This window comes from Mustela lutreola, chromosome 9 (genome assembly GCF_030435805.1).
Source record: "Mustela lutreola isolate mMusLut2 chromosome 9, mMusLut2.pri, whole genome shotgun sequence".
NCBI lineage: Eukaryota > Metazoa > Chordata > Mammalia > Carnivora > Mustelidae > Mustela > Mustela lutreola.
In genome coordinates, this window is record NC_081298.1 from 91093855 (window position 1) to 91152354 (window position 58500).

General features: G+C 40.0%; 1 protein-coding gene across 1 annotated transcript; it reads right to left on the reverse strand.

Moving 5' to 3' along the window:
* Positions 1-24959: 24959 nt before the first annotated feature.
* On the reverse strand, positions 24960-40115 carry CNRIP1 (cannabinoid receptor interacting protein 1). The gene is made up of 3 exons (XM_059187851.1): positions 39937-40115; positions 37768-37918; positions 24960-25982 (listed from the first exon to the last, which is right to left on the reverse strand). The coding sequence occupies exons 1-3, from the start codon at positions 40113-40115 to the stop codon at positions 25818-25820; spliced, it is 495 nt and encodes a 164-aa protein (XP_059043834.1). The 3' UTR covers positions 24960-25817.
* Between the last annotated feature and the right edge of the window lie 18385 nt (positions 40116-58500).

Consider the following 58500-nt stretch of genomic DNA (forward strand, 5'->3'; position numbering starts at 1 on the left):
TGCTCCCTCATCAGGTTTAAGAGTAAGGACTTCAAAGGACGGGGTTGAGATCATGAGGAGAGTCTCAGAAGATTCAAATCAACTAATTGTTGGATCTGCATATTCTTGTGACAGAATAAACAGCCGTTGGACAGGCTGGGGCTCCAGGATGTTTAGAGAGTGGTGGGTAGAAGATTAAGGCACTATAAACACTGAGTTTAAGAACTTTGAACCCCAGTAGAGCCATCCAGTACCAGCATTAGTAGAGAAGAAATGAGGAATCCAAGCTTGGCTGGTTAGCAGGTCATAAAGAATCATTAAGTATGGCTGAAAGCACATGGAAGTGAGTATGAATAGTTATAAAGACATAATTTTAAGCACTTTGAAGCCTGTACCATAGTTTTAATTCTTTTCAGTTGACTGAAAAATCATTCTGTGGGTCTAAGAAGAGAGGACATTAAGTGCTGGGCCTGGAAATAGAACTCAGGTCTGTGTGACTCCAAAGCTTGAGCTTCTCACCACAATGTTATACTGCTATTTGGTGAATTACTGTGGTGTGTGTGTGTGTGTGTGTGTGTGTGCCCTTGCGCATAAACATGTGCCTGTGTGTGCATTATACCTTATATTTTAAATTTTCTTTTTAAAATAAAAACAGGAGGTTGACACTTTTGTAACTGTTTCCCTCACCAACTATTGTATTCATGTAACACTTTAGCCTTTGGAGAACTCTGGTAACAATGGTTCCAGCTACATAACCTTAAGCCTGAGAACCATATTTAAATAAAAATCAATTCCCTCCATAAAGAACAGTTCCAGGAGGCCATACTAAATCTACCAATGACTCGTGCCATTCATCCGACAGCAAGCCCAGAAGTAGTGATGAGAAGAAAGACAATGGTCCAATTTTTCTGACTTTGTACAGACAGTTAAATCATGGAGATATCCCTGACAACAATTTCACCAACTTTTTCTCACTTGGAATGTTTTGGGCGAGTGTGTAGAAATAGCAGAAATATAATCTCCACTGTTTCCTCTATTAGTGTTTCTACTCATTAGATAATAATCGGTAACAGTAAACTTTTAAAACACTACATCTTTGTTTATACAGGAAATAAATGTGGTTTCCAAGATACACAGGAAGCAGATACGTGAAGTAAGAAAGTTAATTTTTAAACTACCTTTTAAAAATACCAATTATGTTCCACTATGGAGAAATATGTAGTCCTCTATAATGATGTTTTATCATTCTTTTAAAAAAATTATTTATTTATTTGAGAGTGAAAGAGCGAGAAAGTGCACGGGGGTGGGGGCAGGGAGGAAAAGGGGTAGAAGCAGATTTCCTGCTTGGGAGATGGGGGTACATAATCCCAGAACCTCCAGATCAGGACCTGAGCACACACTCAACTGACTGAGCCACCCAGGTGCCCCAATATTTTATTATTCTATTTCATAATGGAAGTTTGTGATTATATAAAGTCAGATAGTTGGGTTTACTAACATGGAGGCTGGCAAATCACATCCAGGTCCTTAAGTTTTTGTCCAATGTTTTGCTCTGTATTTTCTCAGTCCTTTAACAGAAGCAAACTAGTTTTTCCATCTGATTCTTCTACTATGTGAACAGCGCAGTCATTACAAATTTTAGGGTCTCTGTCCATTAATAGTATATACATATTATTAACATGAATTAAAAATGGCTTTTTTAAAAAAGAATAAAAATAGAAAATGTGCCTCTCAAGATCATAATCCTTGTCTGGGATGCATTTTCTCATCTCTAGCATAAGGGATTTAGAGTTGTTGAAGGCTAAGCACCATTCAGCTCTACAGATCTATGCTTCCATTGTTTTTAACGGACCTCGTGAAACTTGCCAGAGCAAAACCAGGCAAGCTGCAACAGCAGTCTGTGAGGAACACAGATGCACCTCTTCGTTTCTTGGGTTCAGCAGCTAATTCGCTTCAGAATCTCATTTAGTCTGCTGGCTCCAGAACTGGGGCCTGCCACCTTCCACCTGGGTCACGTGAATCAAGCTCAGAGAGAACAGGGCTTTCTTATTCAAAACATGTGTGTGAAAATAAATTTCAAAAATAAAGCTAGAGAATACACTTATGTAAAAAAAGTTCCAGGACAGCATTTTTTTTTTTTAAAGATTTTATTTATTTGACAGAGAGCCAGAAAGGGAACACAAGCAGAGGGAATGGGAGAAGGAGAAACAGCCTTCCCACCGAGCAGGCAGCCCAATGCAGGGCTCAAACCCAGGACCCTGGGATCATGACCTGAACCGAAGGCAGACACTTAACAGCTGAGCCACCCAGGCACCCCAGCAGCATGTTTTTTAAAGGGAAGGGGCAAACATCCTATAAAGAGATAATCAAAGGGGCACCTGGGTGGCTCAGTCAGTTAATCTTTTGCCTTCAGCTCAGGTCATATTCCCAGGGTCCTGGGGATCTAGTCTGGTGTAGGGCTCCCTGCTCAGCAGGGAGCTTGCTTCTCTCTCTCCCTTTGCCCCCCACTCTTCCCACTATGCTCTCTCTTGATCTCTCTCTTTCTCAAATAAATAAAATCTTAAAAAAAAAAAGAGAGAGAGAGAGAGAAAGAGATCATCAAATATTCCTTCAACACAAATCAATTAACACTCCTGGGACCAAGACCAAATTGCCAGACACTATTCGAGGACACCTTTTGCAATTTTAAAAGATCCTTGTTTCTGCCCTGTTGCAGCTAATAAAATACTTTCAGGGCCTTTTTTTTTTTTTTTTTTTTAAGATTTTATTTATTTATTTAACAGAGAGTGAGAGAGATAACACAAGTAGGCAGAAAGGCAGGCAGAGGATGAGGGAAAAGCAGGCTCCCCGCTGAGCAGAGATTCCCAATGTGGGGCTCGATCCCAGGACCAATCCCAGGACTGATCCCAGGACCCTGAGACCATGACCCTGAGACCATGACCTGAGCCGAAGGCAGAGGCTTAACCCACTGAACCACCCAGGTGGCCCTTTTCAGGGGCTTTTTAAAAAAGAAGTCCACAAGTAGGTTGGACGTTAGATGCTAATGTTCCAAGAGATTCTTTGGCATAGAAATAATTTACACTGCCCAGAATCATTCAAGAATAAGTGATAAGTGGAAAGAAAATGGTTTTAAAAATATTTAGGGAAAAAGTTCTTTAAAATAGCAAGCACAAAAGAAGAGTTACTTAACATTTCATAATCATTGAAGGTATTTAAAGGCTCTGTTGTCTGTCTTTACTTAAAACTATATTTCTATTTTTTTAAAAATTCCAAATACCTAATTTATTCATGCTTATTTTTCCTGCCTTAAAATATGTCATGAAACTGTTTCCCCAAGATTCCATCAGGAACACAAAGTGCCAGTAAGTGCATGGTACAACATGCCACAGCATAAATTGTATTTAATCTACAGTATCAAAAATGAATCAAATCTACCACGTAATGTCCCATCTGGAATCTTTCTCTGTGATGGAATTAGGTATGTTTCAATTCCAGATAATTGATTAGGACTAATTAAAAGAATAGAAAGCATCTCATTTGCCAGCAGTCAATATTATCACGGGGGCACACCAGTGAGTGGTAGCCCTGGAATTAGAGCACAGACTGGAATGTTAATTCACCCACACCCTGCCTACTGGCCTAGGTCTCTGAACTCTCCCCCATGGATCTTTTGCATGCAGAGCTCACTTTGAAGCTGTGAGAGTTTCATGCGTGGGAAATCAGGAGAATCAAAGCTGCTTTACACAAAAGCATATGATTGGGAGTCCAGGGGATGCTGAAAAATACTACATACTAGTAATCTCCCTGCGGGAAGCTCATCTGAGTTATGAGACCCTCATATTTTGCATTTCTTGAGACTTGAGTGTTTAAATTGCTGGCCTCAATCCTATAGCACCGGGATTTGTTTTCACATTTAGTTCCCTTGGATTTTTTTTTTTTTTTTAACCTACTTTGACAAAAAAAGAGGGAGCAAAATAGGAAAAGAAGGCAGGGGCGGGGAAAGAATAAATCATTATGCAGCTCTCAACCTCCACAGGGAAACAGCAGTACAAACCCACAGATCCAGAATTGTCAAGCAATGGGGCTGTTTGTTTACAAGTCACAGAATCAGTTATGTAAATAACTAGAAGTTAAGGAAATCAAGTGAGTGTTTAAAGAGGAGCAAATACTGATACTTTTAAAGAGGAGCAAATACTGATACTTTTGAATTAGTCGAGAGACTCCTCTCTGAAATAGGTTCAGATAGATGTTAGTCACTTTATGAATTTAGTTTTTGAGTTTTATTGTACAGTGTTTCCATATAGATAATGACCACTCATTTTTATCATTAATGGGAGATACCTAGGAATACTTTTTCATCATGGCAGTTGTTAAAACATTTATAAGGGAAATTGGAACAACTTTTTACCTGCTGATCTAAAATTCCTGTCTGATTTAGTAGGAGAATGTGTTATATGACCATAGATCAGTTTTCATTTCTCTCCACTCCTCACTCCATAACTTTTTGTTAATTGGTTGGTTGCTTTTATTTTATTTTATTTCACTTATTTATTTATTTAGTTAGTTAGTTCTGGGACCATATAATATTTATAAAATGAAGACCTCTAAAAGTATTTCCATGTAAATAAAAATTCTTTTTTATCTGAAACTCTGTAAAAATTTCAACTCTAAGGCAAAATGTTAGAAAATCAAATTATTTAAGTAGGTGATTAGATTGGGCTCTAATAAATTACTTTCAACAAAGCTCCTAAAAAAGTTTTTATAATATTTTTGATACCTGCATTTATATTTAGTATTTTCTTTTTGCAGAAAAGATTTTATTTATTTGCCAGAGAGAGAGCACATAAGTGGGGGAATGGCAGACAGAGGCAAAAGCAGAAGCAGGCTCCTTGCTGAGCAAGGATTCCAATGCAGAACTTGATCCCAGGACCCTGAGAAAATGACCTGAGCCGAAGGCAGACGCTTAACAGACTGAACCACCCAGGCGTCCTATATTTAATATTTTCTAAAAATAAGTTTTTTCCTAAAAACTTAGAGCCAGATTTCAGTGTTGAAAGAGAATATAATCCAATAGCAAATTAAACTCAAACTACTGAAGTTTCAGTAAATATATTGATGGGACATTGTTTTCTTTCTCATTTAGCTAGCTTGTTCTTCAAATTAGGTCAGTTTGGTGTTATATGTTACTCCCTACGGAAAATGCTAGGGGAATTGTTGGAGAAGAATTATGTTTTTCACCAGGCAGACAAAAGCTGAGTTCAGGCCCTTAGGGAACCTTCTCAGGGTGTTTTCTGCTAATGGTGCCAGAGCCCCATGACCAGGAGGGAGCTGCACAGCTGAGACGTGGTACCCAGAGGGCTGCTCAGCTCTTGAACCTGTCATAATAGACACCGAGAATAGGGACTAAGTCCAAGTTAATCTTTTAAAGTGTACGTATGTTGTTTGTGTTTAATTTGAGTCTTGGCATAGAGCAGGATATTTGGTGGCCTATATTCTATCTAAGTTAGAAGTAGGGCTGGACCGACTCACTATCTAGAGATGAGAAAAGTACAACAGAAGCCCTATGCTCATTGACAATATTCCCATAAATGTATATTCTTAGCCCAGGAGCATCACGGAGCCTCAGTAGCAGGGGGTTTGATATTTACCAGCTTAGAACAACAATGTAAATTTGAAAAGACCTCTCCTTCTGTTTATAGGTCAGTGAATGTTGAACAGAGGAATATGAGTCTAAATGAAAGGAAAAAGATCAGTATCAACTTAAGACCAACTTCCCTCAATTGCTTTTCAAGTTTTTAGGTATTTCTGGACCTTAAGGACGTATCATTCCACTAAAAAGCAACAAAAATGATTTATGCAACTTGTATGGAGGTACTGAATGAACAAAATTTTGTTCTTACTCACACTTGTATGGGTTATTAATCACTGCTAACAGATAGTGGTAGTGTGCAGAGGTGCCTACAATTTTTAAAATTACCTTTACCTTGGGGCACCTGGGCGGCTCAGTTGGCTAAGTATTCGTCTCTCGATTTCAACTCAGGTAGTTCTCTCTCTCTCTAAATAAATAAATAAATAAATAAAATCTTTAAAAGAGTAAATAAATAAAATAAAATTATCTTCACCTTGTCTTGCCTGCTATCCAAAGGCATAAGAAAATAGATCATTATCATTTAAAATAACCACAATTATAATAATACTTTATCAACAAGACCTTAATTTAAATAATGACATAGACTTTTCAGAGCACTCTGAAGTATATGAGGTAATTTATACACTACTAGAGCTCATTATTACTTGTATACATTTCTCTGAGATTTGAAATGGCATCACATCTTACAATGAAGATGAAATGGGTTTTAGACATTTATTTAGACAGTATACTTCATTTCTGTATGTATATTTTACTTCAATACAAAGTTTAAGAGGCTCTGAAAATATGCATTTTAATTGATAAAAAATTACTGAAACTGAGTGAACTAAGTCAATTTTTAAGAAAGTATATATATAGCTATTGTTTCTTCAATATGCATTTATAAAAGTGGGGGTGCCTGGGTGGCTCAGTCAGCTGGGCAGCTGCCTTCAGCTCAGGTTATTATCCCAGAGTCTGGGATCAAGGCTTCCTGCTCAGTGAGGAGTCTGCTTCCCACTTCTCTCTCTGCCTTTCCTCTTTGCTCATGTTCTCTCTCTCTCTCTCTCTCTCTCTCAAATAAATAAATAAAATTTTAAAAATTTGTAAAAGTGGTTTTTTTACGTGATTATAAACTACCTTCCTTCAAAAACAGCTTCAAAAATAACTCATGATTTGGGTTTTCTGGGGTTGGGACTGAAGTTTCATTAATTTGGGGCACGTGGGTGGCTCAGTCCTTTAAGGATCTACCTTAGGCTCAGGTTATGATCGAAGGGTCCTAGGATGGATCCCCATATCAGGCTCCCTGCTCAGCAGGAAGCCTGCTTCTCCCTCACTCTCGCACTCCCCCTGCTTGGGTTTGCTCTCTTGTTGTCTCTCTCTTTCTCTCTCTGTCAAATAAATAAATAAATAAATAAATAAATAAAATCTTTTTAAGAAAGAATATCTTAGTTTAGTTTTTAAGTTCAGAGAAAGGATGGGGACAGAAAGAAGAAGAAATGTGTTTGTACAGGGCAGGACAGCTTTCAGTATTTCTTAGAGGTTGTTTGATGTAGTGGAGAGAGAATGAGCTGTGTCCTCCAATGATGTGGGTTTAAACCCCTGCTCTGTTACTTAGGCTCACCAAGCTATCCTTTCCTTATCTATAAAATGCGAGTGTTACTTTACAGAATTGGTGCTCAATACTATTTATATAGGTAGAGGACTCAACCAAATGACTTCTTGGGTTTCTTTTAAGGGATAAAATGATATAATTGTAAAATAGATGTACCAATTCCCCTTGAAGAGTGAATGGCTGAAAACACAACCAAAGATGGCAGGATAAGCTATTAAAATGGCTTTTGTGAAACTTCCTTTCTTTGGTTTTCATCAGCTCTAAATGAAAGCTACTCTTTTCATAGCCTAAAGCAATATTTTCAAATCAGGAAAATGATTGCTCTGAGGAAAGCCAAAATGTTCCTATGCTTAATCCTACTGTTTGAAGTAAAAAGATTTGTTACATTTTTTTGCCTGAACTGAAAAACCAAGAACTGTTTTAAATACTTTAAACAACGATCAAGTGCTCATAAATTCTAAGTTACGAATCACTTGAGGACCCTAATGTAGCACATTATAAATATTAATTAATTCTTACTAACACCTCTGCAGTAAAAGTGTTATTATCCTTTTACCAGGCAGGAAGATGAAGTGTCCCTGAGACAAAGCAATTTACCCTGGGGATGTGTGGAAGTTGCCAAGCCAGAAAAGAGAACCAAGGAGGTTGGAATTGGAGCCCTGTGTGTTTACAATGTAAGAAGAGGCTCATTCCAGGGCACCTGGCTGGCTCAGCTAGTGGAACATGTAACTCCTAATTTCGGGTTTGTGAGTTCGAGCCCCATGTTGGGTGTAGAGATTACTTAAAGAAAAAAAAAAAATCTTCAAAAGAAACAAAAAAAAAGACTTGTTCCTCACATATTAAATTGATATAGTGCTGCGGTGGAGGGGGGTGGTTATGTGTCCTACTGAGACCTTAAAAAATGTTAGCTCTTTGTTTCCAGGCACTGTCATCACGAATTATTTGTTGATAAGGCTAACACTTCAATTTTTCAGAACTAAACTTACCTAGTAAGCTTCAATTTGTTATTGTAGGGGCACCTGGGTGGCTCAGTCATTCAGCATCTGCCTTCGGCTCGGGTTGTGATGCCAGGGTCCTGGGATTGAGCCCCACCTCAGGCTCCCTGCTTGGTGGGAAGCCTGCTTCTTCCTCTCCAACTCCCCCTGCTTGTGTTCCCTCTCTCACTGTGTCTCTCTCTGTCAAATAAATAAATAAGATCTTAAAAAAAATTGTAAGTAGATTAAAAATAGAATTATTTAGTAACAATGAAGACCAAAGACAAAAAGGAAAATAAAAGATTTTTCTCTTTAGCAGATAAGTTATTTACTTGTTTATTGTGGTTTTACTTTCACATTTTTTTTCAACAACTGTAACTTCTAAGATAATCTAGAGATTATTTTGTGATCTCTTTCTCTGTTCCAATCCTTTGATGTACAGAAGACATTCAATAAAGACTTCTTGGCTGAAATGCAATTCCCCTTCCAATTATAAATTGATCAGTGACTAGTATAGAATATTGTCTAATGGGTAGGTAACACAATGTATAAACAACTTTACTCACTCAAGCACTCAGTTAATATAGCACATTTACTCCTTTAACCAAATAATGTGTGATTAGAAATATCCCAGGAATGAGCCAGAGTTAGCTATGATGACTTCAACTTATTTAGCTTTGGCAAATAAGCATATAGTGCTAGTTCTTCTTCAAAAGCTAAAAATTTGACAATAGGAGTGTGATTTATGATTTAAAAACAAACAAACAAACAAACAAACCAGAAAGCGATTGAATGTGTCAAGAGCCAGCATAACATACATTTGTCCAAATTTTGTTTTCCAAAAAATCACTTACCTAGCCAAAAATAAATGCTGGAGGCTGCTTGACTTTCAGAATTGGGTAGTATGAAAAATGGAATTCACCATTCCTGGGTAAGTTTTTTTTTTTTTTCCATAATAAACTGAAAGATTGGTTTATATTGCATCCATATAACTCTTTTCTGTCATACCCTTTGAGCTGTGATGTTTAAAATAACACCTTGAAATTGTTGACTATAAGGTAGAAAAGTAGAATTGAGTTTAGTCTTATGGGGTTGGTCTCAACTTCGAGGTACTACAGTGTACTTATGAAAATGAGCCTGGCAAATGTTTTCCACTAGAATATTTATGGATATAGTCATTTAGTTAGTCATTCCCCAGAGGAGATTATGACATGCCAGTAGCAGTGTCCAGTTGGAACAAGAGAAAGACATTTAAAAGAAAACATTTTTAAAAACCCAAAGAAAACCCCACTCTGTTTCATTTTCCTTTTTTTTTTTTTTTTTTCAAAGATTGGAACTAAGTTAAAAAGGTCCACACATTTGAGAAACTGTCTCTATGACTTTTTCTGATAGACTGCTTCCTTTCCTGTTTCTGGGTTAAAAAAAGTAACTCCTAAGATTTTAATTTTAGTTTCTCATATAAGACAAGACCAATTTCACTGGTTTGTATTCTGTCCTGAGCCAAGAATTGAGGCCAACAGTCATGAAAAGATAACCACAAGTTGACTTTTTGTCTTTTGTCAGTTAATACCAACAAAGAAGAGAATGAGTTATTTACATTCTTATAAAATAATTTCAGAAGAAAAGTGTCTTCATCCTACCATTAATCTATTATTTCCCACTCTTTTTCTGATGAAGAATTTGGAAATATCAGTTAGGCCCTCACTGACAGAAATTACTGAGTTTAAGTTCATGCTAATCCAACTAATGCTGTTGATAGTTGTATATCCAACAAGATCAAAGCTGTTAATTTACTTTTAAGAACTCTAGCAGACTGATGTTCTTACAACCAGTGCGCATTAGAGATCTTTCTAAATCATCAGGTCTGTGAAATAGAGAGCAAAGAACCTAAGGAGAAAAAAAAAATTAGGCAAGATAGTTTCATTGAGCTCTTTTCCCTCTGGGGCCTATTAAGTACTATACAAACAAGGCCGCCTCTTATTTTGGCTTATTTAATGTTGCTATACACCTCTCGGACAAGTGGAACCAGCCCTCTAGAACTGTCTGTTTCATCTCGAACAGTTTGTTATTCATATTTTAGGTTTTTTTTTTTTTTAGGTTTTTTTGGTGCCTGTTTTTCAGTTCATGAAGTCAGAGTATCCAATACTGATAAAATCAGCCGAAGGTAGACCGGAAAGTAAGCATTTCAAGATAGGACATCAACATAGCACTGAGTATATCTCATTCACTGGCACAAGTCGTAGGACATCTGGGCAGAAAAAAACAAAAACAAAACCAAACCCAGTTCAGAAATGCCCCCCTCGACTCCCTCGCACTGTCTCAATGGCCAAGAATTATACAGAGAAGCCATTTTCAAAGCCCACATCCTTGAGATGACGCAGGCAGGAGCCACCTGTGTCGACATTTCATCGCGTGGAGTCTCTTAGTCAGGCATCACGATTTGTCTGAACACAGAGGAGGATGGAGCCAAAGAGCAAAACTGTGTTTAGTCTGGCCTCGTGAAATGCAGGCTTGGGAAAATCTTAGGGGTTTTTAGAGCCTTCTTCATGTTCACACTTAACACCTATTACTGTTCATAAGGGATAACCACATATGTTGAAAAGAAAACATGCCCTTTAGAATTGAACTTATACCTTGGGGATGAAGAGATCTCCCCAGATAATAGCTGATGGGCACTGCACAGTCTTGAATTTGCTCCCTACTGACCTGACATCATTGAATTTGGAGAGGCACAGCCAGGTTCATCTAGGGGTAGCAGAGAAGAAAACTGTTTTGAAAAAAAAAAAAAAGAAAGAAAGAAAGGTGATTATAATTCAGGCTTTTAAATTAAGTCACAGAAGTCCCTACCTAATTATACCATGAAAACAAGTTCTAGCTCCAAGTTCCTAGGAAAGAGAAGGTTGTGGTGGCTTTATTCTTGTTTACTACTTTCAAACAACCATACCACGCTTGATCTGTGTTTCTTTTTTTTCTTAAAATAATACAATTAGACCCACCTAAAAACACTAGATGAAATGTTTCAATTTGGAAACCAATTTTCATTTAATTATTAAGGATACATGGCAAAGGGAAATGTGGTAAAAAATTATCTTGGCCCGCAGAAAACCACAAACCTTGAGTTATATCCCATTACTAACCTTCTTGACCCCGAATGTGAACCAGAGACCAGCTAGCCAGTCACTGAAGCATCAAAGTATTAAGAAACCATTGTGCTGCAATCATAAGAAGTGCTGAGGGGAGACAAAAAGCAAATGAAAAACAATTCTTTTTTTTTTTTAAGATTTTATTTACTTATGTGAGAAAGTGAGCAAGAGAGAGAGAACATGAGCAGGGGTAGAGGAGAGGGAGAAGCAGACTCCCCTGCTGACCAGGGAACCTGATGTGGGGCTCGATCCCATGACCCTGGGATTTTAAACTGAGCCAAAGGTGGGTGCTTAACCAACTGAGCCACCCAGGTGCCCCCAAAACATAGTTCTTGCCTTTAAAAATGTATGAGGCAAGATGTTAGTACAAATCACATGGACAAGTTTACATTTACTTTCTTGCTTTGAAATTTTCTCTCCCCTTTGCAAAAGATAGTAAACTGAGGGGTAATAGGAAGGGCGAAAGCTGAGATCGTTAGTAATCTATTAAATGGGACTGTAAACAGATTTCTGAAAAATCAGAGCCCTTAAATATCTTCAGAAAAGGATAGCAAGAGCTCAAATAAACAGTAGTCTTTATTATTATTAATACTGGCTAGTGGCTAATATCTATCTAATATCTAATGCTGTTGACATGGAATGTTCCCAACTCTCCTCTCTAATATTTATCAGTGGCTCAACCAGCCATGCAGGGAGTGTCAAGTACAACTGTGTGTAACTTTGGTCACTTTCTTCTTGGGTTTGATCCAAAGGCTGACTCAGTGTACTGTCCCTGCTGGAGGGGTCTGGCAGGGGTTGAGGGTGAGAAGGTCGAAGAATCACAGCAGGTCTAGTGAGGATTCCAGCCAGGAGTGTGCTGTCTTAGCCCAGCAAGAACTGCTGCAGACACCTCTTGGCTTTGCAGCCTTTGGGACTGAGTTGCTGTGTGTGTGTGCCAGCTTGGTCTCACTGGTGTTCTGAAGACAGCACATGAGTGTTTCCCCTGCATCCTGCTAAACTGTGATAACTCCAGGACTGGGAGTCTCCAGCACTTGTTTGGGGGATGAAATACTGTTTTAGAACCAAGGACAACAGATTCAGAGCACTCCATGATATCAGAGGAGGTATGCCCTGCTTAAAAGGGGAAAAGCTCCCCTCCCCAAACTAAAATCACAAGGTCTGCATTCTAATGGGACTCAGAAGGAGAATAAGTGGTAACATTTCTGTCTCCTGCCCACATCAATTGAGGAGGTGGAAGATGTAAGAATTAAGCCAGAAGAATTAAGGGTAAGTAGATGAAAAGAAAAGCCTAATTCTTGGAATTAGGAAACCTCGAGTCAAGGTGACATCACAGAAAAAGGGTTAAATTATTTTTACGCATCTGATTAAAAGTTGGATTGGGAATATTATCATTAGAGCCGAGATCTTGAGATAAATCTGAATATATGTGAACCAAACTGTGTGTAACTTACACTGGTGCAGAAAGGACTTTTTTTTACTTGAAAATATTTGGATATAAAGGATATAAAAACATCTTTTACCTCATATCCAAAGGGGGAATACCCTTAAGCTTGAGAATATATGCCAATAATAATAATAATAATAATAATAATAATAATGGGTGAAGTAATTTGTCTTACTCCTTAGTGTTAAGAAGTTAGACCCACGTACAGGCGTCCTGGGTGAGCACAGGAAGCTTAAAGGCTGTTGAATCTGTCCTGCCGCTAGTACCACCTAGTGGCAGCCGGAAGATGTGTAAGCATCTTGGATCTTTGAACAAATGGCTTTGAAAAGCCACAAAAGCATCCATCTATAATACTCATTGTCGAAAACAACTTGAAAATGCACAGGAATTCAGAACAAATTGTCAAGGCTCCCTCCTTTCCCTCTCCCAGTCCCACTTGTCTTCCTTGTTAATAGTAATCTGCTGTGCACTTCCTCAAATCCCTCTTTCTCCTTTGCGTCTGTCTCCCTGACTCTCTGTCTTACTCCCTGCAATTGTTTTTTTTTTTTTTTTAATTTAATTTTACTTTTTCAGTGTTCCAAGATTCATTGTTTATGCACCATACCCAGTGCTCCATGCAATAGGTGCCCTCCATAATACCCACCACCAGGCTCACCCAACCCCCCACTCCCCTGCCCTCCAAAACTCTCAGTTTATTTCTCAGAGTCGACAGTCTCTCATGCTTTCCCTCTGATTTCTCCCAGTTCACTTTTCTTTTCCTTCTCCTAATGTCCTCCGTGTTATTCCTTATGCTTCACAAGTCCCTGCACTTAGTTTTAAAATATATATATATATATTTTATATTTAAAAAATATATATATATTTATATATTTTATATATATTTAAAAAAAAAAATATATATATATATATATATATAAAGGGAGGGGCACCTGGGTGACTTAGTTGGTTGTGTCTGCCTTAAGTCACTATTTCAGGGTCCTAGGATTGAGCCCCATAGGGAACTTTCAAATAAATACATAAAATCTTTTAAGAAATATATAAATGGAATCATACTACATATTATGGGGTGACTTGTTTTCACTTAACAAGTATACCTAGTCCCTAGCACAGCAGAAGCTATCACAAGTTGGTCCAGGCACTATAATTTGCTTACAGGCTCAACTGTCAGGGGGCTTTCAAATTATGAGCTAGAGGAGTTAAATGGTCATTAAAAATGCCTTTTCTTGGGCCCCTGGGTGGCTCAGTAGGTTAACTGGATGCCTTGAGCTCAAGTCCTGATTTCAGGGTCCTGGGATTGAGCCCTGCATTGGACTCCCTGCTCAGCGGGGAGCCTGCTTCTCCCTCTCTCTCTGCCCCTCCCCTTCCAGCTCGTGCTCTCTCTGTCAAATAAATAAAATCTTAAAAAAAAAAAAAAAAGGTTTTCCCATTTAAGTGGTTCTTGACTCAAGACCAGCCATTATCATTTGCCCTACTTTCTATTCCTATTCCTGAGCAATAGTCCCTCTACCTCTCCATGCTGTGGTCTAAACTGGCAATGGGCAGGCTCCCTCCATACAGCCCCGTCCCCTGTGTTCTCATGGTCCGCTAACCCCACCTCAGAAAACTCCTAGTCTGCGTGGGACATTGTCCCAGTGCACCTTCCTCACTCCTCACCACCACTGCAGAAGCTTCCTTCTGTATTCTTCACCCTGCCTCCAAACTGCCACAGGGCAATCATTCTGTAACACACATGTCATCCTGTCATTTTGCGCTTACAAAAATTCCTGCAGCTCTACAAAAATTTTCTGCAGAGCAAAGCCTCAACCATTTGCCTGTATGCGAGGTTCCTCATACCCTGGCCCCAGCCGGTGCCTCTTTTCTCCTCCACTGCTCCCTATATGCTGGCTGCACAGAATCTCTTCTTCTGGAGTGGATCACCTGCCTTCATAGGCGAATGCCCTGCGATTCCTTCTCTGCGTGTGAAATGTGCTTTTTCTCGGGTCTTCCTGATTAGATTCTACTAATTTGTCAAGATGCGTCTCAAATACCACCTATGACATGGCCTTCAACTCCTGCAGCTCCTCCCCTATCTTTTCATGTGTTTCATAGCCCCTTCAGGATAGCATTCATGTTTTACTGCAATTATCTGGCAATGAGCACTCTGAATATTTATTGTAGTTCCCACCCCATTTCCCATCCTGCAGAGGAGCTGGTAACATGAATGCTTGTTCATGAGTAAACGAACATTAAAGAGAAGAACTAGAGTGAATAGACCCAGTGGTTTCTAAACTTTACTGTGATAAAGATCATCTAAGGTGCTTATTAAAAGGCAGATGCTTTGGGTTTACCCTCAAGAGAGTCTACCTTATTTAATAGGTCTGCAGAAAATGGGGTTCAGGAATCCTTGTTTTTGTTTTTTTAAGGTTTAATTTATTTATTTGACAAACAGAGATCACAAGTAGGCAGAGAGGCCACAAGTAGACAGACAGGCAGAGAGAGAGAGAGACGTGGGGAAGCAGACTCCCTGCTGAGCAGAGAGCCCGATGTGGGGCTCAATCCCAGGACTCTGGGATCATGACCTGAGCTGAAGGCAGAGGCTTTAACCCACTGAGCCACCCAGGCAACCAGGAATCCATGTTTTAACAAGCATCCCAGATGGTTCTGATGGCCTGTAGAAGAAGCCTTCCCTTGGATAGTGAAGCAAATTATCTGAGAAAGAAAAGAAAAAGCAAAGAACATTTGTTCCTCGAGATGGCATACCCTGAAGAATGTGCTTATGCCCATAAGAGATCCCCTGAGGTGATTGTTCTTCTGAGGTGTTTGCAGTCCCAGAATAAATAGATAGCAGTCCAAGTTTGAGAAAACCGCAGCGCAGTCAATTCAGGGGAGACTCTAAAAAAGCATCAAGCTTTATGTCCAAGGGCTGGACTGTTTCTTTTTCAGAACAGTTGTCAAGTCCCATATGTTTGTTTTGTTAGAATAGTCACTATTTAGCCAGACCCAAGCTGTTTTGATTAATATATTGCATTTGTATTAAACTTCTCTTTGGATGTTCTCCAAGCATTTTAGCAGCTTTAAGCCTGTCTTCCCTCATTCCCTGAGGGAGGAACAAGTACAAGTTCACGCCAACTCGTTAGAGGCATTGCTCAAGAACAGCTCCTGGGGCACCAGATGCAGGCAAGAGGGAGAGAGTGGGATAATTCCCAGCCCCTACCGCGGCTCTCTCATTTTCCTCCACCCACTCTTCCAAATGCTCACTGGCGTCTTCAGCAGGTGGCTCCCACCCCTGCCTTCAAGTCGGCTCAGAAATTTCCCTCCCCAGATAGTTGAGCTGAAAAAGATTCCCAGGTTCTAGACAATGCAGGACTGCCAAGGAACACATTGACCCGAGTGAAGACTTCATACAACTGAATGACAGGATTTCGTAGCGATGGCAGCAGATGCCCACTGGAGGCAGCACACCAGCTCTCCCAGTGGTCCATGGGCTCCAATGTAGTCACCTGGATCTACCTGGTCTTGTCCTGACTCCTCATTCCTGGGACTTTCCTTTTGGTGAGCCATCCCCTCTCAGCTCTACAGACTCTGATTTCCTCAGATCCAATGACACTAACCCAATTGAATCAACCCACTTTCTGATGTAGGTACTTTAATGACTCCATATTGGTAGGGTCTGTCTTCTCAACCATTGCCTTCTTAGCATGTCCACTCTTTTTTTGTTTTTAAGATCGATTTATTTAATTTAGAGAGAAAGAGAGAGCATGAGGGGAGGGGCAAAGGGAGAGAGAAACGGGCTCAGTTTCATGACACTGAGCTCACAGCCTAAGCTGAGATCAAGGGGCAGATACTTAATGATTGTGCCACCCATGTGGCCCTTAGAATGTTCACTCTTTAGCTTCATGACAAGGTCAAAGTAAGGTACATACATATTCAAAGCAGACCATCATTAAACTCCTCCCATATGATTTCTGAGAAACATTTGATTCTTGTCAGTTTCCAGAAGGATTTATATACCTGAAGGGAAGAGGAGACAACCCATTGGCATCTGCCCCTTGGGAAGTCTATTCAGTGGAGTGTCCGTCTGGAATTATATTCCCTGATGCTTTAGGGAGATGGGTTGACCTTGAAAACTTGATTTCTTGACTCATGGGCCACTTTGCATCAGTATCTTCTTCTTTTTTTTTTTTTTAAGACTTTATTTATTTATTTGACAGAGAGAGAAACAGCGAGAGAGGGAACACAAGCAGGAAGAGTGGGAGAGGGAGAAACAGGCTTCCAGCTGAGCAGGGAGCTTGATTAGGGCTCGATCTCAGGACTCTGGGATCATGACCTGAGCCGAAGGCAGATGCTTAATGACTGAGCCACCTGAGTGCCCCCTTCATGTTTTGTTTTGTTTGTTTGTTTTTTTTAAAGTAAACATATAGTAACATTAACTGTGTATGTGAGTGTTTGTGTAATTTGTTAATTATCTAGATTTGGGGGGGAAAGTGCCTGGCGTGCCTGTGTGAGCATGCACACACACACACGCATGCACACACACACACACACACACACACCCCTACTCCACAACAAAAGAAAAGCCTAAAGAATAAACTGGGAAAAATCAAAATTCTGACTGGGTTTAGAGCTAAAGAAATGGAAAATAAAAAGTACTTTAGACTGTTTTTTTTAAACAAAGTCACTGATAAAGGCAAAGAAAAAAACAGCTTTCAACTTTGAAAAATTCAGTGTTTGCTTATGTTTAATGGGCCTGTTGAACTTTTGAAACATTCAAAAAATATTTTTTCTCAAGTAATTTGACATTTAAAATTCTTCTTCAGGCAATGAAGGCAGGTGCCACTAACACCATTGTTACTTCATGGACTCTGTCTTTTTTAAGAATGACTTTCTCAGTATGTGGGAAACAGGTTGTGGGACTGTCAGAGACCAAGAGTTTGCAGACTCCCAGAGGAGGTTGTGTGTGTGGGAGTCACTGGATTTTCATTCTGCCTCTTCCACTCACACTAGCTATGTGACCATGGGCAGCCAGTCTAACTTCTCTGGGCTTAATATCTTCATTTTAATAATGGAAATCATATACACTTTACAGAGTAGCTGGAGGATTTAATGAGATACTATGTAAAATATGTCTGCCCCACAACATATTCAACATATTCAACTTCATGAATGTGATTTTTGCCTCTCCTTATCCCATTTAATCCATCCCACTACCTCCAGAACCCTACCTAAGCTAGCTCAGTGTTTATATTATTTTTTTAAGTCCATGAGAGAAAAAAGATGGTTTAATCAGTCTCCCGATTCATTCTATGACTTTAATTTTCCTTGGCAGGAAGTGATGTTTTAGAAAGAATTGAAAACATTTACCTTCCTTTTTGGTGTCGTTCCACCTTAGGATCCCCAATAGAAAAGGAGAGTAGTTTGTCAGGGCTCCTCAGCTGTCGATCAAGAAAGTCTAAATTATATTGTCATAATATACAACCCCAGATCTTAGTGGTATCTTATGATAGGTCTCCTTCATAAAAAAAAAAAAAAAAAAGATGAATTCATACAGCTTGGAAGGATGGGTGAATGAATGGATGGACAGGTAAGTGATAAAGCACATATCCTTAATTGTTAACTGTGAAATCCCGGTGATGGGTTAGGGGGATGGTGTTGTGCAGTTCTCTCAAGTTTTCTGTGTTTTTCAACATTTTCACATTGAAAGGTTGGGGAGAAAAGTTTATTTCTTACTTATGCTACAGGTCCAACAAATGTTGCCCAGGATTCCACTCTATACCTCCTCATGCTAGGATGCAGGATGACGGATCAACTTGAAAGTGGCTGGTTGCCATGGCAAAGGGAAGACAAGCTCTGCCGGGTATCACACAGACAGCTGGATACTTCAGGCTGAAAGGACAGAGTCGCTTCTACTCAATATACTGGCCTGAGCTATACTTACATGGCACCAGCGGGGCTGTAGAAGTGCAATCTTATCATGTGCTTAAACAGGAGAGGCTGGAAACCTTTGGTGGGGAGCACACATGATTCCCCTGCCATAAATAAACTCCTTAAAAGAACTACACATCTTAATACCATCATCACTAACAATACTCACATTAAAAGGCATATTCACTTAAATCAATGTCAGTAAGAGAAAGAGAAGCTTTTTTCTTTCTCGTAGGCTTTCCTTCCTTTAGAGAGAGTAGAACTAACCCCCTAAGGGTTAATATATTCTAAACTTCTCACTGGCTGGTTTTTCAGCCAGCCAGCCAGCCAGCCAGCCAGGCAGCTCTTTCTAGAATCTCATCACCTTTTTATTGAGCCAGCTCATTTTCACTGAGTCAGTAAGTATATGTGGAAGCCGTCCAGAAAACTTAAGAAAAGCAGAAGTTAGATGGAGGCTGATGACACTTTTTCAGAAATGAAGTAAAAAAAAAAAAAAAAAAGTAAAATATGTGAGTAAACAAGATTTCAAAATTACTCCTGACTCACCATTTTAGAGAAGTCAGGACCGATTTCATAGCGGGGTTGACATTTAAGCTGGCACTTGAGAGCATGGCTAGGTAGAAAATGCAGTGGCGAATTCCAAGCAGAGAGAACAGGCCGTGCAGTGCCAAGGAACCGGTTCTGACTTGGTATATCTGAAGGAGAAGCAGAAGTTCACTGTGGCTAGAATCTAGAGTGCCTGGAGGGACCAAACATACTGCTCCATTTTTCATCCATTAGCAAATGGGAATGGAACACCATACTTGTTAGGGAAAAACTGTGATGTCCCATCTTGTGCTTAGTATGACTTTGAAGAGAAAAGGTCATCTTTAAGATATTTGCTGTGTAGAGTTCCATACATTTCTTTTTTTTTTCTTTTTAAAAATTTTACTTATTTATTTGAGAGAGAGAGAGTGTGTGAACAGGTAAGCAGGGGGAGAGGCAGAGGGAGAGGGAGAAGAAGACTCCCCTGCTGAGAAGGGGACCTGACATGGGGCTTGATCCCAGGGCTGTGATTCCAGGACTGTGAAATCATGACCTGAGCCAAAGGCAGCTACTTAACCCACTGAGCCACCTTTCTATACTGAGTATGGAGTTTCAAGAAACTGAGCACTTCTATTTATTGACAGTAATTTTAAAGTCTCATTTATATATATATGAGATATAAATGATACATAGATGATTTATGAGATATATGATATATAGATGATATATGTGAGATATATATGATATATAATACATATTTAAGAGAGTCATAGTTATTTTCTTTGTGAAAAGTGATTGATTTACTAGGCTGCAAACCAATGTAGGCAAAACTACCAAGTTAAAAACACAAACACTGTAGGAGTGTGGGCAGATAATGAAATGATTTTGAATGAAATGTGTCAGGAGGAAGGAGGTGGGGAGAAGAGAAAGAAGATGCTTTGCATGTGATATGTTATTCCATCCTGACACACTTTGTGATGGGGGTATCGCTATCACTATTTCATAAATGAGACACTGAGGATCAAAGAAAGGAGTTCCCTATAAAATTAGGTGATTAAGCTTTGTAAGGGCCTATTTAGCCAGAGCGGCCCCACCTCGGTTGAACAGCCATTTTGTTGCTTATGCAGTATAACTTAAATTGACCCTGCCCGCCCCTCGCCCAGGAGAACTTATTTAAAAGCAAGCAGGGGGTGGGGTGGGGTGGTGGTGGTGGTGGTGTTTGGGTGGCTCAGTGGGTTAAAGCCCCTGCCTTCGGCTCACGTCATGATCCCAGGGTCCTGGGATCGAGCCCCACATCAGGCTCTCTACTCAGCAGGGAGCCTGCTTCCTCCTCTCTCTCTGCCTGCCTCTCTGCCTACTTGTGATCTCTGTCTGTCAAAGAAATAAATAAAATCTTAAAAAAAAAAAAAAAAAAAAAAAGCAAGCCCGGGAAACCAGTCCCAGGTACAAAGCCCAAATACAAGGGTGGGTCAGGTCAGGTAGAGATAAGAGCCCGAATTTGAGGATGAGTCGGGTCAGGTGGAGACATCCAATCAGTAAAGCACGCATACTGTCTCCCTAGTTACCAAGGAGTGTGGGCCCTGCCTTTTAAAGGGCTCCAATTCTGACCAAGGTGATAGGCTAGTTCAAACAGCTACTATGGGGTGAATTGTAATTCATTTGGCCACCCGCGTATGACCTAGCATGACTGTGCAGCTCTCTCTGTGTGTTGCAATCTCATTCGCCCCCTGTGTGTGGCGAGGCCCAACCACATGGCCTTTGCTCTATAAAAGTTAGTCTGGGAGGCAGGGAGGGGTTACGCGTTCTGTAAGAGACGGCCCCAGGGGTTGGTTTGATTCTCCATGCTTGGCGAGAAATAAAGCTTTGCTTGACTTTCGCTTTGTATCAGTCTTGCTCCTTTAGTCACGGACCCATTATTGGGGGACTCACCATTGGGGACCCAACAGCTTGAGCCTTAATTTTCAACAGCTGAGACTAACTTTTCCTCTGTAAAATGGAGATATGACAAGCGCTGCCTACCTTAAGGAAGGTTAGAAGGAGTAAAAGAAATAACAAATAGAACTTGAGACATCCTTCTTGACCTTTACCAGATTTTAAGTTCTCTGACTCTGTCCTCGTGTTTCCATGTTATTCAAAACTGGGTATTCCTAAAAAAAACTTTAGGGAAGTCTGTTTGTGGAAAATTTCTTTTCCCGGCATATCTTTAAAATACACTACTTCAAGCTATTTACTTTTTTTTTTTTTTAGATTTTTTATTTATTTGTTTGACAGAGAGAGACACAGTGAGAGAGGGAACACAAGCAGGTAGAGTGGGAGAGGGAGAAGCAGGCTTCTCACTCAGCAGGGAGCCTGATGTGGGGCTGGATCCCAGGACACTGGGATCATGACTGGAGCCGAATGACTGAGCCACCCGGGCGCCCCCAAGCTATTTACTTTTAAATAGTTAAAATATTGTCTATACATGTTGGGGGAGGGCTTCTTTGTTTGTTCTTTTACAAAATAGAGCATAAATTTTGGCCATTATTCCACACCCATGTCAGGAATACGCTAGAAGAAGTTTTATCCCTTAAATTAAAAAAATTGACATTTTTAATGATTTTGTTTCAAAATGTACTTGCCCTCTCTTTTATTTTTAGTTTTTTAAAATGTTTTATTTATTTAGTTGTCAGGTGGAGGGGGAGCAGCACGCAGAGGGAGAAGCAGTCTCCTCCCTAAACAATGAACCCGATGCAGAACTTGATCCCAGGACCCTGGGATCATGACCCAAGCGGAAGGCAGACGTTCAACCAACTGAGCCACCCAGGTGGCCTGTCCCCAATTTCTGTCTTTTTTTTTTTTTAAGATTTTATTTATTTCTTTGACAGACAGAGATCACAAGTAGGCAGAGAGGCAGGCAGAGAGAGAGGGGGAAGCAGGCTCCCTGCTGAGCAGAGAGCCTGATGTGGGGTTCCATCTCAGGACCCTGGGATCATGACCTGAGCTGAAGGCAGAGGCTTGAACCCACTGAGCCACCCAGGTGTCCCCATTTTTGTCTTTTAAACAAAATATACTGAATAATGTTATGTGCCAGTCAATGTACTATAATAGCGATGTAATGGGACAGATTTGGCTACTCTTGTGGTGGACATAGCATAATGTATACATTGCCAGGTCACCGAGTTGTACATCTGAAACTAATGTAACATTTGTGTGTCAACTGTACTCAAATAAAAAAGGATATTAGACTAGAAAAATAATGTTATGTGTCAGACTCCATTCTAAACATTTTACATAATTTAATCCTCATAACCATGCCATAAGGTAAATATGGTTATTATCTCCATTTTCTTAATGAGAAAATTGAAGCAAAGAGATATTAAGTGACTTGCCTAAGGTCATACCGTTGTTATGTGGATGAGCCAGGATTTGATTTGAGGCGTCTAGGCTGCAGAATCTGAACTCTTAAACAGAGTCATGATGCTACATTTCTGAAGACAATGGATTATCTATATAGATCAGAGTAATGATTGTGTATAACATTTTTTATTTGATGTCCACAAAAACTACTGTGGTCCAGCACAGGACTGTAGCCCCATGTTGTAGGGATGTTCCTATCAATTATGCTTTTTGATGTACTTTACCTGCTTTTTTTCTTTGTCCTCTCTCTGTGGGGGAAAAAATTGTCATGTAACTACTCCTACCAACTGCCCTCTTTCCTCCAATTAATCTGCTTCTGATATCTGAAAAGTCAGAAATCAGATCACCCTGTATATTAGAACTGTCTCTGAAGTAGGAGTCATGAGGTCTTGAGAGAAGACCCAAGCCTTTAGTGAATGGACTTTGTGACATCTGTGACAGGGATCTTAATTTTTTGGCATGTTTTCTGTTCTCCCCTGGATCCAGACAGTCTGGATGGCTGGGTAAATGACCTCTTGACAAGTGAGGTGTCACAAAATATAAGTTCAAGGCATTTCTACTCTTCCACCTGTTCAAAAGTGTTTTTAGTCATCATCACAATTAGAAGGATGGCCTAGTTCCTGAAGCTTCTGTGTAACCATCTGATGCTTCGAAGTAGAGAGACATGGCTACAACTCGTATAAAAATAGCCCTTCCAGATGGCTGAGGGGCAAAGTTACAACTCAGCAGCTTGATATAGCTGAGCACTCACATTTTGGAGTAGGAGAAGAGCTATGTGAGAAGTAGCCAGAGACACTGGGCTGGAGTCCAGTCATAAGTAGAACAGCGTATGCCAGAGAGATCACTTAACGCGGCCGCTTAGCTGTTAAGATTTCCTGTTTACTTCAGCTCCATCTCCTCTCCATCTCCCTTGATTCAACCTTACCTCTCAGTCCAACGAAAATACACTTTTTTTTTTATCCTTTTTAAAAGCAGCATAGAGTAGAGGTATAAATTTTACATCTTAAAGGGCTTTAGAATTCTATTAGCCCAACTCCTTGTTTTAAACTCAAGCAAACCAAGACGTACAAAGGCGGTGACCACTTAGGCTCGACCAGTATGTTTGTGGGACTCAGATGTTCCAGCTTCTTGACCAGGGCTCATCTGTCCACGATTCCGGGGTGGAAGGCATGTGGAACTACACCACACCACGTTTCCCCAGCTCTGCTCTGAGTCAGTCCATACACAAAAATTAAAGCCTCTAGCTCAAAAACAAAAACAAAACTGCAGAAGCCGTGATATTGCTTCCATCCTTCCAAACAAATACGAAAGCTCCAACAGATGAGTCACTAGCTGGAGACGTTGTTTCACAAATGAAAATATTTACTAATCAGAAAATATTTACTAATGAGATGCTTCGAGAGATTAAAACATAGAGTTTCCCTATTTTCCCACCATCTACTAAGCCTGCCTCTCTGTTGGATATTCTGGAAGAAAACTTAAGTCAATGTCTGTTGCAATAATTGAATTTTGGTTTTTAAAATACAGTCATTAGGAGTAGATTTGTGCTTATATTTAGCAGCAATTGTAATAGACACTATTATTTTTGACAAACAAAGGAATTGAGAAAGGTACTGTTCTCTTTCAACATTCCTTACCATGAACCCAAATCCAAGGCATTGCTGTGCCCTGCTGGTAATATGGCCTCATTACAGGTAAACGACTGGGACGGAGGGTTTGCCGCCCGCCTTGAGAATGCAGTTCCTCAGTAATCTCTCTCTCACACTCCCCCTATCCTAGCATATGCCTACAAGAAGTCTTTGCAGGAAGCAGAAAAGCAAATCCACAGCTAACTTCTCCCGACACAATAAATCTGTGCTGCCCAAATGAACAAGACAACACTGTTGCAGGGTAGTATGCTACTTTTCCAGAGGAAATGTTTTTCCTTCGTAGAGAATTTATCCTCAAACTGCATGGAGTGAGGGATTTGTGCCACAGAACTTGCAGGACCCTGGGGGCAGGCAAGGAGATCTCCATCCTGGTGCCCATTTGCTATGACAATAGCATGTCCTTGTGTGGCTCAGCTACATAGACTGGTGATGGGCATGGTTGTCACAGGAGGAGGCGTCGAAAGAAGTAGGGACAAGCAGTTTTTTCACTGTCCACCAAGGGCCTGAGTCTCTGCTAGCCTTGTTAGAGCTGGCTGGAGGCCTCCTGCTAAATTGTCCAAGCTGATCTATGATGAAGGGTGCTGATTCTCCTCCAGGTGTAGCCTCCGTGCCCTTCAATGGAACAGGAGATCTGAATGGGGCTGGCCTGGAGACAAAGGTCACCGGCTAAACAGATATTGCCCATATGAAGAAGAAAAATCAGGGCATGATTTTCAATACCTTTATTAAGAAATATCAAAAGTTCATTACAGTTCCATACACAGTTTTACAAAGTTCAAGGGAAGGGGAACGGAGGGGTGCCATCATATGCATGTTTGAACGTTATGGCAGCTTGCCAAAAAGGTAACCCTACAACTTCTGTCATCTTGTTTAACAGTGGACCCCAGCCAGGCCTTTTCCCATTTCTACTAGGCCACAATATAATACCTTAAGCTACTTGAAAGAGTTTTAAGGTGTTATAAATACTTCTTAAATATTTGCCCTTTTATTGTCATGGTTGTTCCCTGAAGAAGCTGAGCCATTTATACGAGCACAACACCTGAGTCCCACTTACTGCTGCGTGTCTTATATTATCACCAAGCCTGCCTTGGGGGCTGGACAACACCGCAAGTTACATGTTACCATATCACACTTGGGAGAGAACCCACACACGTTGTTACATTTTTTATTTAGCATTTAACAGAAAAAAAGGGGGGGAGGGGAATCACTCAATGTGGAAACAAAACACCACAGTCATTCAGTGGAATTATGAGGAATGGGATACGTCTGCCAATTCCACTGAGCTCCTCTCAAGCGGTCGACGGCATGACCAGGAACAACTGGATGCAGGAACACCAACACAGAACACAGCAAGGGATCTTCTTGGGGATGGTACACCACAATCTCTTATGTCAGGGACATGGCATCAGAAGGGAATTACACTTTCAAAGTAATCGGGGCCAGTAGGTCATCAGCACCCGAAGGGAAACAGCAATGGTGTCATGTGCCTTGGCGAAGGCTTGTGCTGGGTTATCTGAAAGTAGATTGTTGAAGAGATTGTCCAGCAACATCAGAAAGAGCCATCTTCAGAGGAAGGACTCCTTGTTCACCCACATGAGGCTGCGTGTCTCATTGGGCTTGCATTCATACTCAATGACAGAGAAGGGGCTTCCCCATTGGCAGTGATCTCGCTTGTGGTAATTGTAGAACTTGACTTGCCACACCGTCTCGAAGGTCCCAATGTCCGTGAACTGAGGGAAGAGAAACATGCGCCATAAAAACCTTGTTCTACCATCAACAATAGCTAAGAATTCATGTTAGGGAAAGAGATCCTGCATAATCAAGGGTCAACAGTCGAGGCTCTTTTGGTCTGCAAAGTTTAGGCCTTTAACTTTAATGAACTATTTTCCTTTATTATGTGAGCTATTTTCCTATAAGCCTTTTTCTCTATAATCCCATTGTACAGGTGACATTTGCTGTCATACTGTCTTTAATAAACATAACTCCCCAAATTTATCTGTTTTCCAGATTTAATTATTGGAAATAACTCTTTGAATCTCAGACTTTCAAAGCTTGCCACGAAGCGGGGTTAGGAAGAGAAGAGAGGAAATAGTGTTTGAGGAGGATCTTTTGGTGTCTATTTCAAAGGACTGTTATACAAAATAACAAAGGCACATTATCACTAAGCACAAGACACGACTGCCCTTCCATCATTAATTTCACTTCCAGGGAAAAATATTTTCTTAGAAGCATTTGATTGTTAAAGACCCTACTTCTACTTTTAAAAATACTGTTGAGCATCTGTAAGTCAGGACCCCATGTCCACGTCTAAGGCTTCAGTTGTACATGGTCCAGAGCCATAATTGAGTATGTACTATGTGCTTTGCATGCACAAAACTTCATATGAGGTATGATTCTTGCCCTCAAGAAGTTTGCATTTTACTGCCAGAAGGTAAGCCCTGCAGATCACTGCACAGAATTCTCCTGAGCCCTAAGCATGCAACTCCCATGTAGCTGAGAAGAGGACACAGAATACCCTAGGGGCCACTTGGGCAGGTGTTCAAGGGGCCTGACCCTGCCACTGCCTCTTGGAGCTATTTAGGGGATCTGGCATTAAACATCATGATGCCTGTCGTTATTTTCTCCTCTGACCCTCTCCTGTCATGGGAGGAGACAGGGACTGACTTGGCAATGTTCTTAGACTTGTCAGGAGCCAGAAGATGTGGAGGGAGGCAGGGCAGTGAGCAATAGGAGTCTTACGCTTGAGGCCGCTGCAGGAGGAGGGTGATCAGGTGCTTCCCAGATGGCTTTCCAAGATGCTCTCAAAATTATATCCTGCACCATTGCCTCATCCTGCTAATTTGATCCCCAAACAGGGTTTGGCTTTCCTTTGGGATATGTGCCTGACTCCAAACAGTGGGTGACATACCTTGAGTCCCCAACTCTTTCCCCAGGTAGGAAAAGAAAGTATGTTTTTCTAGAGAATCATGGCTTAACAGTCTAAAGACCTGGAGTGGCTTTATTCACTATAGCTTCCAAGTGGAATCAACTCAGTGTTTCATCACTCACTTGGTCATCGACAAGTGTTAGTGTGCCTGTTGTTATGGCGTTTTACTCAGGAAAAAAGAAACATGCTGATTCAGGCAGCAATGAGGACGGATCTCGAAGATGTGCTGAGCAAAACAACCCAGACCCTAAAGGATACATATACTGTATGATTCCATTTATAATATTCACATATCTGTGTATCTATCTCTCTATCCATCTATCTATGCTGACAGGAAGCAGGAAGCCTCCAAGGTTACTTACAGTCTGGGGTGGAGGAAGCGATTAATGGTTTATGAAAATGAGCAAGAGGGAAATTTTGGGGGGGAAATGTTTTACATCTTGACTGGGGTGGTGATTACATGAAAAAGAAAAAAAAAAAAGGCTAACATTTGAAAAAAGCTTCAGATGTAATATTAGTAGTAGTTACAGAAAGGCAAACTTTGACTGAGGTGATTATTCACCTATTAACTCGGCGAAAATGTCTAAATACCAGAAGCAATCATTCACCTTCGGGGTAATATAATGAAAATTGGTGGCATATCCATTTGATGGATTTATGTAGCCATTACACAGGAATTTAGAGTTGTTCATGTTGACAGAAAATGCTTAGAACAATGTCAACAAGAAAAAGATGGATTAGGACAGTTTATATAGAGTGTGAGCTCAAGTGTATAAAATAAGATGGATAGAAAAAAAGAGAATGAAAAAATATTGTCAGTAAAGCTTTTAAGTAAAGGAATGGAGTGTTTTCCTATCTTTTCTACTTGGATTTTCTGCAATAAATATGTAACTTTTATAAAGAACATTTTAAATGGTGAAATGGATTTATCATCCCTAAAAAATTAACACACATTTCCCTCTAACCCTAAGGATTTTATAAATTCTATCAAGGATACATATATGCTAATCAAAAGATTCCAGCTTTGTTGACAGTAGGGTAGTGGTAGAAAGAATAAATTGAAATGTGTTTTATAAATCTCCAAAATTTTTAAAGAGGGATGATGATGGTGATTAGTGCCATTATCATGATTTGACCAGCACAGAGCTCTGCTCATTTTAAGTGCAACTGAATTACATTGACTCCTAAAAATACTTTACATACACCAGTTAATTTTTGAGGAAAGCAGCTTGAGACTATGCTAGGGAAGTGGGGGAAACAAGAATATCTTGAATGATATACAAGAATATCTTTCTTGAAATAGATATAAATAAAAGTTGGTTGTAAAAGCAAAAACAAAGATTAAGACTACAGGCAAGAAAAACCCAAAGACACGACACTGTGTCTGAATAACCTTAAAATTAATGAAGTCTCAATGTCACAGTGATGTGGGAAACAAAGGCAGAAGAAAAATTATTAAATTTCCTACTTACTTACAGCCCACTGACAAGTCCATGAAACAGGCAGAATGACATTCCTCTAGGAAATCAGTAGCCTGGATGTTAATACTTTGCTAAGGGCAAAAGGCATTCTGAGGCTGGTCCCCCAGGATCCTAGAAGTCTGCTTTAACATATAAAAATTCCTTAGGAAACTTCCTTCATCTCTATTCCCCAAGATACATGTTGGTAGTTATCTTCCAAGCCACCCAGAGATATACATCTGAAGAGTCTTGTGGCTGACTTATTACTCAACAGTTATAAGTGACCTTTCCCTAACAACAGCCAGACCCCTAGGATCCTGGAAACGTTGTTTCCAAAACACGTTGGAGGCTTCCCTATCCCTCACCCCCTCCCAACTTGAAAGTATATAATGGGTCACTCCTCAGGACCACAGTGCAGCTCTTTCTGCTTATAGGTCCTGTTCCCGTGCTTTAATAAAAAACCATCTTTTTGCATCAAAGATATCTCAAAAATCCTTTCTTGGCTGTCAGCTTGGAACCCTAATGTCTTTCCTACATCGACAGTTCTCAGTTGACACAGGAGACCAGCATAGAAATCTGCTGACAGCAACAGTCAGAGCTAAAGGTATGCAATGTTCAGGTGCTTCTATTTTGTTTTTGTTTTTTTCTCTTTTACTAGTGTTGGGCCCAAGGTCATTTTGTAGTTAACTACTGCTAAATATGCATCTATTTTCCCATGCCTTAGTTGTCCTAACCTCCCATTAGCTTTCTTCCTGTTCTTTCTTCTGGAATTCTATTTCCAGGATGCCTCACCACCTAGCTCAGAATTTCTTCTCCTCTGATGTAGGAGCAGATGGGATCTTGAAAGCTGACATTCTTCTTAAAGAACAGAAGCAACTACACAGGCTCTCCGCTCTCTCCCAACCCATCTGTGCCTTCCAAGGAAAACATACACAGGCAGGCTCCTTGAGTGATGCAATTCACACACAGGTAGGATTTTGTGCATTTGCATAGCATTCTTTATTTTATACAATACCTTACATATGCCATTCTACTTTGGTCTTTTGACTAGTTTGAGCTTTTCCATTCGTACAGAAAAGAACTAAGATTCAGAGAGGTTAACTGACTGCCGTAGGTCTAGACTATGTAGCCGTGATAGGAGAAGGTCAAGAACAATGACAGGAGAAGGTGAAGAACTTAGGTTTCCTAATTTTTATCTAGAAACTATTATCATGATATCGAACTGCTTTTAGAAGCAAATAAGAGTTAATGAACAGCTTTTCTCTATTCTCTGAATGAGAACATGTATGGATTGCCATATATAGAATGCCTTAGGGCACTACTGTGCACTGAATGTGTGCATCTCCCCAAATTCACATGTTGAAGCCTCCATCTCCAATGTGATGGTATTTGGGGGTGGGGCCTTTCAGAAGAAATTAGGCCATAAGGGTGGAGCCCTCGTGAATGAGATTAGTGCCCTTGCATGATAGGAGAGGGATGATCTCTATGCTTTTTCATGGGAGGATACAGCCAAGAAAGCAGCTGCTTGAACCTGCACAAGGGCGCTCATCAGACACAAAATCTGCTAGTACCTTGGTCTTAGACTTCCAGCCTTCAGCACTATGAAGAACTAATGTTTATTGTTTAAGCCAGCCAGTCTATGGTATTCTAAAAGTGACACTCCACTATAGACGTGGGCATATTACTTGATAGTGTCCGTACAAGTTGCAAACTTTGGGATGTTTTTATTTTACAACTGATACGGGAGAGAATCGTCAGATTCCAAGGAGAGGAGATTCATCTGTCATCTTCTGTAACAAGGAATCTGAAAAGTTTATTTTATTTTTTTAAAAGATTTTATTTATTTATTTGACAGACAGAGATCACAAGTAGGCAGAGAGGCAGGCAGAGAGAGGGGGGAAGCAGGCTCCCTGCTGAGCAGAGAGCCCGATGTGGGGCTTGATCCCAGGACTCTGGGACCATGACCTGAGCCAAAGGCAGAGGCTTTAACCCAATGAGCCACCCAGGTGCCCCAAGAAGTTTATTTTAAATAAATCCTATGGTCAGGGTACCTCGTGGCTCAGTCGGTTAAGCATCTGACTTCAGCTAAGGTCATGATCTCAGAGTCCTGGGATCGAGCCCCGTATCAGGCTCCCTGCTCAGTGGGGAGTCTGCCTCTCCCTCCGCCCTGGTCATGCTCGCTCTCTGGCTCAAATAAATAAATAAAACCTTAAAAAAATAATAACTTCTATGGTCTTACAACCGGTTAGCTTAAAATCACTAGAATACCTCTCACCACTCACCATGCCACTAGAGACATAGGAAATTCACAAGAATAAGGTCACTCAGGAATCCGTTGACTTGAGAGCTTAGAACAACCTTATCATATCGATAGAAACACAATGTTACCTCACTGGTAAACACATTCATTACAATAAGCATCTGTGACTTTTTTTTGTGCGGCGTGACCTATGAATTCTTACCGGATTCCAAGCCTCTCCTACTCCTGTACTGCTTGATGTTTTATCAGTAAATACATGTTTTCCATGTCTCTTAGAACTAGATTGATAGAATAGATAGGACTAAAAGTTCTGAGAGTTATAAAGTACGCTTAACTTTGTAAGAAACTGTCCAACTTTTCCTAAGTGATTGCATCATTTTACATTCCTCCCAGCAACAAGAGTTTTAGCCGCTCTCCATCCTCCCCGACAGCTGGCATTGCCAGCCCTTTAGTCAGTCTGGTGTAAAGAAGAAGAAAGATATTAAAGAGTAGAAATAAATGAAATAGAAAAGAAAAACACAGTAAAGAAAAAACTATAAGGGAAGACTCTAGAAAAGAAATAATGTAAAGAAAAAAAAATGCAGTGAAACCAAAATCTGGCTTTTTGAAAAGGTCTGAAATATTGATAAACCCCAGGGGCACCTGTTTGGTTCAGTCAGTAGAGCATGCATCTCTTAATGTTAGCGTCAGGAGTTTAAGCTCCATATTTGGTGTGGAGCCTACTTAAAAAAAAAAAAAAAAAAACAACAACAACAAAAAAAAAAAAACCCTAGAAAAACTGAGCCAGAAAAAGAGGACAAATTACTGATGTCAGGAATGAGAGAGATGCTACAGCTATAGATCCCAAAGACCTTAAATTGGAACTTTATACCCATGCAATTAATGAAATAGACAAATTCCTTAAAACACACAAACTATCAGTTGCCCTCTATGTACTAAGGAAATTATATCTGTGGTTAAAAATCCTTCCAGAAAAAAAATCATAGGCCCAAATGGCTTCAATGATAAATTCAGACATTTAAGGGAAAAATACCAGTTCTACATAAATTCTTTCACACAATGGAGGAAGGAAAACTTCTCAATTTATTTTATGAAGCCAATGTTAACACCATAACTTGGCAAGGATATTACATATAAATGAAAATTGCAGACAAAAATTCCTCATGGGCTTATGCATACAATTTGCTTTTAATTTTTATTTGTTTGAATTAGTAAATGAAATCCAGCAAGAGTCTTTTACAACAGTAACAAGAAAGTTTTATCCTTGGAAGTCAAGGATGGTTCAATATTTTGAAATCCTTTTAATTCACCATATTAACAAAAATAAAGGAGAAAAGCTATTATCATCATACCCATGGCTGCAGACAAAGCATTTGGTAGTCCAACATCCATTCATGATAAAAACTCTCAGCAAACTAGGAATTGAAAGTACCTCAATCTGATTAAAGGGCATCAATAAAAAAAAAACCTATAGCCTATAGTTAACATCACCCTTAATGGTAAGACTGAGTTCTTTCCCTATAAGATGGGAAGTAAGACAAGAATATCAGCTCTTACTATTCCTGTTCAGCATTGTGTTGAAAGTCCTAACCAGTACTTTAAGGCCAGAGGGGGGGAAAAGGGAAAGTAAAACTGTTTCTATTTACAGGTGAACAACTGTTTGCAGAAAATACTAAGCAATATAATAAAAAGCTACTAAAATAAGCGAATTTAGCAATTTTGTAAGATACACTATCAATTTATAAAAATTGCTGTATTTCATAAAGAAATACACTAGCACTGAACAACTGGTTGTTTTTTTTTCCTACAGAAACTGATTTATTTTTCTTTCTTTTTTAATTAACATATAATGTATTATTTGTTTCAGGATTATTTTTAAGTATTTCACCAATTTTGTAGGTGAAAATTGGCATTGCACTATTTGTATTTTTTTTTAAACCAATAGTGAATTTAAGCCATTTAAAAATACAGTTATTGGTTATTTGTATTTCTTTTGTGAATTGCCTATTTATATATTTTTGCTTATTTTCCCATTTCCCACATCCTACTGTTATTTTTTTCTCACTAGCTTCTAAGAATTCTTTGTATATGAAGTTATAGATCTTGACAAATGGCTCTACAGAGCTGACACACAGGAACAACTTTTCTATTTGGCAGGACATGCACCAGCTCACCTACCTCTGCACACAGAGCCTCCTAACAAGCTCACATAGCTCGTTACCTTATTCCTCCTAACTGCCACCAGTCTCCCACTGAAGAGGGCCAACAAAAGGGGAAGAACGGTATGATGTATGCAGGCAGAATCTCCACCTGGATTCTCCCCCTGGAGGGACTGACTGGGGGATCAGTCGCATTAAGGTACAAGTCAACACTGCTGTTTGAAATGGGGGTTGAGAGCTTTAAGAGCTAGGTAATTCATTCCTGCTACCAGGGCCTCAGGAAATATCTGAGTAAAGAGATCACTGCCATCAATCTAAGTCAGATATCAATGGATACTTCCTGACTTCAGCTTCGGTGGGCGGTAAAGGGCTATGGAAATTCACTGCAGGCCGCAAGCCAAGTCCACACAGGCAGTGGCTGAAAATCAAGGCAGTGTAGCCTAGGAGACTGGGCATATGACATATAAAGCTTTCACCAATTGTTACTTGCCTTTTAATTTAAATTCTCTTAATGGAAATTTAATTTAACATCATGATGTCTGACAGAAATTTTACAGTGCGTGTAATCAAAGCTTTCAATTTTTAGCTTTGAAGATCTATTTCTTTTAGGTTTAAATTAATTATTTTCTTAAAAAATTTTAAAAATTTTTTAAAATTTCTTAAATTTTTTTTAAAATTAAAAAAAAAAAGTTGACTTTTGAGTTAACTCCTTGATCCACCTGAAATATATTTTAGAGTATCATATCAGGAAAGAAAAACAGTGATGTTTCCCCCAAATAGCCAATAATTCCAGTATTATTTATCCAAATATTTAAAAACAGAAAAAAATACTTTTAAGTAATTTCACACTGCTAAGAAGTTGCTCTTGTATATCCTTAATTCAACGTCCCTTACCGGATTCCCCTATCTGTAAGTTGGATTATTTGGACATTTCAAGACTTCCTTATTGTACCTGAAAGTGTGGTTATGTCTTTAATGTATAATATTTAAGCCTGAAACATGGATGACAAAAGTCATAAAATAGGTTCAAGGCTATATGAGACTTTCAATACTAGAATGAAATTTGAATTTAACATTAGATCTGTTGACTTAATCAGGAAACCTTCTCTAACCTCTATTGTTTTCCTTAGAATCAGTCTATTACAGATGAGATACAAATACAGGGCCAATGCTCACATCAAAAGCCACGTGATCATTGTTGGAAAAATCAACTGTCAATCACTAACTTCTAGATGTGCACATTCTATCTAAGAAACCAGGCTTTCCTACTGGAACTCAAAATGCTAATACCATCTTAAATCCTTTGTAAGATGATGTACAAGTATAAGCATAAATCAATTTTCAATGAAAGTTAAGTAAAATCTAAAATTATGAAAAAATCAAAATAGACTGTCACCTCTGGAAAAATAATGTTCTCAAATTTAAATATAAAAAATCACAAAGGAAAATGAGAAATTTAAATGGATTATGTTTCTAAACAATGGAAAATATAAGCAAAGCAACTCTGAGAGAAATAGGATAGATAGGACAGATTAAAGAAAAATCTTTACAAGGACTCTGATTTTTTAAGATTTTATTTATTTGAGAGAGATAGAGGGGGAAGGAGTGCATTGGTGTGTAGTAGGGAGAGAGGCAATGGGAGAGGGGGAGAGAGACTCTCAAGCATGCTTGGATGCTGAATACAGAGTCAAATCTAGGGCTCAATTCCATGACCCACAGATCATGACCTGAGCCAAAATCAAGAGTTGGAGGCTGAACCAACTGAGCCACTCAGGCGCTCCCAGAACTCTGATTTTTAAAAAATAATCTCAAAAGAAATACTAGCAAAACATGAAAGAAACAATTTACACACACAGAAGTAAAATTAAAAGTTGAGATGTTCATTCTTGTCAGTGAGAGTAAAAAGTAAACTAGGAAATTTGTTTTTTAAAATAATTCCCAGTGATGTCATAATTATAGCAAACCCACTAGACTTCTATATTGCTGGTAACATTGTAAAATGGTACACACAATATTTAAAAAAAAAATACCCGAAATGGCCATATGTGGGAACAGTCATAAAACTCATTTCTTTTGGGGACACCTGGGAGGCTCAGTCAGTTAAGTGTCTGTCTTCAGCTCAGGTCATGATCCCAGGTCCCGGGATAGAACCCTGCATGAGGCTCCAGGCTCAGCCTGGAGTCTGCTTCTGCTTCTTTCTCTGCCCTCCCCCCATGCTCTCACTTTCTCTCTCCCCCTCCACAAATAAGTAAATAAATAAATACAATCTTTAAAAAAAATTTTTTTGTTCCTCTTGCCAAATAATTTTACTCCTATTGAAGTAGTGGCACAGAATAATTCATTATAACACTTCTTATGATGAGAACAGCAGACATATCTAACATCTGAGGAGCAGTCTAATCAATACAATACAGCATGACAGAGTCTTATGGTGCCATTGAAACTGTAACAATAAACATGTAGAATGTTGGGCAATTACATAATAAAATGGTTGCAACTATAAAATGTATATATGTGGAATGGAATCTGAAAATGAAAAGACAGATTCCTGTTGCTTTAAAAATTGTTCAGGGCACCTGGGTGGCTCAGTGGGTTAAGCCTCTGCCTTCTGCTCAGGTCATGATCTCAGGGTCCTGGGATGGAGCCCCGCATCAGGCTCTCTGCTCTGTGGGGAGCCTGCTTCCTCCTCTCTCTCTCTGCCTACCTCTCTGCCTACTTGTGATCTCTGTCTGTCAAATAAATAAATAAAATCTTTAAAAATATATAAAAAGATAAAAATTGTTCAAAATCCTGGGGGCACCTGGGTGGCTCAGTCGGTTAAGTGTCTGCCTTCTGCTCATGTCATGATCTCAGGGTGCTGGGATCAAAGCCCACATTAGGCTCCTTGCTCGGCAGGAAGCCTGCTTCTCCCTCTCCTAGTCTCCCTACTTGTGTTCCCTCTCTTGCTGTGTTTTTGTCAAATAAACAAAATCTTAAAAAAAATTTTTTTTCAAATTTCTGAAATTTGTACTATTTAACATTTTTTAAAAAATCATGCAAATCCCTCGAGATGCCAGGATATATTCCCAGCCCTCTTCTCTGTATCTTTGCCCAAACAAAAGGAATCCTACAGGGACTTGTTGGCCTTCGGTCCAATGGGTGTGTTACTAAATGACAGTATTTCAGAATCTGACTTTCTTCATCACATAACTAGTATCATCCCCTTAAGGGTAGATTTGTAGTCCTTATACCCCCTTAGAGCTGAAAGGGGCCTCAGAGATCAGGGAGTGGATCCACATATGCCGCTCTGGCTTTATCTTGAGCTAGTCTCTGCCTCACTCTCCGCTCCACCCACGCTGGGCTTCTCTCCATTACAACACATTATGCTCTCCCTCAGCTTGTGATCTCTGTAAGTCCTCTTTCCTCAAGTGTTCCCTCTTCTCTCAGTGCTCATCTGTTTATTTCTTTCTCAAAAAAACCATCCTCAAAATCTTGAATTAGACCCGTGATATATGCTCCAAGGGCATGCTATTTTTTTTTTTAGTCCATTTTGTATAATAATAACTATTTACTTTATTATTGGATAATCACATAGTCTGTTTTTCTGCTCTGGATTAGAAGCCCCATAAAGCCAGGAATATCTATTTTGTTCATGAATCCTCTTTCTGTGCCTGATGGGTAAGAAATGCCCATGTGTTTGTGTTGAATTGAGCAAATAAAAAAATTAATAGAAGAGAAATCTAAAAATACTAAATAAAATATGAGCATGTTGAATTTAGTGACATATTTTTTAAAATGCAAAACATTTAAGTGGGGTTTATTTTAGGAAATAAAGGGTAGTGTATTATAGAATTATTACATTAGCGTATCAAAATAGATCAATTATCTCCATACATGGGAAAAGAAATTAGATAAAATTCAGCACATCTTTCAATTTAAAAAATGTCTCAACGCGCCTGGGTGACTCATTCAGTTAAGTGTCTGCCTTTGGCTCAGGTCAGGATCTCAGGATCCTGGGATTAAGCCCAGCATTGGGCTCCTTGCTCAGCAGGGAGTCTGCTTCTCCCTCTCCCTCTGCCCCTCCCCACCATTCATGCTCATGTGCTCGCTTTCTCTCAAATAAATAAGCAAATAAAATCTTTTTAAAAAATGTCTCCTAGTGAGCTAGAAAAAGGATTCTTTAACATGATAAATATTTAAAAAACTAACATCGTATCTAACAGTGAAACCCTAAAGACAAGGATACACCTTACCACCATTAGTGAGCACCATTATTCTAGAAACACTAGCCAATGCAGTAAGGCTGGAAAGAAGATTCAGAAAATGATAGTTGTATGTAGATATAACTGCCAACTTGAAAAACTTAAGATTAAATGGAAAATTTGAGTAAGCAAGTTCAGTAAGGTGGCCAGTTACAAAATACATGAACCCATAATAAAAACAATACATTTAAAACCATTCAGTATTAGCATAAGAATAGACAGATGATGGAATAGATTAGAAAGCACAGAAAGATTTTTTTGCTTTACAAGAAATTACTATGAAACTGACCATTGAAGCATGGATTTAATGAATTGTATTGGAATATTATGGACAAATAGATTCTAGTACGAAACTTTGAGTTAAAATTTCATAATTTTATAATATTTCCTATCATTTCTTAAAGGGATATACTGATTGCTTTGTTTTCCATGGTTTCCATTTGCCCTAACACCCCCATGCAGACCTTACCGGCATTGTGATCTGGATGGGTTGTCGCTCTCCACTCTTGGTTGGGGCCACACCTTCTGTGTCATATGTGCCCGTATAAACAATTCTGTCCCCATCAGGCTCTTTAGACTTCAGCTCCAGTGGGACAACCACACCACCAATGGAAATGTTCCTGCAATGGACTGGAGTTCACTATATACAGTAGGAATAAACTTAGGCACCCTGTCCTGGTCTGGACCATAACCCCAGGCAGGAATCCTACAGAGTTTGGCTAAAGGAGACTTCTGGTGGGGTACAAACTTCTGAAAGATCAGGAGGCTTGAGTTTGCCAACTTAACAGTCATGCGACATTAGACCAACTACTTAATCTCTCTGGTCTGTCCTTAGTATTTCATCCAGAATATTTGTACAAGACTGAGTTGGACTCTATCGGTCCTCCTCTATATTTTCTTATCTGTGGGATTATGAAAAACTTACCTATGCCCAGCCTCATCCCAAACCCCAGAATTTAGAATTCAATGTGGTCAGGTATGGTTCAGGCACTGGTAAATTTAAGTTTCTCTAGGTGATTCTAATGTGTAGGTAGGGTTGAGAACGACTGAATTAGTTGTCTAATGATTTTTTCCTGTTCCAACAATCAGAGATCCCATGATTTGGGGCACACAAAGCCAACCACACAATCAGAAATTCTCAGCAGCATCATTCCTTTGCGCTAAGGTAGTGATTCTCAAGGGATAGCCCCTAAACCAGCCCTGTCAGTATCACCTGCTCATGTATTAGAAAACAATGTTTAAGCCCAACTCCAGACATAGTAAACTGGAAACTCAAGAGTGGGGCTCAGGCATCTGTGCTTTAATAAGCGTTTTAGGGGATTCAGATACTCAAGCTTAGGAACTACTAGGTTAGGGCAATGAAAAACCCTTGATAAAAAAGTGTAAATAGAAAAAGTAGTTCTGTCATAAACACAAATTCATTTTAGGTTAGTTAAAACAAAACAGAGAACCACCTTGAAGAAAATGGAATAGAGAACAGATAACTTGGGAGAAGAGGTTGCCAGGAAAGAAGGGAAAGGAAAAGTCGGGATCATATGGGGCTGCACAGAACAGTGGGAAATGTGAAGGCTACCTTGGCATGGGGTTGGGGGGAGGGGTGTCGGTGACAAGCAGGTGGACCAGGAGCACCAGAAAAAACCCAGTGTGGTTCTAACACCTAGACGGCCAACACAGGTTTATTGAATTAATGCCCATGGATGGAGACTGCAGCTATAAAAGGTATCTGGTGGACCCATAGCCCCTCCACAGCCAGCTTCCACATTAGACTTCACACCATGTTTAGGTGGAAGCTGAGAGGTAAAGGCCCCCATCCCTAGATACTTCTCTATAAGCCACAGCACCCTTCCATACTGACTTTCTAGCCAGAAATCCAGTGGGTGCATCCAACTGTGGTAGCAGGGAAGAGGGAATCCCTGCCACGAATAAACCAAGAAACATCCTTTTGTTGCAAGGATGGGGGGGGGGGGAATCCCAGGCACCATTACCAGGATGAACAAACAACTCAGGAGAAAATGAAAAACACCTGGCAAGGAAAACGGCGAAACCAGGCCTAAGCAGAGGCGGCTGTGCTCTAACTTGTGGCTGTTCCTCCAGCCCCAGGGTCTCCAGCTACATAAGGGTAGACGGATGGTGGAGTAGGGAGCATCCCTCAGGGAGCCCCAATAAATACCCCCCCTCCCCCCCCCCCCTCCCCCGGCTCAGCCCTTCTCCCTCCTTCAGCCTTGCGGTTGGCAGAAACGCCAGGGCAGGGGAGAGGAGGGCTGGGATTGCTGTAGGTGAACCACCCTGGTGGCCTGTGGGTGCGCCAAAGGCTGAGCAGAAGGGATGAAAAATTTACTAGAAACAACCCTCCCCGCGCCCCCCACCTGACCCCGCCCCAACCCTGGCTTCCTGACGCTGTTTTAAACATCCCTCCCCGAGATGGGTGGAAGGAAGCGTGAATAGGGAAAGACAAGCGTAAAACAGAGGAGGGGACCAAAAGGAACAGGGAACTGACCTCTTCCCCCCACCCCTGGGCCGCTGGACACGACGCGAGGCCAGAGGGCCCGGGGAGAGACTCAGGGTATCGCGGGGGCTTCGGTCCTCCACGCGGACCCCAAGGTGGGACCGGGGGGCCCCGGCGCGCGCGCTTACTCACTCGACTTGCAGCGTGGTGGGCTTAATCTTCACCTCCACCTTGTAGGAGGAGCCGGTGAGCAGCTTGATGGTGCGGTTCTGGCCGAAGCGCTGCCCGTCCACCTTGAAGAAGACGGGGCCGTCGTTGGGCTGGATGCGCAGCGCAATGGAGAGGCGCACTACACCCGGCAGGTCCCCCATGGCTGGGCGTGGAGCGAGCACGGCGGCCCCGCGGGGCGGAGGACTGCGCGGGCTGCGACCGAGCGGCTGGAGCGCGATGGGCGGAGAGGGAGCGCGGGGCGGGAGAGGGAGGTGGCGGAGGGGAGGCTGCAGCTAGGATCCCGCGCCGTCGCGGCCGTTCGCCCCGGCTTTTGAGGACCAGCTCCGGAGGCCGTGGCCTTCCGCCCCACTCCGCAAGGAAACGCGCCCGGGAGACGGCTCCGAGGGCCCGAGCTTCCCCATCCTCCGCCCCCGTGCTGCGCCCTCCGCGTCCTGCTGGTTTCGTTCCGGCCCGCAGGCCCCAGGCAGATCCGCGCAGCTGGGGGCGAGAGAGTTAATCCTGCTTACGCACCACAATCCCCTCCAGCTGGAGAAGAGGACATTCAGGCTCCTCCTAGAGCCGCGCGGGGCGGGCGGAGATGAGGATTGGGAGGGAGGAGATACTGGGGTACTGAGGTTAAGCGGCATCTCACCAAGGACCGAGACCTCGGAATCTGGGTACAACTTTGGTCGACTAAGGAATGTGGATACCATTGCTCGAGAATCGGGCCCCAGCTAGGCAAGAGGAGGCTCAGAGGCGAAAGGGAGATGGGAAACGGGGCAGGAAACCTCTAGCCAATGATTTAAATGTCAGGAAATATGAGTCTTTCCAAAGCTTAAGGGAAATGGCTGAGGAAAGGCGCAATTCCATCCAACGTGACCTGAAAGCTGCCCTGGTTTAGAAATGTGTGCAAGAAAAGGAAAAAAAAATTACCAATATATATTCAAGGAACTGCACCTTCTCGTAGGTGTGTATTTCTATTATGCATCTCAAAAATGACACGGTGTAATGAGTCACGTATATTTACAGAGATCTCGAAAGGTGAGCTGTTAACCCTGTAAAAGGTAACTGGCTTGTGTCCAAGGCATAGCTGGTGACAAGGGCCAAGAGGAGGCACTGGTCACAAGATCATTGGCAGGGCACCCCTTGCGACACGCAGAGTTTGGATTTGCATAATAGCGTGATTAGAGCGTGTCGTTGGGAGAAGTCGGTTGACAGGTCAAGATTTTGGAAGCAAGAGGAGACCAAGGCTATCAGGGCTCTACGGGGAATGGCTTCAGAAAGCGGAGAGTAAACACCTGCTTCAGCACCAGCTAGGTGGATAGTACCAGAGCCTGCGAGCACACCTGGGGAATGGAGAAGCTGGTTAGTGAGGACAGATATGCAGGGAGGGGTCTGTATGGGAGTTTTAATTCAGTCAGATTAATAATATTGCTTTTCTTTAGAAATACGACCATTTCGAAAGTGGTTTATTTCCCACCTTATTCTACAAATTACATCACGTTTCTCTCATTTCCGAATTGTTTGCAATACTTCCTACACTACTCTGAATCGTATTAAATTCTGTAGGCTGCAGTTTTGTGTAATTGTTTGTATTGACAAATTTGCTCACCACACCATAGTCGTTAACATAAAATAAAATAAAATCCCTTTAAAAAACCTGATACAGGGACGCCTGGGGGGCTCGGTGGGTTAAGTCTCTGCCTTTGGCTCAGGTCATGATCTCAGGGTCCTGGGATGGAGCCCCGCCTTGGGCTCTCTGCTCAGCAGGGAGCTTGTTTTGCCCCACCCCTCTCTGCCTGCTGCTCTGCCTGCTTGTGGTCTCTCTCTGTGTGTGTCAGATAAATAAATAAAATCTTAAAAAAAAAAAACACAACCTGATACATATATTCCTTACATAACATGTATTTTGGCTCCTGAATAAAATTTGACGGCAGGAACTCTTTTTCAGATCACTCAGTAATGTCTACCATAGTGTCTTCTGCAAAGGGACCCATCAAATATTTGTGTTTATCCAAGTTGTTCAGACTTCACCAAAAGGGGGGGGGGGAATAAGATGTGAGGGAATGACTTGAAAATGTTCCTTGGCAGCAGAGGCAGTTTGTGTAGTAGTTAAAGCCCAGAAGCCTTACCATCAGACTTGTTAAAATCCTCACCCTATCACCTTGACAGTTGTGTGACCTTGGCAAATTTCATAACCTCTTCAAAATGGTTTTCTCATCTGTAAAAGGGATGGAGGAAAGCAGATGCTATCCCTCTGATAAGGTTGTTGTGATAATCAAATGAGATGATGCACATTCTAGAGTCTGAATCTAATATTAGCTATTACTGTTAAGTGGGGGAAAAAACAAATAGTCAATAAACATATATCAGGATGCTCAGCCATCGCCAGTAGAAAAGCCAGAGGAATGTAGACCAAGTCAGTAGTATCAAAATTTTTTGTCTATCAGCTTAGCAGAATTTTCAAAGTCTTAAAATTCAGTATTGGTAAAGATGTAGAGAAATCAGCACTGTCATGAGCTGGTGGAATAATATAATTGCTACAACCTTTTATTAGAAGTAATTGAATAAATTAATAAATTAGTAAAAGTTAAGCCATAAATGGGGCACCCGGCTGGCTCAGGTAGAGCATGCAATTCTTGATTTCAGGGTTGTGAGTTCAAGCCTCAAGTTGGGTGTAGAGATTACTTTTAAAAATATAAAAATCTTCTAAATTAAAAAATTAAACCATATATGTATATATGTGTGTGTGAATGTACGTATACATATATACATATATGTATATATATGTATATGCACACACACAGTGCTGAGACAACAATCCTACTTTTGAAATCAATCCTTCAGGATGCCTGGGTGACACAGTCACTAAGCATCTGCCTTCAGCTCAGGTCATGATTCCAGGGTCCTGGGATCGAGCCCCACATCAGACTCCCTGTTAGGCAGGAAGCCTGCTTCTCCCTCTCCCACTCCTCCTGCTTGTGTTCCTGCTCTCACTATCTCTGTCAAATAAATAAAATCTTAGAAAAAAAATAAAACCAATCCTTCAGAAAAAAAATGAAGAGATTATTGCACTGGATATATGTAATTTGGGTGTTAATTGCAGCACTGATTATAAAAATCAAAACAAAGCATAATTGAAAATCAACCAATAAATACATGGCTGAATAAATTCTTATCTACCCATGCTATAGAATTTGTGCCACTGTTAATATAATAAATTATATGTTGTATTGGCAAACACATATGCTAAAACTGTTAATGATAAGAGCAGGGTGGCTACAGAGCGGTAAACTGCGGCAGCCTGAGGACAAGTACTTTGTTTTATTCATGGCTGTATCCCAGCCAGCACAGAAGAGTGCTTGGCACATACTAGGTGCTCCATAAATATTTATTGAATTGAATTTCTGTCCTTGTTTTAAACATGTTCATATGTAAATTCTCCCATGTCTTGAAAAACAATGGGATCCATCTGATTTATCTGGAGTAATGTAAACTGAAAACAAATCTAATTGCAAATAATATCTATAGTGTGATGGTATTTCAAAACACTGAAATTTTAAAACCATATAAATGTGCATATGTTTTTACTAGCCCTCTTTTAAAAAAGTGGAAGGTACACAGCAAATGTAGTTTTGGTTACTTGGGCGGATAGGGACTGGAAAGAGAGTGATACTCTTGAAAGTACTTTAAAGTCTTTTGGGAAATTTTACTTTTTTCCTCCAGTTTTTGTTCAGCAATCCCAGTCTCAAGTCAACTTCCATCTGTGTTTTAAAAAGAGTGTTGGATGTGAAGTAAGATGACTTCAGTTTGAGTGCTGGCTCAGCCACTAATTGGTTTCTTTATGCAAAGCACTTAAAATCTTTGCATTTCAATTTTCATTATGTGTAAAATGGGAATTAAAATATATCCTTCCTAACGCTATGAGAATTAAATGATAAGATGGAAAGTATTTGAAAAATAAATTACTTTTCAAATATGAGGCATTATGAATGCTGGACAACATGCATTAGGGATAATAATTTGAGAATGATAAAATGCAACTTCTTAAAACAGAATTAATAAATATAAAAGCAACCGTAAATTTTCCTATACTGATACAAATGTGCAAAGAATATGGGTATGCAGTATAATGGATCTGTATTTGTATCCCAGTTCAGTTGATTATGAGCTGGTGACCCTGAACAAGCCAAGCTACTTAACTTCTGAGAACCCCAGGTTTTTCATTTGTTCAAAGATAATGGTAACATATATGATGCTCATAGAACCCAGTGAGATGATATAAAACACACAAGAATATCAGTAACATATAGATTCTTAATATATAATAGATATTTTTGTTTATTTGAAAATATATTCCTTTATTTTTAAGGTCTCTAGTGTTACAACTTCAGAGTGGTATCCTAAAATATCAACTACCAACAGGGCAACTGTTATTAGATTCTTATGAATCTTGATAAATTTAGCCCAAGTGAATGGTGCACGTGGTTGAGGAATCAAGCAACAACTTGTCCATTCTCTGGGCTGAATTCAAAAACCCATCAGTGTTATGATACAAGACGTAACTGTGTGTGCATGTGTATAAACATGTATGTACATATAAAATCCAATTCCAGTACTCTTAGCTACTTTCTTTTTCACTTAAACCATATTGAGGTATAGTTTAATATCTGCAGGAGCTCTTTCTTTCTTTTTTTAAAAAAATCAGTGTCAGTAATTCATGATTACTGCCTCAGATAGACTTCCCATCAGAGATGTCAACTCGTTTACTGTCCATTTTACTAGAATTTCCTCTCCTGGTTTCATTTGCTAGACTTGAAGGCAAATCTATCCTCCCAGACCAGTTTTGAAAAACCCAGGTTCTGTCTTAGGCCCAAAGGATTTTGTTGCCATGGCAATGAGCAATAGCCTACCATTTGTCTGCTAGACTCTCGGAGCAATCCAGTTATGTTCTTACACAGTTGCTCAGCGATGAGCATCAGCGATGGTCATCCTCACATCAGTTCTTGCTTGCATTTGTTGCAGACCAATTTAGCATAAGAATTTACATCCAAATAAAACTTGTGTTGATTTCTACTATGGATGTTATCTGTGAACAACCAGCACAACATTACCTTTTCTTCACAAATGTAGATAAACATTCAATTAAATCTAGATTTCATAGAGACGGCTTTCTATTTTTTCTATACAGGCTTTTAAGAAAAATGATTGTAGTTAAAATATGCATAATATAAAACTGACCATTTTAACCAGTTTTAATAGTGTAGAGTTCTATGGCATAAGTACATTCATTATTGTGCCACCATCACCAACATCCATCTCCAGGGTGTTTTTATCTTCCCCAATTCAAATGCTATACTGGTGAAACCCTAAGTTCTTATTCTCCCCCAAACCCCTGGAATGTTACATTCCTTTGCATCTCTGCATGCCTTGTTCTTTCTCTTCATTCAGGCCCCTGATCAATTGTTAGCTCTTTAGAGAGTCCTAAATTTAGCCCCCATTCCGTCCCTCTGCTTTATTATTTTTTCAGAACATCTATCAGCATCTGGAATGATAAAATATACATTTACTAGTCTACTTGTACATTGCTTCCTCCACCAACATATAGATACCTTTAGGGCAGGGATTCTATCCTATTTACAACCTTCTTCCTAATAACTAGAACTAAGCCCAGCAAATAGTAGGTGCTTAATATTTGTTGAATGAATCAGTAAATGAATTAATTGTTCAGAATTATTAATAATTAACCCACCCAGCAAGGCTCAAGTCAAGTCTTCCTTCTCCTTAAAGCTGTTACTGACTAGCCCAGCCCTCACCAATACTCACTTCCTTTGAAGTCTTACAGCAATCATAATATAGTCAACTGACAACTAATTGGAAAACTGGGGGCAATGGCAGACTGCAAGAGGAGAAATTGGACATGGATAACCCTAATTCATAATGAAAATAGAATTAGTCAAAATCTAATACAAAATGAATATGATATTTAGAGTATTTCTAATATTTTATTTATTTTTTCTTATTTTTTTATTGTGTTATGTTAGTCATCAAAGAGTACATCATTAGTAGTGTTCAGTGATTCATTGTTTGCATACAACACCCAGTGTTCCAAGCAATCTGTGCCCTCCTTTATACCCATCACCAGGCTCACCCATCCCCTCACCCCCCACCCTTCTAAAACCTTCAGTTTGTTTCCCAGAGTCCATAGTCGCTCATGTTCATCTCCCACTCTGATTTTCCCCCTTCATTTTCCCTTCTCTTAGTGTCCTCCATGCTATTCCTTATGTTCCACAAATAAGTGAAGCCATATGATAATTGATTTTCTCTGTTTGACTTATTTCACTTAGTGTAATCTCCTTATGTCCCACCTGTGCTGATGCAAAAGTTGGGTATTCATCCTTTCTGATGGTTGAGTAATATTCCATTGTGTATACGGACCACATCTTCTTTATCCATTCATCTGTTGAAGGGCATCTTGGCTCTTTCCACATTTTGGCTATTGTGGACATTACTGCTATGAACATTGGGGTGCTTATGGCCTTTCTTTTCACTATATCTGTATCTTTGGGATAAATACCCAGTAGTCCAATTGCTGGATCATAGGGTAGCTCATTTTTAATTTTTTGAGGAACTTCCACACTACATATTTTTTAAGTAGAATCCATGCCCAGCACAGAGCCCAGTGTAGAACTTGAACTCATGACACTGAGATCAAGGCCTGACTGAGGATCAGGAGTTAGACATCTAACTGACTGAGCCACCCAGGCACCCCAAGAATACATCTAATATTTTAGAGCAGTATTTTTTTGTTTTTGTTTTATAGGTTCCTTCCAAAAGGTGAAGGTTATACAACTACTTTTAGGTTCACAGAATATTATATACATTGTTTGACCAAGAAATGGCCCAACATTCTTCTTTGTTCTCAAATACTACATTGAAGCCCATGAAATACAAGTTCATCATTGAGCAAATGCTCTTTTTAGAGATATACACTTTCTACCCGAAGTCTGAAGTATTGGTCACAATTTTATTTTTGCTCTCTGCTTCCCTTCCCACCACTCTCCATCCTCACACTGAACAACCTCACATAGCCATCGTTTCTGTGTTCACAAACAAGGTTACCATGTACTATATTCAAGCCATTGTTCATTTCCATTTTCTTCAATACGTTCTTTGAAAAGCTCATGGCATGATATCAATACAATACCCAACAAAAAGATAGTGCAGTTATCTTCACAAAAAATTTTAGTTCAGTGCAGAACAAACCAGAGCAGGGCATTCACTGAGTCTCTCTCTTGTGATGGGCTCAAACTACCACCATATTTTCCCTTCCAACAGGAGCGCTTCTAAAAAATGACCTCTCCCTTTGTTCACTCTGTTTAATGCAAGTGACAAGGATGGAGATTGCTTAATCTTTTCCCCTCTTCCCATTTTCCCACTTGTTCAAATATTTTGAAATTTTCTTCAATGTTAGGATGTTGACATTTTTTTTCCCAAGGTTATTTGAATAATACTTACACTTTCAAATGTTCGGCAAGAGGATATAGCTCAGATTTTCATAGAACAATGGCAGAATATCTGGCTATGGCACAATATGATGGATTATATCTGATTGGAGAGGGGTTTAATGGATAGAATATGATAATAGCTAATAAATATATTTTAACATGCAAGTATTATGGTAATTTAATTTTTAATTTTTTTAAGATTTTATTTATTTATTTGACAGACAGATCACAAGTAGGCAGAGAGGCAGGCAGAGAGAGGGAAGGAGAAGCAGACTCCATGCTGAGCAGAGAGCCTGATGCGGGGTTCAATCCTAGGAGCCTGGGATCATGACCTGAGCTGAAGGCAGAGGCTTTAACTCACTGAGCCACCCAGGTGCCCCATATTATGGTAATTTTAATATTTTTTTTCACGAATGGAATACTGTCATATATTTTCTTATTTATTTATTTATTTAACAATTTTTTTTAAAGTAGGCTCCATGCCCAATGTGAAACCCTATATGGGGCTTGAACTCAACACCATAAGATCAGGACCTGAGCAGAGATTGAGAGTCAGATGCTTAATGGACTGAGCCACCTAGCCCAGGTGCCCCAGAATATTGCTTTTTAAATGCTCTTTAGCTGAAGTCCACTTAATACACCACCAATAACTGATTACTGTAATAATTATACTTCTGTGCTCTCTTACATAATCCTTTGGTTTTTTGTTTTTTTTTTTTTTTACATTTCTTTTGTTTCAGTCAGACCATGATTTCCTATTCTTTTATTTACACTCTAACATGTAGGACCATTGAATTAGTCAGGATTAATTTGTGAGTGATCACAAGTGTGAACTCAATTCTAACCAGCCTAGGCAAAGACCAAATGGGTATTTTATGAAATAAAAGGAAGAGGTTAAGGAGCAGCACATAGATGAGGGGACGTATCCGCTGGACTTCAGGAATGCTAGAAATAGAACCTTTAGAACAAAATGGTTGGGGAGAGAGAGAGAAAATGAGAGAGAGAGAGAGAATCATTGTCCAAAAGAAGAGGTGCTGTTTCCTAAAGAAAGGCCAGTGGAGGTACTGGTCAGGCAAAACAAATAAAAGTGGAAATAAATGATGGAGGAACTTGAGCTGAGATGGTCCAAGTCGGGTTCCTGAACTCTAGGACAGTGCCTGGCAAGCCCATCACCACTGATAATCCTCATGAGCCCTTGTCACTAGACCCTGTCTAATTTTGAAGAAGAAGAACTCCATGAAGACATGGAGTTCAAAAACCAGATGGGGATTTTTAATGGTCTCTTGATGTTTATTCTACATTTAGAGTTTTCTGATTAATTAAGAAACAACTTGAATAAGGGAAGTTAGAACAACTCGGTTTGTCTCACTTCCTGAACCCCACCTCTCTTCTCCTTATGTGCTCACATGCCCACATGCTCAGGTGCCTGAAACCCCCTCACATCGAAACAGAGAAGGGATTTGTGGATATTAGGAAGTTCCCATGCCCTGAAATCACAAAATACAATGAGATGATTTCTTGCTAATGATGAATGGACTGGCTCCAAGCTTCTGTGAGGCTCACGTGATTGGCTTGGCAGAGGGAACATTATTATTTTTTTTGCTTTTCCTGCCTTATGTTTCACAAAATGTCATCTTGAATAGTCACTGGACCTTTAACACCGATGACTGAGAAAGGGCACAATTCTCAAAGACAGAACTGTCACTGAAAGTGCGACACACTGGCTGAAAAGAAACTGGAAGTGTGAGAAGGAGAGATGAGGAGTCACATAAGCAGGTTAGGAAGCAGCAAATTAACTTTTATTTAACTTTTTTTTTCTTGAGAGGGAAAAATGTTATTAAACTACTCGATTCAGAAAATCCAACCAGTATTTTATGGAAAAGAATGCAAAGGAAACTATTTCTCTATCCTTTTACTAGTTCCATATGTGACACACAGACATTCCAAAGGCTAGAGTTCAGTCTCAATTTCAGGGAGTGTCTAAGTGCAGCAGGGTTCATGGACTGGGCACCCAGACAAGGGGCTGGGTTTTGAATCAGAGCAGAAGGGGCTTGAGGGCAGCATTATGGGAAGGGTCAGTGCCAGGAAACCAACAGATCTTGGTCACACGTAGGCACCACTTTACTTACCTGTGAATGCATAAAAAATGACCCCAAGTGATACCTGGGTGCCTCAGTCAGTTGAGCGTCTATCTTTGGCTCAGGGTTCCTAGGATTAGGCCCCACATCAGGCTCCTTGCTCAGTGGGGAGCCTGCTTCTCCCTCTGCTTGCTGTTCCCCCTGCTTGTGTTCTTTATCTCTCTCTCTCTTTCTCTCTGACACATAAATAAATAAAATCTTAAAAAAAAAAAAAAAGACCTCAAAACCCCGCAGCTAAAAACAATGCACATTTGTTATCTTACAGTCTCTTGCGGAGGTGGGGGGGTCAGGAGTTCAGAAGGGTTTCATTGAGTGATTTTGGTGCAGAGTCTCATGAGGTTCCATTCAAACCATTAGCCAAGGTTGCAGGGTGTGCTTCTAAATTCACTCCCTTGGCCATGATCAGGAGGCCACAGTTCCTCTCTGACTGTTGGCTGCCTCCAGTTCCTTGCTATGTGGTCCTCACCACACAACATGGCAGATTTCAAGAAAGAGAGTCAGAGAGAAAGCATCTAAGGCAGAAATCACAGTCTTTATAACTTCATCTTGGACGTGACATACCATCACTTATATTGTACGCTATTGTCACATGGGAGGGGGAAACACAAGGGGTGACCATCGGGAGGGGAGTATCACTGGGGGCCAACTTGGAGCTGTGTCCCACAGACACAAAAGTGTTCACTAAGACTGGTCTCCCTAGGAAATGTCAGTTTGAATCTGAAATCTTCCTAATAAGGAAGCCCAAAAACATACACATGTTTTCGTTTGAGCAAATAGTATTTTGGGGGGGGGGTCCCTGTGCTACAAATATTTAAAACATGGGTCAGCAAACAATAGCCTTTAGGCCAAATTTGACTCTGCCTATTTTTGTATGGCCTGTGAACTAAGAATGGTTTTACATTTTTAAGTGGGTGGGGAAAAAAGAAAAATCATATTTAATGATGTGAAAATTACATGATTCAAATTTCAGTGTCCATAATTAAAGTTCTGTTAGAACACAGCTCTGCTGGAATGCATGTGTGTGTGTGTGTGTGTGTGTGTGTGTCTGTGTGTCTGTGTGTAATGGGGGGGAGGCAGCTTCCTAGAATTTAGTTTGATACAGTGCATTTTGCCTATCCAAAAATACAATATAGTAAGCAGTGTTTCCCAAATGTATTTTGACTGCCACAACCCTTTCCTCAAAACTAATATTAATATCATGGAGTATTCTCGTGTTGCATAAATGGGTGTTCCCATAAGTATTGAGAAATACTACACTGGATACACATTTGAGGATAACGCATTTTAGGTCTCATGTGTTGAGAGTACAGAGCAGATTCACACCATTCACCATTAATTTTTAAAAATAAACAGAATCAACCTTTGTTTTGCTCTAATTGTGTGTAATGTGCTTAGGGAGACTATGGCCTCCTGCCCAGTGTGGACTCCTTCTTCTCTCTCCTCCAGTTGGCTCAGCCATCTTTGGTGGGGCAAGGGGCAAGAGGCAGCAGACAGCCACATTCCTTAGCAGCTGATGCCTGCTCAGGAAATCCACTAGGAGAAGGAGAATCAGTCCATGGTTTCTTTTTCACAGCAGTGGTGTTAGGTGTGGAGGCAACCTAAATTCATTAACACTTGGCTGTGACTACACAGGAGAGAGGGAAAACAACAACAAAACAATAACAACAATGTGGTGCAGCGGTTTGAAATGTTTCCGTCTATTCACCCTGATTTTATGTTAACAGAACTACCCCATACCCATTTGTACTGGCTACCTGGCTCTGCCCCAGTCCATGCAACCTTAGTGGAATTGCTGAATGCAGTGCTTTGTGCTAACCAACACCCAGGACAAAAAGTAGTTTGGAGATGAGTCAGCCAATGGCCAAGTTCTGAGGAGACTGTCCGTGATTGCTGTTGTTGGAGGCTGAGAGCCACCAAGGTTACTGTCGTTCTGAGGCCTGGGTGTTCTACTTGAATGATGGGAACTCTCCAGGATCCTTCTAACAAATAGTTTTTACTGCTTAAGTAAACAAATGGTAGTGGAATTTGCCACCCCAAAATATGACACTATATTTTGGCATAATTAATTTGAGCCAAAGGTAACTGAGAAGAGGGGATACAAGGAAAGCTCTCTGCCCTCTCCCCATTTGCCTGAAAAAGCAGGACATACATTTGTAAAGATGTAACCCTTTCCTCTCTCTACCATGTATGGAGGTCAGGAGTTAATTACTGAGACAACTCTAGAAACTTACCAACCAAGAGAGGCATCCGAGGAAACTACACAGCAAACTTCACTGAAAATTGTTCTTTCCTAAGGTACTATAATAAACCCAAGCTCTAACCTCATCTTTGAGTTTCTCACCACTGGGTACTCCATGGGTTAAGTGTTCATAAACCTCTCTTTTCCTCTTGTTAATGTGTCTTTTGTCAGTTTATTTTGCAGGGCCCGGGCCAATGAACATAGGATGAGTAAGAGAAAAAGAAAAATTTCCTCCCTCACATAAGACAGAGTCAGTTTTCCTGTCTGGCAAGGAAATAACAATAGAGTTGGGGTGAGAGTGTGGACAGTACAGTCAGAAGATATAACTAAGGTTTTAATAGTAATAGGGTTTTAAAAAATTTTTTCTTGCCTTTATTTCCTACAATAAATAATGAATATGTATTACTTTTATGATAGGAATGAAAGAGGAAGCAAGTTATTGTTCTGAACAGGATCAGAGACAGAAATGGGATCTAGGATGTACTGAGCTCTTAGTGTAGGTCTGATTTTTCTGGAAGTTAAGGGGAAAAGTTGAGACAGGAAACATATGGGTTATTTAGTCTGATAAAAAGAAGCAAACATATTTTTCTAAAGAGAAAGGTTTTTTCCTGGCACTGAATATAAGGAGAAATTTTTTAAATGTGTGGGTTCTTGTTTAAGGTACACTGAGTAATTTAATAGATATCTTCAAGTGTGGCTTTGCAAAAGACAGAATGTTCTTTTAGTCTATTTTTTAATATTACTATGCTCTATAAACTAAGAGGCTAACATAAAATCTTTTTTTTTAAAAATATTACTTATTTATTTGACAGAGAGTTAGCAAGAGAAGGAACACAAGCAAGGGGAGTGGGAGAGGGAGAAGCAGGCTCACCGCTGAGCAGGGGGCCTGAGGCAGGGCTTGATCCCAGGACCCTGGGATCATGACCTGAGCAGAAGGCAGATGCTTAATGACTGAGCCACTCAGGCTCACTTGCTAACATCAAATCTCAATACGGTAAAGACATTTCTGCAACAGGCCAAAATAATAAGATCAAGGTAACTTTAATTGTTCAGATACTACTTAATGTAAGTTATTGACCCTAGCTCTCACTCTCATCTACCTCAGAGACAAATTTAGAATTTCATGACCTCATCCATAGTAGATCCAAATCACATTCTTTTTCTTCTTCTTCTTCTTCTTCTTCTTCTTCTTCTTCTTCTTCTTCTTCTTCTTCTTTTTAAAGATTTTATTTATTTGACAGAGAGAGATCACAAGTAGGTGGAGAGGCAGGCAGCGGGGGTTGCGGGTGGGGGAGAGGGAAAGCAGCTGCCTGCTGAGCAGAGAGCCTGATGTGGGGCTCCATCCCAGGACCCTGAGATCATGACCTGAGTCAAAAGCAGAGGCTTAACCCACTGAGCCACCCAGGTGCCCCCAAATCACATTATTCTTAAAAATGGATATATTTCTGGTCAGTTTATGATTCACATTTCTCACCAAACAGTGGAAACTTAATAAAACTCATTCAGTAGAGTTTGTTTCTCTTCCCCAGTTACAAGGGTAACTTCTCCTCTCCAAATCACTGCAATTCCTATGAGGTCCAGACAGCTTTTGACCTCAGCTGAGGACAATCTAGCTCCTGTCTATCTTATTTAATAAAGTAAAAGCCTGGTTTTGTTCATGGAATAACTGCTACTTATTATTCTCAAATAAGACCCTTTTTAAAAAAAAGATTTTATTTATTTATTTCACAGAGATCACAAGTAGGCAGAGAGGCAGGCAGAGAGAGAGGAGGAAGCAGGCTCCCCGCGGAGCAGAGAGCCTGATGTGGGGCTCGATCCCAGGACCCTGGGATCAAGACCTGAGCCGAAGGCAGAGGCTTTAACCCACTGAGCCACCCAGGCACCTTATAAGACCCTTAATGCCTTACCATCCTATCAAAAAATAACATTTGAAGGAATTCTGCCTTTGATATGATGTTGGACCAGATAGTTTTGAGAGAGTCCTCCTCTTACAAAATAACTTAAACTTGCATCAAACACAACTTTTATTACATTGCTTTTATCACAGCAAATAGGGAATTTTCTGAAGGAAAGAAACCAGTGAAAACCCAATGAATCCCAATGCCTCTAAGAAGGTAGAGTTGAACAGGAACACATGAAATTGCATTATCAACCCTGCAATCCAGAAACTAAGTTCCTAGGCCAGTGGCAAGATGGAGGGGAGAGGACTGAGGAATGGGTCTGGGGCTCTTCGTGCTCCAAATAAGGGTTGAAAGTAGTTGTGGATTTGTAGCAGTCCCTGGTTTCTTGAAGAAGTGTATAAAAGCCATATCTAGAGGAAGCATGCTCGACTTAGACCACACATGTTTCAACAGATGAATATCAGCCAACTATCAACTCATAATCAAAGATCTACAAAACCGTATAGGTTAAAGAATGAGATTCCACACAAACAATAAACAGCCAACTTAGATCATGAAGAACTTCAAATATTAGAATATCAGATAGGAAATACAAAATGGCTATGGATGAATCGTTTAAAAACTCAAAAGATGAAATCGCAAAGATGATCTACGTTAAGATAGACTATAAAAAATACTCAGGGAGCTATGAAAAAGAATTTCAAACCCGATGAGACTGGGTATCAGCAATCTATTTCCAAAAAATGCCATAGATTTTCAAAATAATTGAATATCTATCAGCAATAGAATGAATAAATTTTGGACAAGAGAATGCCATACTTCAGTGAAAATGAACAAACAGAGCTATGTGCAATAATAGAAATGCATCTCTCAATGCTAAACCAAAAAAAAAAAAAAAAAAACCCAAAAAACAAAACAAAAAAACCCCAACAAGATCCTCAAGAGTACAAATAGAATTCTATATAGTTCCAAAATAGTTTGGTGTTGGCATAAAGGCAGATATGTAAAGCATGGCATAGAATAGAGACCCCAGAAATAAACTCTTGCATAGATGGTCAAATGGTTTTCAACAGGGTGCCAAGACCCTTCAGTAGGGGAAAGGACAGTTCTTTTCAACTAATGATGCTGAGAAAAACTGACTAGCCATAGCCAGAATGAGGCTGGAACTTTACCTATAGCAATCCAAAAAACAACTGAAAATGTATCAGAGACCTAAATGTAAGACTTGTAACTATAACACTCTTAGAAGAAAACATAGGAGAAAAACTCAATTATATTGGATTTGTCAATGATTTTTGGTTATGATGTCAAAAGTGTAGGCAACAAAAATAAAAATAAGTAAATTGGACTACATCAAAATTAAAAACTTCTCTGCATGAAAGGACACATCAACAGAGTGACAAGGCAACGTATGAAAAGGTAGAAAATGAGAATCATATTTCTGACAAGGGGTTAATATTCAGAATATGTAAAGAACTTCTACAACTCAATAACAAAAAGCCCCAGATAACTTCATTTAAAAAATAGGCAAAGAATTTGAATAGATATTTCTCCAAAGAAGATATGCAAATGGCCAACAAGCATATGAAAAGATGCTGAACATCACTAACCATTAGGGAAATGTACATCCAAACCACAAAACTATATCACCTTACCTCCCTTAGGATGACTGTTACCAAAAAAACCTCCCTAAAACCAAAAAAACAAACAGAAAATAGCAAGTGTTGAAAAGGATTGTAAACAAGATGAAATTGGGAGGGAGACAAATCATAAGAAACTCTTAATCTCAGGAAACAAACTGAGGGTGGATGGGGGAGGGGAGGGATAGGGTGGGGGGGTTATGGACATTGGGGAGGGTATGTGCTACAGTGAGTGCTGTGAAACGTGTAAGCTTGACGATTCACAAGCCTGTGCCCCTGGGGCAAATAATACATTAAATGTTAATTAAAATAATTTAAAAAAAGAGAAAGAGATTGGAGAAATGAGAACTTTTGTGCACTGTTTGTGGGAAGGTACAATGGGGCAGCTGCTGTGGAAAACAGTATGGTGTTTCCATAAAAAATTAAAAATAGAATTACCATATGATTCAGCAACACCACTTCTGGATATATACCCAAAAAAACCAAAAGAAGGATCTTGAAGGAATGATTGTCCAGTCATGTTCATAGCAGCAATATCCACAATAACCCAAAGGTGGAAGCAAGCCAAATGTCCACAACGGGTGAATAGACACATGAAATGTACTATATACATACAATGGAATATTATTCAGACTTAAAAAGGAAGGAAATTCAGACACAAGCTACAACATGGATGAAACCTGAAGACATGCTAGGTGAGATAAGCTAGTCACGAAAAGACCAAATACCGTAAGATTTCACTTATATGAAGTATCTAAAGTCAGTCAAACTCATAGAAACAGAAAGTATGGTGATTGCTAGGGACTTTGGGGAGAGGGGGAATTGGGAGTAATTTAATGAGTATGAAGTTTCAGATTTGCAAGATGAAAAGTTCTGGAGATCTGTTGCATAACAATGTGAATGTACTTAACATTACAGAGCGGTACACTTAAAAATGATTATGGTGAAAAATTTGTGTTATGCGAATTTTAGCACATTTAAAAAACAGTCAGGGGCGCCTGGGTGGCTCAGTGGGTTAAGCCTCTGCCTTCGGCTCAGGTCATGATCCCAAGGTGCTAGGATCGAGCCCCGCATCAGGCGCTCTGCTCAGCGGGGAGCCTGCTTCCTCCTCTCTCTCTGCCTGCCTCTCTGCCTCCTTGTGATCTCTCTCTCTGTCCAATAATAAATAAAATCTTAAAAAAAAATAAAAAATAAAAATAAAAAACAGGCAAAATTGGTATACTGTTTAGAAATACACTTCTTTATGTGCATTTATGGTGCACATAAATTATAAAGGAGACCCAGAAAATGATTACCATGCAGTCTAGTAGTTGTGATCTCAGTGGGGAGGGAGAAATAGATGAAGGGGAAGGGTATATGGGGTGTGTAGGCCAGGTTGTTGGGAATGTTCTATTTCTTGATGTGGGTGATGGTCACACATATATTTACTTCATCATTTTTCTTTTAAACTGCTTATATGGGGTGAGCCTGAGTGGCTCAGTTACTAAGTGTGTGCCTTCTGCTCGGACCCTGATTGGGATGGAGTCCTCATCAGGCTCCCTGCCCAGCAGGAAGCCTGTTTCTCCCTCTCCCACTCCCCCTGCTTGTGTTCTTCTCTCACTGTGTCTCTGACAAATAAATAAATAAACTGCTTATATATTTTATGTATACATGTGTAACTTCTCATCTTTTTAAGAAGTGTTTTCTCTATGTGTGTGTGTGTGTGTGTGTGTGTGTGTGAATGGATATATACATATTGGGATTTCGTTGAGGCTGTGACAAATTGCAACAAAATTAGGAGCCTAAAACAACATAAATTAATTATCATACAGTTTGGAGGTCAAAAGTCCTAAAATAATGTGTTGGCAAGGCTGCAGTTCTTTTCTGATAGCTCTAGGGGAAAATCTTTCCTTGCCTTTTTTAGCTTCTAGAGATGACTTGCATTCTTGGGTCATGGCTTCAACTTCTGTCTTCAAAGCCAGCAACATGACATCTTCTGATCTCTCTCTGCTTCTGTCATCACATTGTCTCTGATCCCTCATGTCCCTTTTATTAAGAAAACTTGTAATTACATGGGGGCCAATTGGTTAGTCCCCAATAATCTCCCCATTGCAAGATCCTGAACTCAATCATATTTAAAGCCTCTTTTTCTGTGTAAGATAACATATGCACAAATCCCAAGGGTTAGGATGTGGGCATCTTTGGGGGGGCCAATGTTGAGCCTACCAAAAAATATTTATTATTTTGGTTTGTCTTTTTATTTTCTTCATGGTATCTTTTAAGGAGAAAAGTTGGTTAATTTTAAAGGATTACAATCCATCAATTTGTTTTCCTTATGGATCATGAATTTATCTAAGAAATCTTTGTCCAACTTAAGGCCACAACATATTTTGCCTCTTTTTCTTCTACAAGTTTTCTAGTTTTACATTTTGCATTTATAGATATTATACATCACACAAGGTGTGATACAGATACCACACCTTGTATAAAAATTTAAATTTAAAAAAATTAACATATAATGTATTATTGGTTTCAGGGTTACAGGTCTGTGAGTTATCAGTCTTACACAATTCACAGCACTCACCAAAGCACATACCCTCCCCAATGTCCATCACCCAGCCACCCTATCCCTCTCACCCTCCTCCACTCCAGCAACCCTCAGTTTGTTCCTTGAGATTTAGAGTCTCTTATGGTTTGTCTCTCGCTCTGGTTTCATCCCATTTCATTTTTTCCTTTCTTCCCACATGATCCTCTGCCTTGTTCCTCAAATTCCACATATCAGTGAGATCATATGATAATTGCTTTTCTCTGATTGACTTATTTTGCTTGGCATGATACCCTCTAGCTCCACCCATGTTGTCACAAATGGCAACATCTCATTTTTGATGGCTGCATAATATTCCATTGGGTGATATCTATCTATCTATCTATCTATCTATCTATATCAGGTATATAGACCATATCTTCTTTATCCATTCATCTTTTGATGGACATCTAGGCTCTTTCCATAGTTTGGCTATTGCAGACATTGCTGCTGTAAACACGAGTGCAGTTACCCCTTTGGGTCACTACATTTGTATCTTTGGGACAAATACCCAGTAGTGCAATTTCTGGGTCATAGGGTGTGGGAGACCACGTTAA

Coding starts and splice junctions, on each gene's coding strand:
- CNRIP1 (XM_059187851.1), bottom strand. CDS start 40,115: ATGGGGGACCTGCCGGGTGTAGTGCGCCTCTCCATTGCGCTGCGCATC. Junction 37,919..39,936: donor CCCACCACGCTGCAAGTCGA/GTGAGTAAGCGC, acceptor AGTCCATTGCAG/GAACATTTCCATTGGTGGTG. Junction 25,983..37,767: donor CCATCCAGATCACAATGCCG/GTAAGGTCTGCA, acceptor CTCTTCCCTCAG/TTCACGGACATTGGGACCTT.